Genomic DNA, 70,216 nt, shown 5'->3' on the forward strand with positions numbered 1-70,216 from the left:
TTGAAAAGAAAATCAAAGGTCATTTGTTCAATATATTTTTTTCTTTTTTAGATTAGCAACGTTATGTTTTAGTATACTGACAGCTCCGCACAGACTGTCTCATGGGTACTCTTGTCGAGATTTCTGGAATCTTGAATAGGTGTAAGATTTTTTTTTCGTTGTTTTAACAAGCTTCTTGGCATGGCTTAACTCAGTAACTATGTAGTGAATGTATTTTATGTGTGTCCAAAATATAAAAAAAAAAACAGTACACTATCTATAAAACCTGTCTTGCACGCCTACATGTAAAGGAGAGACTAAAACAGCGTACTTTACAAAACATAGACGACTTTTTCAAGAACTGCTTAGAATTTAAAAGAAAAATAAAAAAAATATATAATCTTTGTTGCAAATGGTAGAACACCTACCCGATATAATTTGCCTGGTTTTCATTGTACTTCTTAATCATGATGGATCCTCGTGTATTTATCCTGGGAGCGCCATATTATCCCACATTGATTTAATCATGATGGATCCTCGTGTATTTATCCTGGGAGCGCCATATTATCCCACGTTGATTTAATCATGATGGATCCTCGTGTATTTATCCTGGGAGCGCCAAACTATCCCACATTGCTTTAATCATGCCTTTGTTGCCATCGTTTTGGGTTTTTTTTAAGGGGTGGGGCGAAAAGGGATTTTAGTTTGTGTCTGAAAGAATTCCATTGTCCTGTGTTGTTCAGGATACGATTCCATTGCCTCATGCTTGCTTGAACGTAGTTTCACAGCCTTTATGTGTCTGTACACGATTCTACTGTCCTGTTTTTGTCTGAACATGATTATTTGTTCTGTATGTTTCTTAACATAATTATTTGTCCTGTATGTTTCTGAACATAATTATTTGTCCTGTATGTTTTTAAACATTATCAATCTCTCCTGTATTTTCTAACATGATTGTTTTGTCCTGTTTTTGTCTTAATATCTTAATATTTGTCCTGTTTGTTTTTGAACATGATTAATTTGTCCTGTTTTTGTTAGAACATGATTATTTTGTTCTAGTTGATCATGAACATGATTCTGTTGTCTTGCATTAATCTCAAAAAACCCTTGCTTATCTAATTCAATAAATCGAGAATGATCTTGAAAACGGATAATGATAATAAGTCTAAATGTTTCGGAAGGATAAGTGTCTTCTGCTTTATCTGTGACGTCCGCCATAAACATCTAGACAAATATAGGCGACAGCAATTTTTCAAATTAGAATCAGACGAATGAAACTTTAAGTCATATTAATCAGCATCGAACACACTTAACTTTATATCACGTGAAGAAATGTAATGTTTCTCCATGCCATTATAATGTTGACCTTGAATTTTATTCATAATCTTTAAATATAAGCGTATCCGTCAGTTGTCGGGAGCGCGATATTGAGGAGACGCCATTTAACACCACCACCAAGCCACCTTAGGTTGTGGAAGCAGTTAAAAATTATCAGTGAGTTCACCACAGTATGCTAGATTGACGCAGTGTGGTAACAGATACAAGATGATGAATCGAACGTTATCAGTTGTGATCGTTTGTCATTTTAGCTTAAATCGTTTTCTCTATAAGTGCAAAGATAATGCAAAAGGACGCAGTATGGAATTATAGAAAGCTGCTTCGTTGTAAAATTGAGATTTAAAAAATAATGTGGTTCAGGGACCTAGCTAGAGACTGCAGTATAAGGTTCCGGTGTCAGATTCAAAAATTTAAAAATCTGTTCCCCTGTCAAATCCTTTGAAGCAGCATTCATCACTACACCATTAGCACAACACGTGCATTGCAGTGTTAAAAGTGATGGCCTTTCCTCCAGCAATGACGAGGATAAACTGCTCTAGTATATACTGTGTCCTGTTCTCTCAACCCTGAAATATGTCGATAATCACGGCGAGAGGACTCGCTGTCTGAAGATTAATTCATCAAAGTATTGATTTTTCTTTCGTTTTAATTTTACCGAAGTAAAATTATGAGCACTTACAGGATATATCAGGTTGATAATTACTTTGGCGTTGACACCGTGTGGAGGCTATAGTCTACGTAGCATCAATAATTCAGCTCCGCTTGTTATAACCACTTTCATCAGCAACAGCTGTATTTGAACAAAAGTAGGCGTGAAAAACTGCAGCCATCTTGTCTATTTACGAACTTGACTTGTAACCAGGGAGAATTTGTTATCCAAGCAGTCCCTTGTGTCCGCAAACCACACATATACGACAAAACATGGCCACTCAATCTCGAAAAATGACAGCTCCCTCGGGAGATTGGATCCCGCTTCCGCTCTACACTATTGAACGGTCATTGTTGTAAGTAATGATGGAGGTGGCTAGTGATGGAAACCTCCGCATTGTCTGGGCGGTCAATGGTGGTTGTGTAGGTCGTGAATTGTATTTAGTTCAACCATAGGCTTTCGAGCAATTGCCAGTACACTTAATAAGAACCGAGTTTTTAAATTCATTGCATCGTTTGACACCAAACCAGCAGTGATAATTACAACGAACTTCCGTCAGCCATGATAAGTGTTGAGCTTGAGAAAGCGTCCTTGTCAAACCATTCGCCTCTGTTTAGAATGATGTCAGTGGTCATTAATTTTTGCTTTATTGAGGAAAACCCTTGAAAAGACAAATCCATTTTCTCTACATCCAATCCTCCTGCCTATATTAATGGCTGTAAATAATAACAAAACAATACAATACCTCATGTCTCATATAGATAAAACTTAAAGCACTTTGCTGCCGTGGACGTATCAAGAACCATTTATTCATTTTTTTAAAATAATTTGTAAAAGTAAAAGAAAATGTTTTCTGTTGTGATTGTTGTTGTTGTAACATCAGATGTTTATTTCTATTTGTTGATTTTTTTTCAACCAAAGTCGCATCTGAAGTCCGCTAAATGTCTTCTAAAAGGAAGTACTATTAAGTTTTAGTTGTACCTATCACAATTTGATGGAATATTTTCTTTCACTTTCTTTAAACATTGAGGACATGCAAATTTTTTGTCTTATAGAGATTCTCTCGATCATTTCCAGTAAATTATCACTGTTTGTGATGAAGCAGGATGGGCGTAATTTCCTCTCATTAATTTCCCAGAACGTCTTGTTATTCTTCTGAGAGTTTATAGATCGTGAGGTAACGACGAATGTTATAACAGTTTTAATCATCGGCAGCTCTCACAGGAAATAGATATTTCATGGTGTTCGTCTTGGCGTAGTTTCTTCAGTTTTTTGTTAAGCGTCTGGTTTTTCTGTTTCCGACGTTTTCAAATAACATCCTATAACTCTTGCTATACCTGTCAGAATTCTGTAATACATACTATAAATGTTTTTTTTTATTTAAGAAATATGTAAAAGAAATAATAACTTGCAATATTTTACATATTTAGGGTTTGGAAGAATAATTTAGATTTCGGAGTTATAGAGTAAATATAAAAGTTTATTTTATTTGAAAGCCTCTTTACTTTGACAAAGTTTAAAATTTCTTTTCAAAGTTCTGGTATCACAAGGTTCGGATATGTTATTTTGTATAATATACAAATAGTAATAAGGAAGAATATTATTAGTGGGATGTTTCAAGTCTGATAACTTTGTTCTGTGTTACTCAAATGATACAAATGACTGCTACCAATGTTCGCCCCCGTTTATTTTTCACCCTTATCGCCTGTGAACAAGGAGGGCGAATTCAAGATGGGTGGGAGGGGGGTTGGGGGGGGGGGGGGAGAGAAAAATCATTACATTTATGTAATATTTTTTTATATAATTCCCGGATGACAAAATGAACATGAGGCAAATTCTTGGATATTGGTACAAGGGTAAAGATATCCTGTGTGGAAAATACCCAGTATACTGTATTTGACTACCTCGTTCTGTTGACGTTTTCTTGAATAGTTATGTTTGTAAACGGTCTTTATCGGTTTATCATAAACCGAATAAAACTTTTTCTTGTGTGTTTTTTTTAAACAATTATCTTTATATGATCACTTGCCTATCGTCATTAACTACATATGATATAGTTAATGACGATACAAGACACAGGAAAAAGTTATGCAAAATGCTAACTTAACTTTTACTTGTGTGTTTTTAAACAATTTTCTTTATATATATATATATATTTCATGTTTTTTTCAAAAAATGAGTGTAAACTATCAATGTTTTTACAAAAACATATTTCGCCTTACATTTATCCATAATCTATACTCAAAGTTTACTTTCTTTGAAGCCATGTTGACAAGATTTTGTTTTCCTGATTCGGCAGTGGGGAAAGATTATATCAGATTTATACAAAATGTGTTATTTGGGATGATAAGTCGGTAGTATCATGCTTTGTTTTTAAACTAAAAAAAATACAAACAAGATGAAGCTTGCCATTCTCAACTGCCTTGTTAACATTCCTTAAATGAAATTTCGTATTTACCAATAATATACTCTTGTTTTATTTTTCATCGCCTTAAAGATGACTTTCTGTTCTATTTATCTATATATTCTGTCGTTTTAATTTTTCCAAACATTTTTTTCTGTCGTCACATTATCTTGCAGTGACGACATATCCGAATTTAATCGGCCGTGGAATCATTCGGGTTTTAAATAGATGACAAACAATCATTCAGTGACTTAGCTGATCCATAATTTCCAGCTGTGAAATATCGAGTGCTTATGTTCAGATTTGAAGGATTAGACGAAGAAACAAAGATTCCTGTTCAACCTTATCTCAATATTTCATTTATTCCAATGTTTTGATGAATTGGAATTTCATTACATCGGCAGGTTTTTCTAACCGACCTGACTCTTTTTCCCCTGTCAGTTGTTTACTTTCCACCTAATTGATCGCAATCAGCATTGGTTGGTATTTATGTTACAACTAAGGACTTTTATTGAGGTATATATAAGGACATGTCAACCGAAGGTAAATCCTGACTTTCTCTTTATCAATTGAACGATTCACGTTTCTTTGATTAGAAATTTCTATCGTGATATGAACCTGAGAAATGATAATGATATTTACTTCATCCAGGTAAATATCTATTTCGGAGGTTCATCACATAGCTCCCTCAACAAAAGTCCATGAAATGAAACACCAGCAAATTCAAAGAAAACCTTCTGAAGGCAAGTTATAATGTTTTTTCCCAGCGGCCAATTCCGTAAATTAAAACAAATGAAAATAACCATGCAGTTTCTTACAAAGACACTTCTGCACCTGCATCGAGGAAAATATGTTGCGCCGTACTTTCGAAATTTTAGGTTATTGCACTTTGCCCCATTTTCTGTTAAACCTTTAAGAATTACTTAACTTGCATTTTGTACTATAATCTATTGCAGATGAAAATTAGGGAGAGAGAGTGGTCATGGCGACGTCACCAACAACCAGTAGACCACCTGAAAAGGTGAACCACTCAAAATCTTTCGAAGATGAGGTAGAGGTTTTAGAAAATGGTGGCTTGAGTCCACAATTATCACTCAGGACAGAAGATGACACATGTTCTGAAATCATACGAATCGAACAGCAGAGTTATGATGAGCCCCAGCAAGTGTCAGCACTAGAGCGGATCGCCCGTACACTACAGGTAGGCTAAATTTGATCAATTTTGGTATCTTCAGACAATGTCATATTGCGACTTCAGAGGACGTCATATATTATCGAATGTAAACTAAGTCATATGTTTATCAACAAACTCTTTATATGGATATAAGTTTCTTGCACTTTAGATTTCGGTTATGAAACCTTCGACACAAAATGTTGGTTGTTGTATATATCATATAGGACATATTGACTTTTTGGTACCAAATATGAGGCAAAAATTACCAAAAAATTCTATGAAAAGGAGCTGCCCACATGTGTTTCTTTTGTGTAATTTCCGAGAGAAACTGTACGCCTTAATGAAACATTCCTTTTGGTGTCATTTTCTTTTTCATGACGTCAAACTCATGTTATTTCATGTTTGTCATACAAATTTACTACATAAGAGTATTAGCTGTCATAGCATGCGTGTTCCGTTGTATAGATACGTATAATGTATTCTATGGGTTTGCCTTAAAGTGTATGTACAGTATTGTTTAACACGTTTTCTATATCTACGACAAATCGATTTGGGAGTAGATTACTTAAGGAGAAACATCCCATTTGTCTCTGCTCCGTAGACTGCATTTCCTTAATCACGTTGATCCCAATGGGATGTACTTCAAATTGGACCTCATTGGGAACCCAGTTTTTTATTGCCGAGATTGATGTGAATGTGCTAAACAGGAAACTTTTCTAATCCTCAGACTGATTTCACGTACTTTACTGATAACCTTTGTCTAGCCAAATGGTAGGTTTAGAAAACCTGACACGAAACCAATAGAATAATCCCCATATTAATTTTGATGAGGCTGTATTCTAAGAGTACATATCGGTCTTTGCTTTAATGCACTGATATATATCATGGTTTTAGTTAAACAACAAAAAGCGGGTAAACACAATCGAGAAGCAAACCGTGTTTGATTGATCAATCCATGAAATAATGTAGATACGCCGTATATTCGAGCCTCGTTTTCATTTATCGAACAGTGGCTCGAGTCGGAATATAAATATTTACGATCTTTTATATCTTATATATGAAAATATGAAAACCTCCCCATTAATATTCAAACTTTTCTTTCGATCACTTTTAATTTTTCTCTGTCGCCTAATAGATTACAAAAAATAGATCCTTAGCATCGCTGACGAGCCCTAGAAGGACAAAACAGCTGTGTCATAGGTCTAATTCATTATTTGGCTATATTGTGTCTAATGTTAAATTTATATTAAAGGTGTAATTCACTTTAAAAAAAATCTTTTACTAATTTTACTAATGGAGCATATTAGCAGCAAGTGATAATTGATATTTTCATTAGATTACAATTAGTATTGCAAACTCAGCAGTTTCATTTAAAATAAATAAATAATTTAGCGTTATAAACAGTTTCAGTTATATCAACGTTAGCTTAGCACAATTGTTACATTTTCGACTGCTTGTAAATTTGTCGTTTTCATTTAGAATAACGTTCGTTTAGAGTAGCAATAGTCAAGATATCTGCTAATATCATTTACAATAGGGACAGTGTTATAAAATACAGCGAAAATCTAGAAGATTTGACAGTGTTATCAAATTCAGCGAAAATCTAGAAGATCTGACAGTGTTATGAAATACAGCGAAAATCTAGAAGATTTGACAGTGTTATCAAATTCAGCGAAAGTAGAAAATTAAATTTTTTTAATAAGAATAAATTAACAAAAAGCAGTTTCCTTTAGAATGGCAATAGTGTAGTAAGCAAGCCAGTTGTATTTATCTCTTTGTCATTCGTTTCATAGCTTTGCATAGTAATGCTAACGATAACCATTTCTTGTGACTAAGATATGACATCACCCTGTGTATAATTATGATATAATATTTCTCAACTATAATTTCTTTTCTCTCCTGTAACTGTCTCCTGTCTGAAACTACATATGCGTTAAACTATTGCGTGATAAATGAATGAAGGACTACTTTTTCTGACTGCCTCTTTTATTAAACATAGCTTGACTGAAAGATGTGACAGACTCGGATTAAATTTTCACAACATTATCTCCTTCCGGTGCTGCTGAAGCAAGGGTGATTCGATCAAGATACAAACACGTGTTTCTTGGCTAGTGTGGTACGTTCAATGTAATTATGTAGGAACCACGCAAGTTCCACAGGGATTCGGAGATGTTTACTATTTAGTTGTCAATTACTTATTACAACAATTTAGAAACAAATCAAATTCTAAAAACACTACGACGCTAATGTTCTCAGAGGAAATCGGCAACGTCCACCATCAAAATGTATTTTCTCACAATAAATTACCTTTAACATGGAAATCAATAAGAGGTCCTTAGCGAATATTCTAATGACAGGGTCGGTTAGGAGAACCATGACATAAGGCATTAGTAGCACGAGTAAACACTGAAACTAATCATACGATATCTTAAGTCATAATATTATACATCTAAATAAGCTGCAATGTTGTGTATGAAAGTGATTTGCCGCCATGTTGGAATGTATACCTGCAGTTGTTTGGCTCTGCAATTTACAGTAGAAAGTCTCAGTATTAGTCTTACAATGTCCTCGATAGGAAAATGACATTTTCGGTTTACGCATTTGAAATGCAATGATGCATTGGAGATTACAAGTTGTTGTTTTCATATGTCAATAGCTACAATGTAGCTGTTTTCACAGATCAAAAATTGCAATCGTTTACTGATTTCATTGAGATCCTTTCGGGTAAATACTTCCGAACATTTGATCTTTTTCAAAGCACTTCTCACCATACAAAATAACATTTAGCTCAGTTATATGTATAGTGTGTATCGTTAACAAAGTTTATTATAGCAAAATGGTATTTTAATATTCACAAATTCTTAATATATGGGTCTCCTTCTTCCCTTGAATATTTTGGGAACATTTATAATGAGAGAAGGAATTTCCAAGGACAATTCAAAGGGCGTGCAACCAAATCGTTCAGACATAATAAAACTAAAACATTTCTCATGTCATATATCAAAAATCGTTCATAAAGGAAAACAACAAGATGCCAACATGTCAACATTAACTAAAATTCAATATAAGTACGGAAAATATTAACAAAAGAAAGATTTACACGACGACACCTGAAAAAGTACAAAGAGAATAGGACCAGGTGAATCGGAAGAGTAAGCGTCACCTATTTCATAGACGGAACCCACTATGTAAATCTTGGTCAATCCAAGTAAGTAATGTCACGTTCTTAAACGATAAGAAGGTATACGACAACAGAACCAACAGTAAAATGACGAGCATCAAACACGTCCAGGTTCATATCGTATAAAGAAATAGGATGTTTTTCAATGAAATTGCTAGATTGACTGTAAAAATTCTCCATCTTTTGAAATTCAGTGATACGAGTTTGTCATTTGACGAGTTCTTGCCATCAGAAATGGAAAAAATTCATAACAAGGGAAAATTAAAATGATGCTTATCATAAGCTTGATGGGAAGCTGTCCATATTGGTTTCATTGTAGGAAAAGATCGAGATAAGCGGTTGAAGTAGAAAAGTCGTGTATTCAATTACATATTCACGTGGATCTGTCTGTTGTTTAAAGATAAGACGTCATCAATTAACTTAAAAGTGCAAGGTCTTTGTCTTTGCTATGCTCTTCGTTTAAAACAAAAAGGAATCATCAAACAGACAGGCACAGTGAGCTCCCATATGTATGTCAATACGTTGTTGGAAGATCTTACTACCGAACTCGACGAAGATGTCGTCTACCAGAAACTCGATTATATATTATAATTTCGTCTTACGTATATTTATTTTTGGATTTGGAAGAATTCTTTACGCAGTATAGCAAACCAGAATATATCTATAGCACCGTTTCCCTTTCATGGAATAGAAAGCTCTCGTAACGAGAGAACGAAGGTGTTTCTTCTTTCTAGAATGAGATATGGTGTTTTACAGAGTGGATTAAATGTCCTTATAGAAGAAATTGTTTCTGTAGAGGTTGTTGAAGATTTGTCAAAAGTTCTTTGGAGTTCTTTGAAATCCACATACTATTCATTTCACCTCTTGAAGCCACATTATCACAATGTCACTCTAGCCCAGTTTTGATAGTACTGAGAATGGTGGTTAGTTGTAATGCACTAGTTCTTCATATTTGTAATAAATATTATTTGTCTTATATCTTTTAATAGGTTTTCTTCTGCGTAAGCTCTTTCTGAAAACTTGCACACCGGTTTTACACACTTCACAGAAAAAATACTCTATTGTTTCATTCTTACTTGAAAAAGCAAAACTCCTGTGTGTCCTGAGATACTTATTAGTAATGTATTTTACTGTGACAATGCTTGTACGCTACCACAACCTCTGACACAAAGTCAATAAAAACTCACCGGAATAACATCGGGTTATGAAAGGGTAATTACTTTTTGCTTTATTGTTGAAAGTTTTTCTGCAATTCTAGGTCAAATAAAAATGAATGGGAATTTGAAAAGTGTTTATAAAATATCAAACATCTTGACAGAATATGACACAAATACCATAAAAAGAAACAATTGGTCTAAAATCTGCAACATATTATGTCGTCATTTTCAGCAATGATAGATTTTCAAGATTTGTTTGTTCTTTATCAAAGAATTTGTTTAGAATTAATATAAAATAAGAATAAGGAAGGGTGTCACAATCAACAAGAGATTTTGGTTTTGCTGAAATGAAATTGCACTTTTGTTGATGATTAAGCTTTAAAGTACACATATGATATTAATAAATTGGAACAAATCAAATATTGTAGCGAACGCTGTCTCTCTGCCGTTCCTTTGTTCAACAATGAAATACAAAAGATTACATTTCTTCGCTATTTCAAATATGTCATTTCGCGTATTGCTACTTATTGTTGTCGGAGGTTCGTGTTAAGGCATTAACTAAATTAAACATGTCAAACCTGACACTTGAGACGGCAAATACAATTGTCAACTACTTCTACCGTAGTCAAGCGATCTTACACTGACAGAAGTAGGACAGAGAAGCCACTTCTCTTCTTCGTTTTAATTAGTATTTTCGATTTATTCTGTCATTTTTCGCAAAGATTGGTTTACGTTTTTCTTTTTTCTTTACTGGCCGTTTCTATGTGTTCTGCGAATTCAATTTGGCATAATTAGGAACTCCAGGGATGGGCCATTTTATTTCCCCATATATAAAGACAAAAAATTGGCGTCAATAAATCAGTACAGTACTTTCCTGGTTTTACAAATACATTTTTGTTGACGCATGTTTTCATGGTTAAGTCTTGTTCACCAAATCCAACCTGATCTATAATATATATATCTGTTGATCATCTCTAGAATTATGAGGTTTGACTTAGAGTAACCATGAATTTAATGAAAATAAGAGCCCAACGAAAACAAAACGATTTTACAGTATTTTAATGGGTAAAAATTCATATACGTAACATAATTGACAAAAAATGTCGTCCTCCCTCGTGTGGCTAAGTTGGATTTGAATGCAGTTAGTTAATAAGAAGACGCCTTCCAAAACATATTGACATTGTTAACCTGAATGTACATGTAAACATGGATGGAGCAAAACCGCCATGGTCTGATATTTTAGAAAGTAAAACACATGCTATTCAGGTCTGTCTATGTAATTCTTCGTTTCAAAACACATCATTTAAAAAAATGAGCAGTTTGTCTATTTTCAATGATGGTTATATATTGTTTGTACTACCAAACTGATATTTGAAGGTATTACGGGGTAATACAGCAAAAAACCACAGAAAATAAATTACAATGAAAAAATACAAAAAAGATATCCTCCTGTCTGTTCATTTTTTTTTATTATACCCTCCTACGCTTCCTTATTTCATGAGCCCCTTAAATTTTTAAACTGTATATGGATGTCTTGTACACCAGGCAATGCTAGTGATGTAAGGCATGTAATATCAGCGCTTAGAGAATGATGGTATTCGTGCATACTACACTACATACATATACCACAATATAGATCTAGTATTATATAACACGTCATTTGGTATTACGCTATTGGACCATGGCACGATGTGGTGAGTGTCCAAGTAATTTAGCATTAACTGCAATTTACGATTTGCTAAACACAGATGGTATAACAAGTAGCTGATCTTTCAGCACGATAAATATACCTAAGTCAGCTATTCCAGCTGGTAATGATGACTTTATTGATTTTTCGAAAACCATGGACCACGAAAATGATTAATTTTGTTAGCTGTTTAATCTCAAAAGGGAACTGGATGAGTAACATTTTGCTTCACAAATAAACCACTCCTTCGCAACAGTAATGGAGCCAACAATTAAATTATCCTGGCTTTTGTATGGTTTCTGTTTCATTTTCAAATTCTGGTCGTTTGTTATGTTAGTAGCATTTACTGATTCGGTGTTTAGCGTACTTCATCTTAGAATTACGTAAGCTAAGTTTTGAATATTACAGCAATTTGTCCCAGACATTTTTTGTTTGTTTCTAGGAGAAGAGTAATATTTTTGCAAGTTATATACAAAGGAGCTTTTCCTTCGCAAATTGTTTGTTCTTATTCTATTTTCATTTTTTGTTTTCAGGTTTTTGTGTATACCCTAATCATACGTTCTTTGATATCATTTCTTTTCATTTGGTTTATTGAATTTTCAACGAATATATGTGGATTTACTTAGCTTTTTTTCGATAATTTGCCAAATTTATGAAATGTTGTAATTAAATCCTGTGAGAAATACATATATTTACGTTCCTTCTGCGTTTCGCTCCTCCATCTCTGAAGAATCATAGAGAGACGCAACATCTATCAGATTGATTTTTGTTTGTCTGCATGAACTTTACCTAGAACTCAAAACTACAAATCCTTTATCATTTCTGTGTCTTTTTCGAACCGTTTCAGCCTAAACCAAAATTTTCTATAAAAGTCGTCTATGAAGCAAAACAATCAGAACACCTTGCGGAGCACCTGGTCTTATTCATCTTATACTTCTTCAGGAATTTTCGTGTACATCCGTATTTTGTAAATATGTTAGTATTTTCTTGATTTTTTTTCACATATAATGAGCTGTTCTTAACACAACCGTGTTGACATTGAAAAAATGCTTGTAAAAATAAAATTGGAAAATATCGAGACAATTTTTTTGAGAAATACAAGATACAAAATTAAGTTTTAACTTATCATACTACAGGTACGAAAATGTAATGGCTTTATTTGTCAAAGTAAAGGCGGATCTGTATCGAGTTAAACATGAAACATGTTTTCGTCGCGTTTTAAACATTTTGATAAATACTGATGTCAATACCTTGTGTGCAGTTTGTTAGGGCAGAAACAGTTAGCAGTTCACGTCGATAATACAGCTCAATAGGTTCCAGGTGTGCACATTTCAAACTCAACTTTTTTCCGGATTAGTGAAATGGAGAAATCGATTTTAGAGCACGCATGACGATAAAAGCGACTACTAAGGATGATTTTCATTGACAACATATGGTCACCAAGAGGAGTGTGAAAAAGCGTGAGTCAGTCTGAAGTGCTGAATGGCTTAGTTAAAGTGTACAAACATCTTAAGGGCTTTGAACGAGACCTCATCTCGCTACCTGGTGAAGTGTTTGTATTTTGTTTTATGACACGTGCCGCTCAGTTAGACTTCCTTTCATTACATTCACGGGGGTTTAATAAGTGTATAGATCGTCAAACGAAATGTTTTAAAGTCAGAGTTAGTGTTTTCATGCTGGGGTTTTCTATATGTATCAGGTTCTGATTATCTAGACTGTGTGAAATTTTAAGGAACAGACTTTGAATTTGACTACAGTTACATTTAAAATATGATGATTATAGAGTTGGTATGACTAGATGGTTCAGAAGGGTTATGTAAGTATGAGAGAGTTCGAGGTGTGCCAGTCTTTCACAAGGTTTCAACCACTTAAAGGAGTGAATTCGTGTAGTAATGTTCTGGTAAGGAAATTATTGAATCTAGTCGGGAATGTGTTGTTTTTGTTCTCTCTTTTTTTCGGGGTAGGGGAGGGGGTGGTGGTGGTTGTAATTAAATGAGCAATGTGTAACCAACGGTTTTCAGAGCTCAATGAATACGCCATTTTATCGTCAAACATAAGAACCATTATATAGACCGAGGAGTTCATCCCGTGTTGGCTTTTGAAGACAGTAATCAATATGTTCTAACTGGGTATAACTTCAAAATAAATCGTTTATGAAGAATTCAACTTTAGACTTCCAAAAACATTTCAAAACATGCATTAATTAATAGACGCACCTAGTGTACAGTTTATTATCTGGTTATATTCAATAATTACTAACCAGTGAATCTCGATTGGTTTAAGCCAATAACAATTCAAATAGTATGAAAAATCTTAGATATTTCACAAGGTATCTTGAAATATATGAGCAATGCTATGCATGGAGCTAAAATCAGGCTCAATATAACTCAATTTCAAGGACAGTAACTCACCATAGATAGATATGTAATGACTGTTTGTGAAATATAGAATATTTTAGTGAAAGCATATTCTGGAATTGAGTAAAACGATAGAGATATCCTGAATGCAGTCACGAATGGTTGCGATTCATTTAGCAATATTATAGAATAGTCTTTTCTGTCGTTTCTTTTTTTACCTCTCTCCCCACCCTCCCTATTTGCCTGTGTCTGTATTTCTCATTTTGTACCGGTAGATAATCTATACCGTCATCTTTGCTTAAACGTCACACCTTCACGCTTGCATGTGTGGCAGATACAACTGGGGAACTTTTATATAATATGAATCCACAAAGTGTCATCTGATAGGCACTTACTCACCTTGGTTTTTTTTTCAAATCCAGAAATCGAGAACGGACGTTGTAGTCGACACACAAGAATCAGACCAAAAATAATGAACAAATTTACGTATGGATGTACAAATATGGCACAAAGGAAATATTTACTGTAAAACAATTTCGAGGGGATTTATTTTCTATCATTTAGGACCGAACAAATTCGCAAAAAGTGGACACCTTGAAAGTAGTTGATTTCTTGACTTCTCAGTAAAATTTGCATCATTTCAAAATCTGTTGAAGGCGCAACTGTCAAAGCATGAATAAGTTGTAAAAACAAAATCGAAATTCATCTTTTGAAAATAAATGTTCCTTTCATCGAACATACCAACAACCTTGTTTTTACTACAAAACACTATGCATCACCTGTATACTGCATACACCACGTATAAACACTGGATGATGGAATCCTATTGAGTGATGGTGATTTCTTTGTCAGAATACTGTAAAGTTGTTTATTTTCGCTTGGCTAATATTTCGCAAGTTAACCGAAGATAAAATTTCACTCCTATCTTAACATTGTGATACATGTATACATACTTATAACATACACGTCTTTATATTTGTATTCTCTGTTATATGAATAAAACAGGTTTTTTAGTGTAATCTTTTCCTGTAAAATATATATATCCTTCACGTTATCATCAACTGTTCTTATTCACAATGACTCGTTGGCTGTTATAACAGGAGTTGTGCGGAAACAAGAGAAGCAATGGAAAATCTTTTGCCATGAATACCTTACTGATATATTTTAATCTGTACAATCTACACAGCTGGTTTTTTTTATGAATTATGAAAGATAGAACACAAGAGCATAGCTGGTTAGATAAGAGAGCAGAATACGCTTGACATGTAATACACATGGATCATTAAGGCTGTAACTGATTTTTTTCTTTGCCTAGGAGAAACAATTATCAAATATATGTCGGAATGAACAGAGACAATCACCAGTCAACAGTATTTACATATATATCAATGCACTAAAACCTTAGCCTGTAGCTTCACGATAAATATTATGTATGGATTAGAAACAGGTTTATTGTTCATTGAAAACGGAGTCATTGTGCCTAACTTTTCGAACATATTGAATACAGTGAATATAACAAAGAACAGAAGGTACCATACAAAAAATAGATAAATATGTGATTCAAATTTTATAAATGAAATATTGTTTGATTGCTTTAATGTTCGGATAAGCTTGACAAAGCATTGGTCTGACAGTTGCTTGATTTAATTTATGTGCTTTGAAGTTCCCATAAACAATGGATAAAAATCGTAAAATTTCATGAGAAAATAATTTACTTGCTAGCATCATATGAACAGATCACGTGTCCCTTGATGCCATGTTTTAATTGAGTCGATTCCCTTTTTGAAGAGTCGTTTTCGATTTAAATACATTTTGACCGCCTGCACAATTGTTTTTCTGGCTCAATAACACTTAATTTAATACTACTATTTACACAATTGTGGTAACATATTACACCAATGATAACAGAATCAATCATAAATATGAATGTATATAAGATGCGTGGCAAATGAATAGTGCGATATCGATGATGGTGCCAAAAGCACTAAGACCATCCTATAGGACGCTGAACTGCCTGGTATGTGTAGTTATATAAGTTAACAGCGTTAGATGAATCAGTATATCTCGCTGTTCCATTGGCGCCACAATCACCCGGCCAATTGGATTACTCGTGAAGATTTCCTAATTTGCCAGAAATTTCCTGATAGAAACGAATGGCTATCCTATGGAAATCACTAGAATCTAGGGATTTCTGTCCAACGGAAGTTGTCGTTTATCCTGTGGTAGTTATCCACGATGGATCTCTGTTAGAATGGAAGCTAGTTGTCCTTGGTTGGCCTGGTCTCCACAGTTAGTCTAAATATCATGCATACATAATATCAATGCGATGTTTCGTCGTTCAGTTGTTTTTGTTTTTGTTCTAATCATGCTTAATTTCCTCTTCATCTTATACTAACGTGTAATTTTGCTTCACTTTGAGACCGAACCTGATGTAAGCGCAAATATCTGGGCTGTAATTTAGGTACATGAGATATATTGACACGACCTGAAGTGAGCCCAGATATCTGTCCGATATTTGATGTACATGAGATACATTGACAGGACCTGATGTGAGCCCAGATATCTGTCCGATATTTGATGTACATGAGATATATTGACAGGACCTGATGTAAGCCCAGATATCTGGCCTATGATTGAGGGACATGATATATATTGACAGGACCTGATGTCAGCCCAGATATCTGACCTATAATTGAGGTACATGATATATATTGACAGGACCTGATGTCAGCCCAGATATCTGACCTGTAATTGAGGTACTTGAGATACATTGACAGGACCTGAAGTGAGCCCAGATATCTGGCCTATGATTGAGGGACATGAGATATAATGACAGGACCTGATGTGAGCCCGGATATCAGGCCTATATTTGTGATATTTGAAAGTTTTGCTCTCTGTTTTCTTTTATAAGCTTCATTATGAACCTGTACTGAAAACGAAATGTATATTTTCGAAAAACTCTTGACATCTTACTTTCTGTGCATTCATTGTCCCTAGCATGATATTAATACTATCCATTCAAGATCATTAGGACCTTGACAACAGATTTATCCTCCAATGGTGAACATACAACATATCTAACATTATTTACTGTATGACTGGTTATTTTTTTGTCTATATTTCCATATTCTGAAGTCGTTAATAAAGCCAGTTTCAACATTTCTCCAATGGTATTTATAGAAAAGCTTATAGAATACTTGCATGAATCATGAGTTCTCATGCTTTAGACGAAAATCGAGAGCATTTGATCCGAGGAAATAACCGATTATACGATAAATGATGAATTAGTGTTGAAGGCTAGGTTTAAGCGTCACGACGTTAAGGTTTTTTTTTTTTTTTTTTTTTTTTTTTGTCGAGAGATTACTGCATTAAAAACACCTGTTCTATCTGATATCATTAAAATTAAAAGGTACGGTACTAAATATATTCACACTCTATTGAACAAGTGTTATAATTACTCATCTGTGTTACGGTACTAAATATATTCACAATCTATTGAACAAATGCTATAATCACTTATCTGTGCTGTCATTGAGCTTTGTTTCATGGATGTTCAAAATTGGAATGGAAAAAAAAAGCTGAAAAAATCATGGTATTCTTGTTAAAGAAGAAATCTAGTCATCATTCTATGTTTAATCCTTACGATTGTTGTCAGTCAACGATATTACTGCCTTGTCACAAATTCTTCATTGCAATTTCTACCCCAGCACACTCAAATGTTTTCTAAAATCAAATTTACGATTAACATAGAAATTGAAAACATATTAAGATAAATTTCGAAAATAGGAAGAAAAGAATTTTTGCATCATTTATATATTTTGCAATGATATTATGACATCTATACTATTCTGGAGAAGATAACTCTGCGACGTAATTGTACAGGTAACACAAACGCATATAACTACTTAATTGCCAAGAACACTTCCGAATGTAGAGGGCATCTGTGTAACGTAGGTGTACTGTGGTTGTTTGATATTGGTATATATTTCGAAATATTGATATTAATCAGTGTTGAGAATCTTAAGACTTTTTCTGTTTGTGTTATGGAACTAGAACAGTCACTAGGTCATCGTTAAGTATCTATGTGATGAGCGCGGGCATCAATATTGCTGTTACAATACACGTGCACTGCCTATCTGGTCTATACGCGGAGTCGTCTATCACATCTACTTCTGCTACTGGCGGCGTCAGTCATGTTAATTCAATCACTACAGGTTTCCAATCAAATGTTTTGCCTGACTATTAGACTGCGTTTCCAGTATAAACACAATGATTTCAGTCATCAATACGCTCAGTTAGATATCGAGTTCCGATCACAATTTGTACCCGATAGAGCCGATCTCCCTCCGGACACTCTCGCAGAGAACGGCAGGGACGGATTTCAACAATCAAGCAGTATTAGCCGCGGTAAAAGACAGGCAGCACAGCCGCGAGATGTAATATATCACTCCATTACAGTGCGATTTACAAACAAAACAAAAACTTCAGATCAATACAATCTCTTTCCTGCAACAGTCGGTAGCCTAAGGCGTGTTATTGTCTCATTCCTTGATTCTGATATTTCCGTTGGCGGCAGTTTATGTGTAGTATACCTGACCGTCTGACGATTGACTGACTCGTCAAAACGCTTCTGATAGGATACTACCGATGTAAACATTTACCTGAGGCAGTGTGTTGCAATAATGCTTAGGTCTGGGTCATCATGTAAAACTGTAGCTCGACAATTTATTCTGTTAGGAAACAATATTATATGGTTTTGACATCGGTTCAGAATTCAGTGTGTTTATTTAGTTTTATGTATCATTTTTTATAATTTAAATAATTTAAACTAATTTCTGATGAATCTGAAATTCAGTTATGACAACTTAATTCATGGGAATGTGATGTGACATTAGAACAGTAGTAGGCAATGTGTGTTGATTAGGTATATTACTCATGCCAACAGGACAAGGAAAAATCTCATGTGCACTCTGAGTAAACCCTATCAATGGAAATTCTATGTAAAATCATATGTCACCCTCCCTATGCTCATTCCTTTCACTATGATACCTACCTTTCAATTTAAAACATTTAATATATAGATCAGTATCTACCTAACGAACGGTTATTGCGTGAGAAATTTCATTTGGATATATTTATTTGTTATGGAAAGGACCTTAGTAAGTTGCAATAACTTTTGTCCAGTGCTATTGTCTTTTGTTGCAATGAAATTAATTTATTTAAACTAAAAACTAAAACAGCTAAATTCAAATCTATATCTACGCTTTTGCTTTATTTTGTCGTTATGCTTCCTGTTTATAGAATAGAGTGAATACAATGTTCGAAACTTTTTCAAAATCCTGTTGAGTTCTTTCAAATCCATAATCAATAAGACCACTTCTTGAGTTCCTGAGCTGGACAGCACTAAGAATGGTAGTAAGAACCTTTGATAACATTTTGTTTGAGCAACTAGACGAACCAGCAATAAAACGCTGTAAAGCGTATGAATCCAATATAAACAAGGGAGGTCCGTATCCTTATCATTAATAGACAATCTGAATGTATGTAATACTTTGTATGCAGAAAATGTAGTATTGGATGCGCACAAGGATAGAATTATTGGATATCTTATGTACAGGTGCATATCATAACTATCATGTGAATCGTGAAGAGTGGGTTTAACACCAGCATCAAGGATACTGACTTCTGTTCAGTTGTGTTGTTACTATTACTTCAATTTTTTAAAGAATGATGGATCGAATGGATTTAATCTGCTCTGAAAGTGACTCCAACACTGCATACTTCCGTTTCACCAAATTTATGGCATATTGTTCTAGCGTTGTTCAAGAGAAGTTTATCTATACCTCCTTGAAAATGTCTGTCAAACCACATACATTTAACTGTATTTTTTATGTTCCGAACTCAACTAGACATCCGTTCCAAATCTAGACGACAGTCTCCAACGGATGACGTCATACACAAGTAATTCTATTAATCAAGGTGTTGTTTTCAATTCTATTTATTCTATGTGCGATTTTATCCGATATCATATTGTTAATTGTGATGATGAACTTTAAAGATGACAATGATGTTCCATCATGTCTTATATAATGTGAAAATGTCACGCATTCTGTTACTAATGGTTTCTACAAACTGTACTGTCTGGTACAACAGCATAGACAATGGACATCCATCAATGACACAGAATGTCATAGCAACCCGCTACAGGAAGATAAGTAGACACGATCCAAGGATGAAATATGAGAGCGTCGTTCTGTTGGCAACAAACCTCGTATCAACAATATTTTTTTACCTGAATATAATGTATTTTGTATTTTTTTAAATATGTATATTCTTTTGCGTTTTCAGTCCAGTTAATACAGCATTGTTATTGTATAGTTTTCGAGAAGGTTACCTTAGAATAAAGAAATATTAATAAGTGTACTTCATGTTAAATTCTTGGGTCACTGAATGACGCCTGAAAACTGAAATGGGGTCAGTTAGTAGCATGACACCTTAGCCTGTGACATTATAATGACAACGAGATAACCACTCCTTGTGCTTACTGCTCAACGTTAAGTCACAAGCAGGGATAACAAAGTACAATTTTGATGACTTTGGTATGTATAGCTTGGAGAGAGAAGTCAGCACCTTTCTCTCTTTGGCGGACGCTGTACGTAGAGGCTGAAATGAATATGATAATATCGAGAAAGATCTCATGGAATTGGGGAGGGGGTGGGGGTGGTGGATGAGAAGGGGGGTCGGGGATGGGTGATGAGGAGGGGGCGGGGCAGAAGGTACAGATCTTATATCCTCTCTCAGTGCCTCTTAGTGACGATTGTAGTTTTCATTACACGTACCAAATGAATAAGAATGCAAATATATCGATAAATTTGGTAAATCCACTTTGATATCAAAATTGATGTAATTGTTTTCTCACAAAAGAAAGAAGACAAATCCCCCCAGTATTCTCTTATACATAGATTGAACCTCGCGCCATTATCACGCAAGTCCATGTCTGTGGTCTGAACGATTACCAAGAGAAAGCACGGCTAATTCTGAAAGAAACCATTTACAATGTAAGGAATTATCATTGAAACACCCCTAGAGCACCACGTAATTGACCCTATCCCAGTTGACGGATGGGTCCGATAAATCGTCCACACAACAACAGTAAATCATATCCCATGGAAACGATTCCCGGAGTCCTGGAGCGGGCAGTCGAGGTCATTAGGTAAGGATAGAATGTTGATGTATGTGGGAGGTATAGAAATGCAATAGCTTTGGTTAGGGCAACGATAATGGCGATATTTTTTTTTTTTTTTTTTGAATTCGTTCTTTAAATGACCGACAGGAACATTTTAAAGGTGAAAAAAAAACAGGAAATATATAAATAAATAAATAATACTTTACTCCGACGGTCGTTGAAGTCAGCAGTTTGTATCCGTTAACAATTTTCTTTTTTTATCCTTTCATGGTGATTGGTCTGACATCCATATTTTTTGTTGAGAAAGATTCTGTTACTTGTTCTTAGTCTTCCCCTTTCTTTCTGACAATGTTGGCTACATGCATCGACACTGACGATTCATTAATTCAATATTGAAAATTGTAAAATATATTGAGTTTTGGGATTGTAGTACCTCCCTTCTGATATGTTGACATTGATATCGATCACTTGGATTTCCCTCAATAGCGTCACTAGGTCTCGACAATCTAGGCCCTTAGCAACACCGACAAGTCCTAGAAGGACGAAACAACTGCATGATGCAGTAAAATTCATAACTGTGATCTACTGTATCTAATGTAAAATCTGTATGGAAATGTGTTCGCCGTTCTTCAATTGCGTCTTTTCAAAATCTTTTAGTAAAGAATAGGTTTCTCTCACACTGTCTTTGTCTTACTGATTTGTGCAAAGCAATTTACGCTGAAAATCGCAGTTCCTTATGTTGAGTTGCTCTGACACATCTTTTGGTTTTTTTTTTATTATAAACTGTATTTTCGCTAGTCTCCAGTTTCGTGGTTTTCACAATGATGTTTGATATTGTGGATTTATAGTGTCAAGGAAATCCATTGATATTAATTGATTTGACAGTTTATTACTTCCAGGACTTGTGAATTCTTGGATCAAGTATATCTCAAAAATCAATGAAAATAAAACACCATGGACAATTAATGATATGACAGTATTTATAACTGGTCTAAGTTAACAAGGCTTATACTGAGTACCTTCACGGTACCAGGCCAATGACAGATGGAGTCCACTGATTGTTCCTCGGAGAAATGTTCGGTCATTTGTTGTACATGACAGATAAATAAGGGAATGCAGTTTAAGCTTCGTTATACACAAGTATATGAAACAAACGGCGGGCAGTTTATCCGCGAGATTAATAGCCATTCCGGCACGAGAGATACTGGAAAGGATGTACTGTAGCATTATGGGATATAATTGACACGTGCTTCATAGGGAGATTACGTGAGTACAGGTCAAATAAGGGACAGACAGAGCATGCTGTAAATATACGAATTCAAACAATGGCAAGTCAATACAATGATTATCTACCAATGGCGATACAAGAGAATGTTATGTGCGATTTGTTGGCTTGTAAACGTTAAGTAGATTTTCCTAATTGTATTTAAGGGTATTAACTCGGCGACATTAGGACAAAAATGACCAAGGCAATGCCAACATGTCAACATAATCATAATCCAAAATCAAATAAAACAACTAGAGCAAAATAGGAACAAAAAGAGATTTACACAGACTCCTAAATCTGGTCATTTTCTGTCCTTAAATATAGCATGTCTAATTATAGAAAGACATCTACTTTCCTCACACCTACACAGTCTCTTGTACTCATACACCTCTGCTTTAACTACGTCAAGCACTGTCATATTGTTGCAGTCTTGTTTAAGTTTATTATTGCCATGAAGAACTAGATAATACTATGTTTCTGTAGTAGTACATTAAATGAGATGCAAACCTTGATTATATACAGGACTTTTTAGTACATTGTAGAAGAAATTTTCGAATAGTGACACTATTCAAGATAAACACAACTTCTTGGCGTTCATCTGAATTCATAAAATATATAAAAACTACGAAATCTATTATATTATGGGGCTATTGCACCTCCCCATCCAGATCGCTCTTGATCACTTTGGATTTTCCTCTGTCACCTCTTTGCACTTAATATTACTGACGAGTCCTAGAGATAATTACTCTTACTTCATGATTTGGCACTTTACTGTATCTGATTGTAACTTTGCATCAAAAGGTGTTATTCACTTCATTCTGGCAGACGCATACTTTTACTGAAAACATTGCCTTAATCGTGTTGTAATTTTAGAATTTGTGCATGCATATTTTCCCTTAAATTTTGCATAGTTTCTGTTTAGTTCGCAATTTGATTCACATATTGTTTTTCTCTTGTTATTTTCAAAAGAAATATCAAATGACTTTGCTAAACATACTAATTGTAATAAGTAACAAGATTTGGTATTGAAATAGAGAAATAATTTCAACCACGAGCATTCAGATTTTTGTGTAGGGAGAGGTTTGTCGAGCTTTGGCTAACACATCTGCTACTATTTAATGAAATACATATTACGCGTCCATGTTCCCGTCTTAAACATTCTGCTTCATATTTCTGTGTTGACGGACGGCTAAGTTTTATTTTACACCACCAGTAAGTATATTATTTGTATTTTAAAATCAATTTGATAACTGGAGTTTGAACATATAGTGTTTCAAGGATTTTATTATGAAAATTCATTATAGTCATAATTGGAATTATTGATATGGACTATTTTCTGTAGCGGAGTGTTCCCATCCTTGCTTTTCTTGAGAGTGTACTCCGGTCTACTTACTAGTGACATCACAGCACGTGTCTATCTTACAGTGGAATAGTAAATTGTCAGTGGGTGAAAACGCAAGGCAATTCACAGTTGTGGCAAATTAATTTGTTGTATACATGTACATGTTTACCGCTCAAGTACACAGAAGATAACTGATCATTATTTGGAAAAGACACAGATCAATTTCACTTTCATTTTTTTTCGTATAGACTATTTGAAAACAGGTAACCAGGTTAGACACTTAGAAATCAATATGTATTGGGAGGTGTTAGTTGTACATTTATAACAAAAAAAATCTTGGTAGGGGTCAAAAGTTTAATTTCATCACCAACCGCTTTTCATATGAAACAAGATTGTATAAAAAACACACAAGTAAATAGCACCTTTCAGTACAAATTCAGAATTAGATACATCAGAGACAGATTATAAATTTGTTGACTCTACTACGTCTTGTCTCGTTGATGCTTAGGGCATCTTCAAATCTAAGTGACGACCAAGAAAAATCAAAATTGATAGAGAGGCATGTCAAAATCTAGATTGTGGAAGGTTCAATAATTCTTAATTCAATTACATTTTGTTGTTTTGAAATAAATGATAATTTCAAAAGAACGTCATGTACATGGGCATATTCTGAATCTTGTTATTATTCAAATGAATGAAGTACGGCATGCAAGTTACATGTACGTGAAACTGTAGGAACTATAAGTCCAACAGCAGTGCCTAACATAGACAATCTCAAAGACAATACGAAAGATACACAAGTGAACTTGTAAATAAGAATTTTCTACCGTGGAGTACAACCTACACCTCCATAATTTCTGATATTTTACAACGAAATGCATTAGGAATAAGTCCTTATCAGTCAGGTAAACTTTATGAATATATTAGGTTTAGTGTATCAAATACACGTAACAAGACAGAAATGGGGGGCTAGTAACTCTACAAGTATCAAGGTCAATTGTGGTATGCCATCAAAAAAAGATATGGATATTATGAGTTAAGAGGTTACCATGGTATTGAGGGGGTTCTTGAAACACAACAAATTCTATTCAGTAAGAGGTTGTAATAGAGACTGATGTTTGCATAAACTTTTTTTCACTAATTGCTTATTTCAACATTGTGAAGGGGTTTTATTTCAAGCAAGATGACGTCGAATGTCAATATCTGACGTCTTGACATGTTAAAACCTTTCAAGGCTTCATGTACTTAAAAAAATGCGAGATTTAATGAAACACTAGAAACACACTCCTTTCTGAGATTGAGACCAGGCAGTCACCACGGTGGTATAAAGTGTCAGATCTATGTCGGGTTAGACGACCAACAGATGGATGGTTTATTGCTCATCCGGTTACTCAAGAAGCCATGAAGTGGAGCGTCGGTGAAACTGCATTAGCGTCGCCATTAAATCTAGCAATTAAATGTCCTGACCTGTTACTATGTCAACAATGTTGTCGAGTCTGGTCAATCGGCGTTTCATATTAATAGCATCACTGATGGGTCATAGAGGAGCAAAACAGCTATATGATGTAATCTATTGTTCACGACGCGATAACCTGAGGTGTAGAAGTCCTTGCGGGGGTCTCATTAACAAAACGGGGAGGAATGTTGTGGAAAAGGATCTTTGAATGCGCATTGTGTTGACGTTATCTTGGACGAATTGGCCATCGCGTCACGCTCGATCATGTCAACTCGTCCCGAAGGTGATGTGCGACGGTGCGTTACAATATCGAGTGTAGTTTGCACCCGGTCATACCTGAGAATAGACGTGTTTTCCACGCTCTCGGTGTGATTGTAAACTATATCATACAGACCTGTTCTGTACTACATATTTCCGCATCATTCCCTTATATTTATATATATTTACAACAATACTGTATCTTAATTTGAATTACAAGGTTATAAGGCCCTTTTTCAATTTTGTATGCCAGACGACTCTGTGACGAATACCGCACTGTTTTTGAACTATTGTATTAATAGATATAGATTAACGTCACACACATATTACGTCCTTTGACTTAAATAAAATCACATATTTCGTTTTCGACAGTATCTGATTGGCATCTACAATTTATTAGTGTTGTTCCGATTAATCGATTTAATCGATTATCACTTGTTTGAGATGTTTGATTAATTAATCGATTAAGAAATCTGTAATCGATCATCGTGATGTATGAAAATAGATTATTTCAACATTGAAATTATTTTCAACATTGATAAAATTATTTTTTAAAAAATACGACATTTGTTTATATTAAAAAGTATTCTGTGCAATAAACGAATAACAAGCACACAAAAAGATGGTGTAGATACAACAGTTTTAGTAATTACATGAATTGCTATTAAAACATAACACAAAATACGTATTTAGACTTGAATAATAACCAAAAACAGACAATTAAGAATTAATCGATTTTAATCGATCATCGATCGGTTACACAAAGTTGATGATCGATCAGGAAATCTCAACCGATTTCCAACACTACAATTTATTACTGTATAAATACAACCTAAAACGTGTCATTTCATCACTAAATTTTGATCAACTTTTAAATCACTTGAAGTTTTGAGGACTGCCTTGACGAATTACTGGAATGGAAAAGTGGGGATGTTTGCAAGCAGTCGAAGAGATTTATCTTGTTTTGCTCTCAATGCTTTCATTCTCCTTCATATCAAGTCAACAAAGCCCATATTAAACAACTGTCAAATGATTTAGTATGTTGACCAATGTCTGTCGATAAGTCTAATATGAATTCCGCAGATTTCCAATATCGAGAACCTGTCAGCTATAAGTCTTACAAAATCACAAAAGATCTATCTTAAATTCCAAATTTAGAAGGTTTTCGTACACAAAGACAATGCATTATCTCGCTGCAAATATTGGGCCGCTGAAACTAAGCTAATAGCACACACCTATATGATCTCTCACACGATGCTGTCTCCTTGACAAACCTTTAAATGACGTCAGCTCAGCATCAACACCTGGTCGATGATCCTCGCATAGACCAAATAAAACTTATCAAGATACGAAACTACCCGTAGGCTGTTTCCTGATCTAATTAATACCGGATACTATCCATTTGCCTTGTGATTCGTCGTTATGACAACGGGGCTATCGGAGATATCGCTGACAGGTTTGGGTATCCCGTGTCTCACCAATATTTTGCAGGCAAATCCTTTCATGTCATTTTACACAAAAATAGTCCTACTATACTTAATTTATTATTAATTAATTTTATTTTTATCATAAGAGACACCATATTCAGGTCATAAAAATATCACATTCTTCATTCATGATGTTATTGAACATAGTTGATTGTTTCTGAAATACACTTTCAAAAGAGGTGCATGGGCCTGTCCCTAGCAGACTACTTACAAAGTCGTCTTGATGAAACCCGGTGAGATGACGATGCAGGAATGTAACAGAGACCGTATGATATACAAAACTAGTCCATATATCTACTGGGTTGTGTAATCACTTGAATCACGAACTTAATTCCTTGCTTTGATAAATTTGGTGGTTAGAGACAGAGTTGCAAAGTCTGTGTTTGTTTATGTTCAATCCCACAGTAGATCATACCAGTTTTGTTACATGTTGTTTTGTACAGCCGAACGATATGCCTTTACAAATGATTTCCTTTTAACATATTTCTAAACTTGTTCAAGGAGCGTAAGTCGTGCATGAAATCACAAGCAAGCATTTCCAGACATAAGAATAATTATCTTTTCTCTTATATTGCAACTCACGATAAGGTCTTTTAAACTGACCAGTAGAACCGCAAATGAGGCATAACGATTCTTAGTGTTATGTCGGTATGGTACATAAAGTTTTCTATTCCACTTATTCGGCGTAAACGAATGAGCGTTAAAATGGCCTTCGTAAAAAAAGATATCTTAACATCGCATAGAACTTGATCAATGACTATTTGTGAAGAATGGACAACGACACATAAACATATTTATCATAAAGTTGACAATTATGTGCCCTTTATTGTATCTTCTCTTCACATCACAACATTTTTTATCAAACTGTGTTTGTGTTTACAAAGCCGAGTTGTACAAATGTGCAACCTAAGCAGCCACAGTTTAACGAGTAACCTTTTCCTAATACTACCCTCTCCTAAACGGCCAATAAGGAACCTTTTCTTAATACTACCTTCTCCTAAACGGCCAATGAGGAACCTTTTCTTAATGCTACCCTCTCCTAAACGGCCCATGAGGAACCTTTTCCTAATACTACCCTCTCCTAAACGGCCAATGAGGAACCTTTTCCTAATACTATCCTCTCCTAAACGGCCAATAAGGAACCTTTTTCTAATACTTTCCTCTCCAAAACGGCCAATGAGGAACCTTTTCCTAATACTATCCTCTCCTAAACGGCCAATAAGGAACCTTTTCTTAATACTACCCTCTCCTAAACGGCCAATGAGGAACCTTTTCCTAATACTACCCTCTCCTAAACAGCCAATGAGGAACCTTTTCTTAATACTATCCTCTCCTAAACGGCCAATGAGGAACCTTTTCCTAATACTACCCTCTCCTAAACAGCCAATGAGGAACCTTTTCTTAATACTATCCTCTCCTAAACGGCCCATGAGGAACCTTTTCCTAATACTATCCTCTCCTAAACGGCCAATGAGGAACCTTTTCTTAATACTATCCTCTCCTAAACAGCCAATGAGGAACCTTTTCTTAATACTATCCTCTCCTAAACGGCCAATGAGGAACCTTTTCTTAATACTATCCTCTCCTAAACGGCCAATGAGGAACCTTTTCCTAATACTACCCTCTCCTAAACAGCCAATGAGGAACCTTTTTCTACCACTATCCTCTCCTAAACGGCTAATGAGGAACCTTTTTTTAATATTTTCCTCTCAAAAACGGCCAATGAGGAACCTTTTTTCTAATATTATCCTCTCCAAAACTGCCAATGAGGAACCTTTTTCTAATTCTATTCTCTCCAAAATGGCAAAATAGGAACCTTTTTTTAATATTTTCCTCTCAAAAACGGCCAATGAGGAACCTTTTTTCTAATATTTTCCTCTCAAAAACGGCTAATGAGGAACCTTTTCCTAATACTATCCTCTCCAAAACGGCCAATGAGGAACCTTTTTTTTTTTTTAATTCTATCCTCTCCAAAATGGCAAAATAGGAACCTTTCTCTAATTCTATCCTCTTCAAAATGGTCAATGGGGAACCTTTTTTCTAATAGTATCCTCTCCTAAACGGCTAATGAGGAACCTTTTTCTACTACTATCGTCTCCTAAACGGCCAAACAGGAACCTTTTTTTAATATTTTCCTCTCTTAAACGGCCAATAAGGAACCTTTTTCTAATACTATCCTCTCCTAAACGGCCAATGCGGAACCTTTTTCTAATATTATCCTCTCCAAAACGGCCAATGAGGAACCTTTTTCTAATTCTATCCTCTCAAAAAATGGCAAAATAGGAACCTTCCTCTAATTCTATCCTCTTCAAATCGGCAAATAAGGAACCTTTTTCTAATACTATCCTCTCCTAAACGGCCAATAAGGAACCTTTTTCTAATACTATCCTCTCCTAAACGGCCAATGCGGAACATTTTTCTAATATTATCCTCTCCAAAACGGCCAATGAGGAACCTTTTTCTAATTCTATCCTCTCAAAAAATGGCAAAATAGGAACCTTCCTCTAATTCTATCCTCTTCAAATCGGCCAATAAGGAACCTTTTTCTAATATTATCCTCTTCAAAACGGCCAATGAGGAACCATTTTCTAAGAAGTCAATAGCACATGTCCAGAATCATATTATTATCAGTTTTGCCAAAATCGATGTAATTCGATTCAATATACGCCATCCATTTATGTGAATGGCGTATCGAATGACATTTTTAGTCCATGTTAATTCTAACAAAACAGCACAAATATACATTTGGCTTTGCAGTATATCACCAACAAACAATAAAAGAAAAACATTCATACAATGTATGTTGGTAACTGCCAGTTTTGGACGGTTATGGACACGTTAAAACACATCATAAACTTCGAGCCGTTTTACTTTTTTTTCAGAAACTGACTCCTTCTCATTATCCAGACACTGACCTGCTACATAAATCATACAAATAGGAATGTTCTTGTCGACAAGATCGTTTTTTTGTTTTTGTTTTTTTTTTTTTTTTTTGTGAAATGTTCATTTTATTAGTCATAACCACCTGCACATGGTCAACCATTATATATTGGACCATAATGATGTGTTGTATTGAAGGACGTAGTTATCGTTTTGTACATTTTTTTGCAATCCTCATGGAGGGATTTATCCATGGTTTTCATGAAGGAGAAATATTTAGTTAGATGTTCTTAGTGCCCAGTAGTAAGGCTGGTTATTTCGTTGTTAAAATTTGGGAACGTGACATTACTCACATGGAAGGCATAGCTATACATTGCGAGTATCGTCGACGTATAAGACGACACATAACCTTTCGGAACACTTTGTCCTATTCCATTTATCCATTCCATTTCCTTTTTGTTAATATTTTGGGATTTCTTTTTTTCTCGTCCATCGAGTTTCGATATCGATTATGTTATTTTATGTTACATTAGGAAAATCCTTGGTTAGATCTTAGACCGAGAATGTTTAAGTATAATCGAGATACCTTTATCGAGAAGTTAAGATGTCCACAAATAACGGTGAACAGTTAATTTGTTTTGAGATCGTTAGGTCTCTGTAGATATTGTTGCGTGACAGCCCTACGTCAACGCAACACACTGTACTAACACCCCTATCTTTGAAGTCATTATTAATTGAATGTTTGCAAAAACCATCAAACGGTTTGAAGGGGAAAAGTTCAAAGACTGTTATTTCACGTTAATGGTTATTGTGATGAATAACACTAAGGAAGCCTTTCCTGAGAAAACATATTCTTAATTATGCCGTTGGAATCGGTGGCACACAAGCAAATAACAACGAATTATGTAAAATGAAAATTTAGGAGCAGATATCTGATAGGTTTCTTTCTAATGTTAATAAACATGCACGTTGACTTGGTACCCACACACATATAAATAGACATGCATCATGTTGTCTATATGTTTTCCCAAGCACATGAACACTCCTTTGTTATCGTGATGTAAACAGACACGGATTTTAGTAACCGCATGTACGTAAATGTAATAGTCATCTTTACCACTACATAAGACCAGAAAATCTTGTCAATTGGTTCGTGACCTAACTAGATATTTTTATTTACCCACACGTTAATCGTCGACGTTTATCTGGTCTATTTTAACCACATTTGAATAGTTTTAATTCATTTGGTTCAATTTACCTCTCTATGGTTAATACAGATTCGTCTGCCTCATTCACCCTTGTTTAGTTTTGATTGCTTTTCACTTATACTTGACTATACCAGATATTCGTACTCGGCTTCATGTGAATAGACAAGGTATCTGTGTTCGCCTTCATGTGAATAGACAAGGTGTCTGTTCGCCTTCATGTGAATAGACAAGGTGTCTGTTCGCCTTCATGTGTATAGACAAGGTATCTGTGTTCGCCTTCATGTGAATAGACAAGATATCTGTGTTCGCCTTCATGTGAATAGACTAGATATCTGTGTTCGCCTTCATGTGAATAGACAAGGTGTCTGTGTTCGCCTTCATGTGAATAGACAAGGTGTCTGTGTTCGCCTTCATGTGAATAGACAAGGTGTCTGTGTTCGCCTTCATGTGAATAGACAAGATAACTGTGTTCGCCTTCATGTGAATAGACAAGATATCTGTGTTCGCCTTCATGTGAATAGACAAGATATCTGTGTTCGCCTTCATGTGAATAGACAAGGTGTCTGTGTTCGCCTTCATGTGAATAGACAAGGTGTCTGTGTTCGCCTTCATGTGAATAGACTAGATATCTGTGTTCGCCTTCTGTGTTCGCCTTCATGTGAATAGACAAGATAACTGTGGTGTCTGTGTTCGCCTTCATGTGAATAGACAAGGTGTCTGTGTTCGCCTTCATAGTCAAGATAACTGTGTTCGCCTTCATGTGAATAGACTAGATATCTGTGTTCGCCTTCACGTGAATAGACAAGGTGTCTGTGTTCGCCTTCATGTGAATAGACAAGATAACTGTGTTCGCCTTCATGTGAATAGACAAGGTGTCTGTGTTCGCCTTCATGTGAATAGACAAGGTGTCTGTGTTCGCCTTCATGTGAATAGACAAGGTGTCTGTTCGCCTTCATGTGTATAGACAAGGTGTCTGTTCGCCTTCATGTGAATAGACAAGATAACTGTGTTCGCCTTCATGTGAATAGACAAGGTGTCTGTGTTCGCCTTCATGTGAATAGACAAGGTGTCTGTGTTCGCCTTCATGTGAATAGACAAGGTGTCTGTGTTCGCCTTCATGTGAATAGACAAGGTATCTGTGTTCGCCTTCATGTGAATAGACAAGGTGTCTGTGTTCGCCTTCATGTGAATAGACAAGGTGTCTGTGTTCGCCTTCATGTGAATAGACAAGGTGTCTGTGTTCGCCTTCATGTGAATAGACAAGGTGTCTGTGTTCGCCTTCATGTGAATAGACAAGGTGTCTGTGTTCGCCTTCATGTGAATAGACAAGACTGTGTTCGCCTTCATGTGAAGACAAGGTGTCTGTGTTCGCCTTCATGTGAATAGACAAGGTGTCTGTGTTCGCCTTCATGTGAATAGACAAGGTGTCTGTGTTCGCCTTCATGTGAATAGACAAGGTGTCTGTGTTCGCCTTCATGTGAATAGACAAGGTGTCTGTGTTCGCCTTCATGTGAATAGACTAGATATCTGTGTTCGCCTTCATGTGAATAGACAAGGTGTCTGTGTTCGCCTTCATGTGAATAGACAAGATAACTGTGTTCGCCTTCATGTGAATAGACTAGATATCTGTGTTCGCCTTCATGTGAATAGACAAGGTGTCTGTGTTCGCCTTCATGTGAATAGACAAGGTGTCTGTGTTCGCCTTCATGTGAATAGACAAGGTGTCTGTGTTCGCCTTCATGTGAATAGACAAGGTGTCTGTGTTCGCCTTCATGTGAATAGACAAGATAACTGTGTTCGCCTTCATGTGAATAGACTAGATATCTGTGTTCGCCTTCACGTGAATAGACAAGGTGTCTGTGTTCGCCTTCATGTGAATAGACAAGGTGTCTGTGTTCGCCTTCATGTGAATAGACAAGGTGTCTGTGTTCGCCTTCATGTGAATAGACAAGCTCTCTGGGATCTCATTCAAGTGAATAGACAAGGTGTCTGTGTTCGCCTTCAGGTGTCTATGTTCGCCTTCATGTGAATAGACAAGGTGTCTGTGTTCGCCTTCATGTGAATAGACAAGGTGTCTGTGTTCGCCTTCATGTGAATAGACAAGGTGTCTGTGTTCGCCTTCATGTGAATAGACAAGGTGTCTGTTCGCCTTCATGTGTATAGACAAGGTATCTGTGTTCGCCTTCACGTGAATAGACAAGGTGTCTGTGTTCGCCTTCATGTGAATAGACAAGGTGTCTGTGTTCGCCTTCATGTGAATAGACAAGGTGTCTGTGTTCGCCTTCATGTGAATAGACAAGGTGTCTGTGTTCGCCTTCATGTGAATAGACAAGATATCTGTGTTCGCCTTCGCCTTCGCCTTCATGTGAATAGACAAGGTGTCTGTGTTCGCCTTCATGTGAATAGACAAGATAACTGTGTTCGCCTTCATGTGAATAGACTAGATATCTGTGTTCGCCTTCATGTGAATAGACAAGGTGTCTATGTTCGCCTTCATGTGAATAGACAAGGTGTCTGTGTTCGCCTTCATGTGAATAGACAAGATATCTGTGTTCGCCTTCATGTGAATAGACAAGGTGTCTGTGTTCGCCTTCATGTGAATAGACAAGGTGTCTGTGTTCGCCTTCATGTGAATAGACAAGGTGTCTGTGTTCGCCTTCATGTGAATAGACTAGATATCCATCTTTACTTACACGTGAATAGAACTCATATTCGTGTTTACCAAAGCGTAGATACGCCATATTTTCTTGGGAATGCACTATAACATACTTTTGTTTACATTATGTCGACAGATAAGTTAACCATTTTCATCAGTAAATATTAGTCTTCCACATTAAGTGCAAATGTAAGAACTGTTCCCGTAATATCATTGGTGGATCAGTGAAAGTGTTTTTTATCAAACAAAATATTTCCATGTAATATCAAACTCCACACAGAACATGTTTATGGCACCCAAACGAACGATTGTAAACATGTATGGCTAAGTGTAATTGAGGATGTGGAGTGTCTATTCTTATTGCTTTAAGACCTTCTAGCTCAGTTGCCTTCCTAACAAATTCGTAATGGATGCTTAACACTCCATAGTATTACGTAATTAGCTTCTACTTTTGTTGTTATTAAGGTGTAACCAGTGTTCAAAAGCACTCCATTGTCCTTGTATGTTGTTTAGTGTCGTGATAAGCTCATATTCTCAGGAGACATCGTTACCGACCGTTTCTTACTCGTAAAACAGGAGAGGTGTTTACACAATATAAACTATATTGACATACTCTAAATCACGTAACATTGTCTTGGGAGGTGATATGTAACGCACGCCGGGCTATCAGGGAGGATTTGTTATTGTCGATTACATAATGTGGCTGTCTCCATACTTTTTTCGTCTGGTGTTAGAAATATGTTGCATAACTGTAGACTTGCAATAAAAACAAGAAAATACCAACATGTCAACTTAATTATAATCCAAACTCGAATTCAATAAACTAGAGCAAAATATGTACAAAACAAAGACTTACACAGATATTCTTTAAATAGTACAAGAATAATAAGATCAAGTGTTCCCGAAGAGTAAGCATCTTCTGTTTCATCAACGACACCACGATCTTAATCTTAGTATCTCACAAAAAAAAAAATTACTCAAAGAGATTACTATGACGACCATCGAACTTTCCCTTAATTTCATCATTCTATACAAGAAAAAAATCCATACAATTTTTTCGATGGTTGAAATTGTCGCTGTTCTGCAAAAATGTTGAGTACAAAAGTCACACAAGTGATCAGCACCTCTAAATGCAAACATAGAGAATCAGACAGAGTAAAGCCACAATAGTTTAACTGCTGATTTGTCCTTGTAGAACTCCTGCTTTGAAATCTTGGAGACAGCTGAAGAAAATTAAAACATATCGACTTAAACGTCAGGATATAGATAGAGACGTGCACTAGCCCCACAGACTGAAATTAATTTTCAAATATTTTATAATTTCAATTGAATGTCAATGCATATGAATTAAAAAGAATATGGTTTTCTCTAAAACCTAAGATTCTTAACGTATCTATTTTTCAGAAAAGTTCCGACCTGAAACATTGCGAATATAAATCCCTACGTAGATGGCAATATTCTAAGTTCTTGAAATAATATCATATAATATTTAAAATTTGCAAGTTACATTTTTTAACTTTTTCATCATACCTCACACAAAGAAATATATATTTTCAGTAATTAAAACGTAACAAATCGACACACAAATCGCAAATATGAAGTCATATCATGTATGCTTCCAATAATTACACATACGGTAATCTTACATATTAATTGATGCTTGCGAGCATTAAGCAACCTTTAGTATGCAGACATTGTCGCTTGTCTCCAACAATAGGTTTTCTCGAACATGCTGTTCATGTATTTTATTTCAAACCGTTCTCACAACCTAACAACCAAAATAAATCGTAATTGTCTTTGCCATGGGAAAACTAGGTTATATTAAAGCAAATATGTGTTCAATTCTTTCAGCTTTATACCAAGCAATATTCCATCGATATATAACATTATTTTATCTCTGCAATGCAGCTATGACTAGACATTGCCTTATATGTACACTAAAATGAGTTTATGTGCTTACATATCAAGTATGGATAGCGATAACGATTGATGTAGCATCATGGAAATAAGTTTTTGACATGGAAGTGAATGACAAACAGCATGCTACATATAAGCGTGTCAGTATGTGCCAACATGCAATTCAATGGTTTTGCAATGTGTATACAATCCTCTCGCAGCAAAAACCTTTACTGTCTTGTGTTAAATGTCGTGTTGGTTCATTTACAAGTCAGGTTGAATGATAACTTCAGTATATTATTTGAGAATTGGTTTTTAATTGGAAGTGTCCTTATCAATCGATGATCGATGTGTATCAAACAACTTGTCAATATTAAGTCATATCCTTTTCCACATATCCAACTTCCACATGCAACAAAGTCAAATACAGTACCCATCATATCCTTGAAATAGTTATCACGGACTTACTAATGTACCTTTTACATTTTTTTTTTCTCAGCTGATATGTGTTGATTATTTTTTCTGCGTTGTAGGTATTATAATCATAGTTCTTATGGCCTGATCCTAAAATGTTGTTTAACAAGTCCTACATTACTTTTCGCTGAAATGAATTCTACGAAGGAACAAGTTGGCAATTCGCCTCAATACCTGTATAAGAATTAGCGAATTTCGTTCGAGAGAGTCTATTAACAACAAAAAAGTATAAACATGTCAACGTAATTATTATCCGAACTCAAATGCAATTAAAACTAGGGCAAAACATGAACAAAAAGAAGATTATCACGAAGACTCATGCAAAGAGAAGAATAAGACTAGGTGTTCCGGAAGAATAAGTGTCTTCTGGTTCACGGACGACACCTGCGATGTAAATCTGGGTCAATCTAAGACCACACAATCAAATACAGCTTACATGCATTCGATAACGGAATCAACTGACAAATGAGCAGGCGCCAATCACGTTCAACTAATGTATGAGAGTATCAACAGGTAGCTAGCATTCAGCTGCTGAAGCAGAGCAGTCTACTTTATTCAGATGTGAGACCTTCGTCTTCGTCCAATTATCTTATTTCCAAGGCGATTATACAACACTACAGAAAACTCATTAAGTATCCTAGTAGGGTGTAGGAAGTTGCTTTAATTTTCTAAATAACAATTTTCCTTCTACGACATTCAGGTGATGTTAGGCGCCAACAAAGACGAAATGCGGACAAAATGTTTCCGATTACCCAACCAATTAATCAGTTTCGTGATATTGATATTGTAATGAATATAGATTACGTGGGCATATTCTGATTCGAAGCAGTGAAGACTTTACGAATAGCACGTACCCTTTTACTGGAATGAAAGATGTTTTTATTTGATGTAAGACGTCCTTCCGGGGAAATTAAAGAATAAAGATAACATTTCAAAATATCCAATGTCTACAAAACAGAGGACTCACTAAAACATAGAATTTTGTATATTGTTAGATATAATAAATAATCAAATAAAATCGACACAACAACAATTTATACAAAATATGAAAGATGAAATTTTCAAATCAAAACATTTGTAGAATATGACAGCTTCAGTATGGCCGAAGCTTTCGATTCAGTAATAAGATTATTCCAGCGCTTGCATTTCCTTACCGTAACTAATGGGAGCGATCTGTATATAAGTAATTAGTGGATCACTATACCTCGTGGAAATTAACTTCTACCGTTACGGTTTAACATTACGGACGTGGTATTTATGTCAATGTCTTTCGTTGGAAGGGTTCTTGTCTTTTTCCTTCCTCCTTGTTATTCCAGTGTTCCCGCGGATGTTGAATGTTGCACTTAGTATATTTTGCTTTCCGTTATCAATACTAATAATGAAAAAAAAAAAAGTCATATTCTATCTAAATGCACAAATCAATACTGTTTTATATTCAGTCTATCACTGGTTTTCTTAATCCTCATTTAAGGATTTTATTTCAAGAAGTTTCTCTATTTTTGTAACATTAAATTGCCTTCCACTTGTCTGAATTTAAGCATGTTGTTCAACAAGAGAGTAAAACACCAACAAATTTCCGTAATGACGAGTTAAATTCAATTCCATACAGCTGTCAGGATCTTCCTCTGTTTCATGCTGACGGAATTCTAAACGAGCCAAATAACTGTTTCTTCGCTCCAATTTACCAATTACAATTTTGGAATATAATTCAGGAGAGTTTGCATATAGTTTTTTGCCACTTTTCCTGGTCCAATGGCCTTCTATCACATCAGACCTGAGGACTCTAAGGAATGGCGTCCTTCGAGAATGACGTCGTAATTACAGTCCTGACATTACATGAACTGCATTCTATTACATGGATATCAGTCATCATTTAAATCCTAACTTTGTTTTCGCTGGATACGCCACTCACCAGAATTCCATCCCCAGCAAACGGCAAAGAGTCCACACAAATTATCAACCCCATTTAATTAAAATAAATGACATGTAGTTATCCATCAGCACATATGGGGATTCTTTAAGAGTTTTTTTTTTCAGAATTTTCTTCAGATTGGAAATGTCGATAAAATAGTTCTTCTAACACAGCCAATACATTATTTACGTGTGATGTTTCGATGACTACACCGTCACCTCCATCGGATAAACGACCGGTGTGAATCCTACTAGCAATGACGTAGTGTATGAGACCTTTTTTTCGACTGTACCATAATCTTATGTATGCTAAAGTGGAAAACGGTGTGACGAAATGGTAGAAAATTTATAGCAAAATGGAAATTGGATGATAACAATGTACTGTAGTCGATTTGGCTACGCCTTGTTTGACATTAATTTGCGAGAGTCCGTGACCCCATTCTGGTCACCAATGTGTCAAATGATCTATTTTAATAAATAATATTTTACTTGCCCCCAATTCATATCCTGATGTAAATCATCAGTTAGAAGCTCGTTTCATTTGCATCACGCGATTTAAGAAATTGTCAGAAATAGAATTTTTATTGAAACGTATTACGTGTGGTCTTAATTTTAGATATCTCTGGATGTAAGTGTCTAGGAACAAATATTTTTTGGGGTGCTATCAATGTTATGACAGATCTCCTGACATCAACATGATACGAAATTTAGCTTACTCATGTGCATTATATGACAGAAAATGGATTGACCAAGCACCATACAAACATGTATCATAACACTTCATTAAGACAAATATAAAATTCTTCCGGAATAGAGAATAGGAGTTTTTGAATAAGATAAGATCATCAAGCTAAGGAAGGTGTTGGTGAACTGTGTTTATGTGTAGTGGGGAAACAAAACACTGACCTCATGACCGAGGTTCATTAGACTCCAGGAAAGAAAGCAATATATGATCGTCTGATTTAACATGTGCTAAAGGTTATTGTAAATATTCTATGAGCAGCGAGCTGATTGTTTCAGTTGATTTTTGTTATAGCTATTTCATAAAGTCTTTCATCCAAATAGGTAATGCGTTAATTAAAAGTTGATACATATGCACGGTCATTCGCTGTAATAATAAAGTGACTGACCGTTTACAAAGATTTTTTCCACCTAGGTTTTTTTTTGTCCTTGTACCAATATACACGAATTCGATGTTCATTTCACCATCGGATGATAATACAAAAGGACTATATCAGTGAAAAATGTTCGCCTCTAACTTAAATTCGCCTTGCCTATTCATAGCCAAGAAGGCGAAAAAATCCCAGTGAACAGTACCACAATTTTGAGATTGTCTTCACATAATTGTGAAGGCAGTGCCCCTCCTATCGGCTTCAACAGGGTATATTCATATGTCTATAACCATGTGGTCGTAGCCACTATAGACTAAAACAGAACTCCAGACGAATCCCAATTATACCTGAGGTAAATATACATTCATTGTCAACATTTCTTTCTGATTTGCGTTCAACCAAAGCTAATTTGTCCCGGCCCCGGGGACTATTTGTCATAGACTCCAGACAACAGGGCACAGATCGATAGACCAGACAGTGTGTTTTATAGACAAAAACTGATACGTCCTGTTGTTATAGCTATGGCAATGCTTATAGTCTGCATTTCCAAAATCGCAAAATTACAGTGTATCGTTGAAAGACAACTAAAACCAAGAATGCTACGACGATCATATTACCCCGAAAGATACATTTGGATTCATATACTTGTATATTGGCGACACTGTCCTAAATATACACATATGCTATTAGCACTGATAAAAATTAAGATATGTGTTGAATTGTTTAGTTAACGGACCGCGATCTGATTTTGCAAAAGTCAAATCTGAAGCCCATATTTCAACCTTTGTTTGATATTCCTTCGTCACTTTTTTAATTCAAACACTTTGGAGCCATAGCTTCACTGAAAAGTCCTTGGTGGACGATAGAACTGTCTGGTGTAAATATAACTAGATATATATTGAAAGATGTCATCAGTATGTGTACTTAGCGAAATGCAATATTTTCCATGTTTATCAAAAATTAATTTTTATCCTGAAGCTGTCATTGTTGGAATACACCTGCCACATATATTTGTATTCGGCAGTGACGAGAAACAGCTGTATTTTAGCACGTGCAGTAATTCGAAAGAATTACTCTCTGAATTTACTTAAATATTTCATTTTAAATTACAAATAGTTGATCTATGAAAATTCATGAAATCGGTATTATACCAGATTAAGTTTGAAGTACATCTTATATTGTAAAACACTCACCATGTATTCTCTATTTCCTGTCGATCACACCTTAGTTAACCAAGATACGTGCTTTTCAGTGATATTTAGTCTCTTATCCATGGATTTGAACTTATATTAAGACTATTTGATGAGAGTGGTGATTGGCTATTTTTAATTATTTCTAGAAGCAGAAAGTGGAGTGTTTGATTGCGTTTCATCTTGCCAATAATCTTTCCGATTCCTTAAATTTCTGAAATAAAAATTTTGTGGATGATTTCTTCAAATACCAGACAACGGTTAATCTAAGGGAAAAAAAGTCATAAATATGATAATAATACTGACACAATTACAATATTACATTACTCTGTTTTATTACAACTCAAGAGGTTTACGGAACGTGAAAATAAATCGATTTCATGAAGTTCAGAATTATCACCGTTGTGAGGATATATGTGTATGTAAACGTTTGAAAAGTTTTGGGGATAATGCAGCTCCCCATTTAGCTTTCGACGTGTCTGTGGATCACTTGAAATGAACGACCTTCAGTAGTCTCCCTTATTCAAAAGTTTAGGTACCTGAACATCTGATTGATGAAGTTTACTTCATTGTGTGGTATTACTTTGTTGCAGCAAAAGTGTGCTTTCAGTTGTGTGTCGTCATACAACCTTTAAAATCATATAAGCCCGCAGTCGTACATTTCATAAATCAAAGAAAATGCAAGATCATTTATGTTGTTATACATATATATCAATATCAATATATTATTATTATATATGTGTGTGTATAATATATGTGTGTTTTATATATATTGTTAAGGTTCCGCCGGTAACATATGTTAGTAGTCTTTTTCACCATGTATTGTCTTACAGATAGTCATTACACAGTCATATCAGTGAGGAGAGTTATGCTGGATCGTCATTGTTACCGGGATAATTCAATTTACTTACAATTTTGGCTCTTTATTTCAGGTGATAAAATCATGGGCGTCAGGACGATGGAGGTCTCGGACCTTGCCCCAGCGTCCAGATTCCTTCTTAGAGAGGGTGGCCATGGGGGGACAGGATGTCAAGGACGCCCAAGGAGACAGGAAGGCCCGAAAAATCTCCGACATTAGGTAAGTAGGGAATGAGAAATGTGTAGTCATTAAAGGATGATTGGATTCCAAATTACAGGTAGATGTTAGAACACAGAAGTGTTCTTATAAGCTTCCACATGATGTACGCTGGCGAGTAAACATTACCAATAAAACTGATCAACGACATTCTGTAGTATCGCAAGATTTGTAGAGATATGTCAATACAATGTACCCAAGTGAAGAAACAGAAGAGCTAATCGAATTCTCTATCTCTCTGAAAAACATACAAAGTCACTAAAGAAGTTGGATGGGGATTTGGAAAGCATGTCACTGATTTGTACTCAGCGACTCTCCCAAAATAAGAATGACGCAAGGGTGCTGTGATTTTGTGCATTATTTGACTTTGGAGGAGAGGTTGTGGGTGTCCTTACAACAGACATTGTCATATGAGAGCGGAGGTCAAGAGGGAACAGCAATAGAAAAAAAACACTGTTGCAATGGAATCAGCCGATAATTCGGTCTCTTTGTATTGTTGGTATCAGACACCTAACATGACAACTGCAAAAACATATTTTCGATGGTTTTTTCTTTTTGTGTTTTTGTTAATGAAATCATTTCGTTGACACTTGATTTCGCCGATAAATATAGCTTAATAAGCTCACTTGTACAAATTTCAATTGTTCGTTAAGAAGAGTACCCACGAAAGGAACGAAAATACAACCCCCACAAAAATTAATGATTTCATAGTAGGTAGACATATTTTGTTTAATTCGATATCTCCAGTGTAATGCTAGCTAATATGATAATACGTGAAGGTTAAATGGAACAGCGCAAACAAACACAGATAACCGATGAAGAATTTCCCCATTTTTCTTCCATAGTTCCGTTTGCTATGTGTGTCGTCTTTGAATAGATAGCATGTTACTATGACACATCAAAGTTCTGTAGTTTTGTTGCCTATAAATACGACAATTGTAAGAGAGCTGCAGTGAGAATATATTGTAGTTTTATTTGTATTGCATGTCGTATTTGTCTACTTCACTGACAGTCCTATCGGAAATTCAATAAATAGAATTACATTTGTAGGTCAAACTCGGAAAACTGATCAGCGGTGCTGATGAAGTAGCTCTCGACCTTCACAGTATAGCGACACCCAACAAGACGTAGGTCAATTCCATTACGGAGTTGTGTAAACACTTGTGTAACTTGGCTCCAATAATGTCAGACGTCACATGGGAATACTCAGTACCGTGTTTAACATTTTGTATCATGAACATCTCAGGAACAAGTTTGCACCAAATGTCACGTGTATCGGAAGGGACGAATTGGCACCATATTTCAGATATATCTAATTGGGGACGTATTGGTACAATATACCACACACATTACATGCAGACAAGTCGGAATCGTGCGTCAAATCCATTAAGGGGGACCGTATAAAAACCATTTCATTTTGTTTCACTTTTAACACAGAGGGTCGTGTTGGCACCATATTTCACATCTATTTAATTTGTGACGTATTGGTATAATATACTACATATTACATGTTTGATTTTGTTTTTATCACAGAGAGTCGTGTTGGCAACATTTTTGGCATCACATATCTATAATATTGCCATTATGTGTCACTTTTTTTTTGCGAAATATCGATATATTAAAAGTTCGTATACTCGTCCTTTTTCTGATATATCTTTATCATATGTGTAATATTAAAAAATAGCGCATGACTACACCCACTGAATATATGATAAATGGTATGTCACACATTGCAGGAACTTTGAAAGGAGCTAGGCAACATCATTCAAAATTTCCGGCTAACATGTTTTGGATGATATATTTCCCTGTGTTGCTTCACAATTCTGAACTTAACGACTTATATATATATACTGTATCAAATCATTAACAATATAATGGTATGTAATTAATGGAGGTGAGCTTCTAATGAAAATTTTCCACATATTCTGTACATGTTAATATATTCACCATTGAATGACATGGCTACCATGTAACTTTATCAAAGCCAGATATCTGTCACCAGCGTATGAATCGCAAACAACGCAGGAACAATGTTAACAAATTGACGTTTTCTTTCTCAAGTCCAAGATGTAAACTGAAAATGATAAAATTGACATGGAATTGCCTTCTTCTGGCATACATGTGAATATGAATGTCAACTTGGTACCAGCAAATTCAACAAGAAGCACTCAATTCGCTTTAATCCTGATGTCATTCATATCTTATGAATGCAAATTGAAAAGAATTTCAATGTTTAGATAAATCAACCTCTGTCAAACTTCAAAGGCGTCTCCTCACGGAAAAGCTAACTGGTGTTTTTTTTTTCTCTAATCGCATTCATGTTCATGTTTAGATGTTTAATGTTATTGACACAGACGCTCTGGTATATCATTTCACTAAAATGACGTCAACATTTCCTTGCAAAATCCTTAATGTATACTTTAAGTCATGCGCCATTGTCTTTTAGAATAGAAATGGCATATAATGTTTCAAAGCTCATCGTGCCTTCCGTTGTCTCTTTTCCTGCATTTTATTTCACCAAATTACTTTTTCCTGTATTTCCTAAACAATCTATAAGGAGAAAGAGGAATTTAATATGGCACTAGTTGGATGTTGATATAAGGAGCAGACATGAGGATTCCGTGTCGATTGAGTTGTTTTATTGAATCAGGTCCAAGTCTTCCTGATTTATTAACGCCTGAGACAAATCCTTGTCTACTAAACCAAGATATCTAGGTCAAGGTCATGTCATTCTTTGTGCAAGCCTCAGCATCATATCAAACGATTCTTGGTAAATAACAAAGAAATGAAAACAACAAAGCGTGGGCTGGATAAGACATGGCCCTACACTTCCTTTTCTCCTTTTTATTATTTCAGAAACATTTATATACAAATTGACATGCTTTACCGATAACGTCAAAAATTGAAATTCAGTAATACCAAACTGTATACACTTTCATATAAAAGGGACACATTTTGGTTTTACTTAAAGTTCTCATTATTTCTATCATTTACAACGGAATTCAACACTTGATAAACAATGTCATTAAACAATGAGCATGTAAGGGACTTTGGAGATTGTCACTGAATTGAATAGTGCCAACAATATCGTAAATTCTAACCCAATATGTTTAAACACACCGGCAAAAAATCTTTAGAGTTTGAACAAAAACATACAAGTGATATAGCGACTATCGGTTAAGGAAACCAGATGGATAATAGAGCTGTTTAGTCTTTCTAGGACAGTTAATTAGTGCAATGACCTATACAGTGGAGATCTAGATGTCCAATAAGAAAATCAGCTGTACACTGTACACGATTGTATAGTCAATGTTTTAAAAGAATAAGAGAATATAGAAGCACATGGATGAACTCGAAACGAGGCTAAAATATCAACAAAGAAAAAATCTTATTTTTCTTTCTTTCGTACATCATGTGTATTTGTTTACACTGATGGATACAACAATAAACTGTAACATATAACATTTATGGTAGTATAAACTGCATTTCTTTCTGGTTGATTGATTTAGCAGTATTGTTATGCAAATGTAAATAAATATTATTGTTACATTTTTGTTTAAGGTACTGGAAGGGATTTGTGGTGGATCCGTCCCAGAGGTTCTACTATAGATGGCTCTTTGTCATCTCCATATCTGTTCTCTACAATGTCGTCTTTATCATCCCACGGTCGGTGTTTTGGGAGTTACAGAGAGGTTACATGCCTCTCTGGCTTGCCCTTGACTACCTCAGTGATACCTTATATCTAATAGACATGGGAATTTCCTTCAGAACAGGTAAGTCCAAAAAGTACATATTGTCGAACACAAACCTTCTGCAACAAGGCATGCCACGAGGCTTTACGACTGTTTAAAAACTTAATCGTTTTCCCACTTGTTAGTATTTCCTTTCTCTCTCAGTGAGGTTAAATATTTCATTTTTCTTTCCTGTAAGCCTGTTCATTTATCGCCTCAATCTTAGGTTAGATTGGGAATAAGGAACAACATCTTATACGCGGGAAAGACGGACGGACAGATATTGTTTTTTCTCTCTGGAACACCGAAAGTTGCAACTTACATCAATCCGGTATAAGAGACAAACCTTTATCTTTAGGACGAAGCTCTAACACTGCAGGATGTATGTAACAGATGTAAGAGACAAACCTTTATCTTTAGGACAAAGCTAACAGAGTAGGATGTATGTAACAGATGTAAGGGACCAACCTTTATCTTTAGGACGAAGCTAACAGAGTAGGATGTATGTAACAGATGTAAGGGACCAACCTTTATATTTAGGACGAAGCTCTAACACTGCAGGATGTATGTAACAGATGTAAGGGACCAACCTTTATATTTAGGACGAAGCTCTAACACTGCAGGATGTATGTAACAGATGTAAGGGACCAACCTTTATATTTAGGACGAAGCTCTAACACTGCAGGATGTATGTAACAGATGTAAGGGACCAACCTTTATATTTAGGACGAAGCTCTAACACTGCAGGATGTATGTAAAAGATGTAAGGGACCAACCTTTATATTTAGGACAAAGCAAACACTGCAGAATGTATGTAACAGATGTAAGGGACCAACCTTTATCTTTAGGACGAAGCTAACACTGCAGGATGTATGTAACAGATGTAAGGGACCAACCTTTATATTTAGGACAAAGCTAACACTGCAGGATGTATGTAACAGATGTAAGGGACCAACCTTTATATTTAGGACGAAGCTCTAACACTGCAGGATGTATGTAACAGATGTAAGGGACCAACCTTTATATTTAGGACGAAGCTCTAACACTGCAGGATGTATGTAACAGATGTAAGGGACCAACCTTTATATTTAGGACGAAGCTTACTGAGTAGGATGTAATAGATGTAAGGGACCAACCTTTATCTTTAGGACGAAGCTAACAGAGTAGGATGTATGTAACAGATGTAAGGGACCAACCTTTATCTTTAGGACGAAGCTAACAGAGTAGGATGTATGTAACAGATGTAAGAGACAAACCTTTATCTTTAGGACGAAGCTAACAGAGTAGGATGTATGTAACAGATGTAGGAGACAAACCTTTATCTATAGGACAAAGCTAACAGAGTAGGATGTATGTAACAGATGTAAGGGACCAACCTTTATCTTTAGGACGAAGCTAACAGAGTAGGATGTATGTAACAGATGTAAAGGCAAACTTTTATCTTTAGGACGAAGCTAACACTGCAGAATGTATGTAACAGATGTAAGAGACAAGTAATAATGTTTTTTTTCTCCATAAACCGTAATCTTACACTTTGACGTCGGCACATGGTATGAATACCATCCAATTCTTTCTGAATGTCAATGTTATTTCCTAAGAGACACAATGTCTGGCGCTGTTTATGGTATAGAATGTCTAAAATGTTGAGAATTACATTTGTATATATCAGTGTCGGCTATCAAGCAGAGGCGACAATAATTCCTTATATACAAAAGCTAATCATAGTAGATTGATAGTCAGCATACAGCCATGTACAAAATATACTCCATCCCGTGCAAAAAGGAAGTAAACTTAAGTAATTCATTTCTTTGTTTGTTTTGGGTTTTTTTTTCTCAAAGTGCCAATCAGAATTAAGCATACCCTTTTTTTCCAAACACTTTGGTGAAGATCCCAATATCAGTTTCCCTACTAGAAGTTATTTTTCCATTGTCTTTGCAGGTTACCTTGAGGAAGGTCTCCTAGTACGAGATGCGACAAAGCTACGGAAGCACTACACGTCTTCGACGATGTTTAAAACAGATGTTCTTAGCATATTGCCGACCGACCTCTTTTATCTTCTCATAGGTCTTGACAAACCGGAACTTCGGTTCAATCGAATAATCAGATTCAATCGGTTACTTGAGTTCTTTGACAGAACGGCTACACGGACTAGTTTTACAAACATGATCAGGATCATGAATTTGGTGCTTTACATTCTGATCATTATTCACTGGAATGCCTGTATATATTTTGCCATCAGCAACTCGATAGGATTCGGTTCAGATTTATGGGTATATCCAAATGTTTCCGATCCAAAGTTTCAACCTTTGACCCGGAAGTATATTTACAGTTTTTACTGGTCAACATTAACACTAACAACGATTGGAGAAACCCCAGTCCCTGAAAAGGACGAGGAATATTTATTTGTGGTCGTCGATTTCCTAATTGGTGTTCTCATTTTTGCTACCATTGTCGGTAATGTCGGAAGCATGATTACAAACATGAACGCAGCACGTGCGGAATTCCAAGGAAAAATGGATGGAGTCAAACAATACATGGAGTTCCGAAAAGTATCGAAAGAGCTCGAGCAAAGAGTAATCAAATGGTTCGATTATTTGTGGACAAATAAGAAATCATTAAATGAAGAGGAGGTACTAGCATCTCTCCCGGATAAGTTAAAGGCAGAGATAGCCATTCATGTGCATTTAGATACGTTAAAGCGCGTAGCTTTGTTTCAGGATTGTGAACCTGGTCTACTTGTGGAGCTAGTACTAAAGCTCAAACTACAAGTGTTTAGTCCAAGTGATTATATTTGCAGGAAAGGAGACATTGGCAAGGAAATGTATATAGTCAAACGCGGACAATTGGGTGTTGTTTCCGACGACGGAAAGACTATATTTGCTACATTGAGAGAAGGTAGCGTTTTTGGTGAAATAAGCATATTGAATATAGCAGGCAATAAAAACGGTAATCGTCGGACAGCAAACATCAAGAGTACAGGATACAGTGATCTGTTCTGTCTATCTAAAGATGACTTATGGGAGGTTCTTACTCAGTATCCAGATGCAAAGAAGATTTTAATCGATAAGGGTAAGAAAATCCTTAGGAAAGACAATCTCTTAGACGAGGAACTCATGAAAAAAGTCGAAGCACAGCAAGAAACGACGGAACAAAAGCTTGACAGGATAGACTCAAGTCTGGATACTTTACAAACAAGGTTTGCCAGACTTCTTGCCGATTTTAATTCCACTCAGCAAAAATTGAAGCAACGAATCACAAGACTTGAAAAAGGCATGGTGAAAGAATCCGATGCGATCTCCAATATTTCATTTCTGGATTCATGATGGATGATGTTTACATCTCATTCATTATAAAGTTATCAATGACTGTGATCAGAATAAAACGTCTACCAACATCGACTAAAACCAATTTCTACAACAAAAAACGTGGTCAAACTAATTTAAAAGGCTGCTCAAAGGCAAACAGCAAAGTCTAATGCATTTTAAAACATCATTCACCTTTGGCCTGGAACATTAATCATGTCTCATGTTTTACCCATAAGCGACTATGCCTTTGTCTGTAATGACCGATTAATCGAGTCATTAATTATAAACCCGGAATAATGGATGCAAGATTCAATAACGAATTGTCAGTAAACCGGAAGTGGCGTTCGCCGGAAGTGACATGTCTGAATTTATGGTGTTAATTATGCCGAGAATGTCTTGTTATTAATATAGAACCGTCCAATGAGATTACTTTTAAATGTCATAATACATATTTCTCATTCAATGGCTACTGTAAATAATGACATGCGTGAATTTTTTAAGTCATTGAAGATTTAAACCTGATACTTGAAAATTGTAATACTGATAGTTCAGTCAAACTAATTTTTTTCCTTCTGAAATCTTTCTCGTCGGCTTTCAAACATATCGTTCCACTGATGGAGTGAAACAAAGTATAAAAATATTCTGGGAGATCAGAATATTCTAAAATATACCTTTACAAAATTTCACACCTAATAAACAAGGAATCAAGAATTTGAAAAATGCTAATCACAATTTATTCCACAAGTGATTAGGATTGCCGTTGTTTAAAGTATCAGACATAGCGAACATTTCTTAGATTTTTTTTTCTTTTTTTGTTTTAAACATGTATTTATTTCTTCATTTTTTAAAAAACAATTATCACCATTTGCCTCACTAAACCCACTTTTTTAGAGTAGCGTTTCTGAATAGAGCGTTTTTGCTTAACCCCTTTATTCAATAGTCATGTGTAATATTTTTTTACAAAACCATATATGTTTCCGTTAATTATTTCGTCATAAGATTGTCTTTTTTATTTGAATACGCTGCAAACCAACTTGTAAATAGAGAGTACATGTATTAGCAGATGTCGAATCTAGTAATACCCATTGAACACTACTAGAATAAATAGAAAATATTTAAAAATAGATATCATATGATGGTAGCATATGACAATAGCATTAAGGATAAACGTGTTTACCGACACCAATAGACGCACAGAATTTTGATACAAACTTCGGAGCGGAAAGACGAATAAATATATCATTAATATCTTATGTAGCATATACGGATAAGAACTTTAGAATACAACCAATGTTTATGCATTTGCAACTATGGAAATTCACTGGCATTTTTTAAAAAAATATTGTAATCAACAAATAAATCGTTTACTGATGTAGAACAGATCTTTGTTTACTGATGTAGTACAGATCTTTTTTACTGATGTAGAACAGATCTTTTTACTGTTGTAGTACGGATCTTTGTTTACTGATGTAGAACAGATCTTTGTTTACTGATGTAGAACAGATCTTTGTTTACTGATGTAGTACGGATCTTTGTTCACTGATGTAGTACGGATCTTTGTTCACTGATGTAGAACGGATCTTTGATTACTGATGTAATACAGATCTTTGTTTACTGATGTAATACGAATCTTTGTTTACTGATGTAGTACAGATCTTTGTTTACTGATGTAGTACAGATCTTTGTTTACTGATGTAATACGGATCTTTGTTTACTGATGTAGTACAGATCTTTGTTTACTGATGTAGTACAGATCTTTGTTTACTGATGTAGTACAGATCTTTGTTTACTGATGTAATACAGATCTTTGTTTAATGGTGTAGAACAGATCTTTGTTTACTGATGTAGAACAGATCTTTGTTTACTGATGTAGAACAGATCTTTGTTTACTGATGTAATACAGATCTTTGTTTACTGATGTAGTACAGATCTTTGTTTACTGATGTAATACAGATCTTTGTTTACTGATGTAGTACAGATCTTTGTTTACTGATGTAGTACAGATCTTTGTTTACTGATGTAGAACAGATCTTTGTTTACTGATGTAGAACAGATCTTTGTTTACTGATGTAATAAGGATCTTTGTTTACTGATGTAGAACAGATCTTTGTTTACTGATGTAGTACAGATCTTTGTTTACTGATGTAGTACAGATCTTTTTTACTGATGTAGTACAGATCTTTGTTTACTGATGTAGTACAGATCTTTGTTTACTGATGTAATACAGATCTTTGTTTACTGATGTAGAACAGATCTTTGTTTACTGATGTAGTACAGATCTTTGTTTACTGATGTAGTACAGATCTTTGTTTACTGATGTAGTACAGATCTTTGTTTACTGATGTAGTACAGATCTTTGTTTACTGATGTAATACGGATCTTTGTTTACTGATGTAATACGGATCATTGTTTACTGATGTAGTACAGATCTTTGTTTACTGATGTAGTACGGATCTTTGTTTACTGATGTAGTACGGATCTTTGTTTACTGATGTAGTACAGATGGTTGTTTACTGATGTAGTACAGATCTTTGTTTACTGATGTAATACGGATCTTTGTTTACTGATGTACAGATCTTTGTTTACTGATGTACAGATCTGTTTACTGATGTAATATAGATCTTTGTTTACTGATGTAATACGGATCTTTATCTGCTGATGTAGTACAGATGGTTGTTCACTGATGTAGTACAGATCTTTGTTTACTGATGTAATAAGGATCTTTGTTTACTGATGTAATTCGGATCTTTGTTTACTGATGTAGTACAGATCTTTGTTTACTGATGTAGTACAGATGGTTGTTTGCTGATGTAATACGGATCTTTGTTTACTGATGTAGTACGGATCTTTGTTTACTGATGTAGTACGGATCTTTGTTTACTGATGTAATACGGATCATTGTTTACTGACATATGTATGTACAGATCTTTGTTTAATGGTTGTTTACTGATGTAATAAGGATCTTTGTTTACTGATGTAGTACATATCTTTGTTTACTGATGTAATAAGGATCTTTGTTTACTGATGTACATATCGTTATTTACTGATGTAGAACGGATCTTTGATTACTGATGTAGTACAGATGGTTGTTTACTGATGTAGAACAGATCTTTGTTTACTGATGTAATAAGGATCTTTGTTTACTGATGTACATATCGTTATTTACTGATGTAGAACGGATCTTTGATTACTGATGTAGTACAGATGGTTGTTTACTGATGTAGAACAGATCTTTGTTAACTGATGTAGTACGGATCTTTGTTCACTGATGTAGTACGGATCTTTGTTCACTGATGTAATACGGATCTTTGTTGAGAGATCGTGTCCAGTACTCCTACACGACAACAGAACGTTATTATTTGATATAATTTATTTTTGTGTTCAATGATTTTGTGATATCGACCAAACCTTTATTATGCATGTTCAATCAAAATCATTTTAAAAGTTTGAAAATTAAATATTATTATTGAGCCTATTTGCCCTGTATAAATACACCAATAGTGATATCATGAACAGATTTTATTTCTTATGAAAACTGATCACATGCAATTTATACTTACTTAACTTTGGTGTTTTTGTTTATCCGTTTTTTTTAATTAGCACATGAAACCACTGTATATAATAAAAGGTTTCATCACTGTTTACATGGTAACCAGATATTGTATCCGTGGTAACCAGAGTACTGTCCACATGGTTACCAAGGTGGATGCCATCCAGAGATCTTTTTCGTACAAATGATCGCGAGGGATTTGAATTCGCGACTGATTCTCCCTGCGTGTGAACGCAACAATAAACCAAACACGAAATATAACTGATTTATAGTATGTAAGCCAGGATACACGTTTCATGGCTGCCAGACAAAGTACAAAATACACAAATGGCAGTGTATACATGGCAACCAAGTAATGTTCACATTGCAACCAGATCCTGTATACAATACAGAAACGGCAGTGTATGCAAGGCAAGCAAATGAAATATACTTTTTTACTGCAACTGGCGCTGCCATTGTCAGAATACACCTGCCACATATGTTTTTGCTGTATTCGGCAAGTGGCGGAAAACAGCTGTATTTTAGCACGTGCGGTAATTCGACAGAATTTCTCTCTGAATTTACTTAAATATTGCGTTTAGAAATATGAATAGTTGTTGAAAAAAAGCGATTTTTTATGTTGTAATGAACATGTTAATTTATGAAAATTCATAAAATTGCTCTTATATTCGATTAAATGTAGAACTTTATTTTCCTTTGGAGCAATCACTTTGGCGTCCGTCTTTAGGGAAATTTCAGCTAAACACAGATTAAACAACAAAAATTGTTTCCGTTCTTCTGGCACAGAAAGACAGTCTTTCTTCACCCTCGCCAAAATACAACCTATTTTTCAAGACAATGACCATGTATTCTCTATTTGCATGGCAGGGAGGAAAGCGAATATATGGCAACCAAAACATGTTTACATGGCAACCAGATACTGTATATATGGTATATGTATCTAGGACACCGTTTATTTAACAACCAAGATACTTCTACATAGGTACCAGGTTATGTTACATGTTACCACCATAGCATAGTATTTATTCATATTTGGGATGTTTAAGACGTGAAAATATGCTGGATAAATCTTCACAGAGGTTTGTAAGGACACAATGGCTGTTGATAGTTCATTGGGAGTATTATAGTCACTTGTAAAAGCTGAGATTACACTAAGAAGACCTCGATAACATCGCGAAGCTAAGTAGAGACTACACGCACGGAACGCTGTCGATGGTGGCCAGCCTTCCCGTTTTATCTCATTCTAAAGAAGTGTGTAAATTTAGTCGATAATTTGCGGCGTCAGAGATAGATAATCAAAATAGAACGAAACAAGAATATCGTGATCTACGAAAACAAAAAAGTGGAATTCGTTTTCAATGTTTTATAACTAATCTTAACTATAGCAATATCAGTTTTACACCGTATCTATCGTGAACAACAGATTTTGATAAGTTGCCTTTCAGTTAATTTAGGGTGAAAAAGAGTAACTTTTGTCATTTTCTTCTTAAAATTTCATTTGTGATTTCATATGAATTATGTGAAAATTGCACCAATGATTCTATAAATAATGCACATAAATTTCAGATCAGCAAAAGAACAAAACACCATTAAGCTGTCAAAAATACTTTCTAAATATCAACCCTTCCTTAGAATTATGCAATTATTTAAATCCTTCTTTCTTATGTTTTGTTACGTTAACTGTAGTTTTTTCCCCAAGCAAAACCAAATATGTCTTGAATTTGGTATGATCGAAATATGTATCTATATAACCTTAATGGTACTGAGGAAGTATATGGCCTAAAGATATTCCAGCATAGCTTACTTTTATCATATAAGAAGAAAACATTTTCTCATGGTTATTTTCAGCCTCTCATCAAAATCACCCAGGGGTTATTTACGCCCTAACATCCAATTCGGCAAGGGAAATTTCCATCCTCATATTATTAATTTGGCCAGCCATCACATTCGCCAAGAATTATTTTCGCCCTAACATCACATTCGCTCGGGGTTATTTTCGGCCACTCATCACATTCGCTAGGGGTTATTTTCGGCCAGCCATCACATTCGATAAGGGTAATTTTCGCCCAGCCATCACATTCGCTAGGGATTATTTTTGGCCAGCCATCACATTCGCCCGGATTATTTTCGCCCTTCTATCACATTCGCTCGGGGTTATTTTCGCCCTTCTATCACATTCGCCTGGGGTTATTTTCACCCTTCTATCACATTCGCTAGGGGTTATTTTTTGCCAGCCATCACATTCGCTAGGGGTTATTTTCGGAAAGTCATCACATTCGCTCGGGGTTATTTTCGCCCTTCTATCACATTCGCTAGGGGTTATTTTCCTTCAGTCATCATATTCGCTCGGGGTTATTTTTGGCCAGTCATTACATTTGCTAGGGGTTATTTTTGCCCTTCTATCACATTCGCCTGGGGTTGTTTTCATCATCATATTTCCATAAAGGTATGATAACACGCATTTTTTTTATTATTACAAAAGGTAGCAGTTTACATTCAGTGTGAAAATGATAGTTTTACTTTGGAAACTGCCGGCAGTCGCACCTTCCTCGAAAGTTCCCTTTATTCTTGTTGATATTTGTATCTTATTTACCGGAAAAATTCAAATATAAACAATGAAGATAAAACATGAGGTGTATCAACATGATTAAGACAAGCCATGAAAGGTCTCATCTATATTAAGACAAACCAGGAAGGGTCTCCTCTATATTGAGACAAACCATGAAGGGTCTCCTCTATATTGAGACAAACCAGGAAGGGTCTCCTCTATATGGAGACAAACCAGGAAGGGTCTCCTCTATATTGAGACAAACCAGGAAGGGTCTCCTCTATATTGAGACAAACCAGGCAGGGTCTCCTCTATATTGAGAAAAACCAGGAATGGTATTCTCTTTATTGAGGCAAACCTTGAAGGGTAATACCTTTCGTAAATAAAATCATCACTTTTTATTGAAATGAAACCGTGAAAAAGTATCTTTTTATTCAGATAAAACCATAGAATGCATCCTTTATATCTAGATAAAATCATGTAGACTATATTCCCTGTCTTTTAATGAAGTTAAAGCTAAACGGATCATCAACATATTAACACCTTTCTGATATATATTTTATTTGTAAATAAGAATAAAACTAGTTCAATCTTTCTCAGTGTAACTATCATACACTATAGATAATAACCAAACAAACATGATTTTTTTATCTGAAAATTCCCTCTACATGAGCATGTGGAATACTTAATATACTCTTAATATAGATCAGCTGTCGATGTAATTCAAACTCAATGCAATGTAACTACTTCAAATGTTCGTAGATTTTCCTGCTTTTTTCTTCTTTTTCCATATTTTTGCTCGATTTTACGAAATTTATCACAGACTTCGAGTAAAAAGGGACGTATTTTTCATATGAAAACCATGAGACTGTTTTACTTACAGCGTCTCAAAGTCTGTATTTTTGCACTTTATATTCCATCGTAGAAAACAGTGGAAAAATTAAGTCGCTCAAAAATAGCAATGTTTACAGTGTATGGCTCAAATAGCTGCCTATCGTAATAGAATGTAGAAAATATGGATTTATTCAAATCTTTTATCTACATGATCGACTGAGAGGAGTAACTATATTTCCCCACAAGATTCCACGAGTGATACGTCCATGCTTTAGAGTAGCGTGTACATTGTCCAGAGAGCCTACCTTCTGATTGTCTCGTCCAGAGCCATAAAATGTAGGCAATTAGTCTACAGAGTTTAACTTGTAAGCTCACGAGATCTCATGGGAACACGTGTAAGAATAAAATGTACACAAGAACGCATGCTGCACCGACGACCTTTGTATTGTAATGAGAATATTCTGTACAGTACTATATGATTGAATACGTTATATATGTTTCGTTGAATAATAAATTATTGAAATATTTTCCTGTTGTTTAATCATTCACTATATTTCTCTTCCTTTTTCGATTATCTTGCACTTTTGTTTCACATACGAATATATGACACTATTTTTTTTTATTTGGAGGGGTGGGGTTGGGGGTGGTGGTGTTGTGATTCTTCATTATTCCTCATTTTTCCTCTGGTTGGTAATGTCAATAGAGTAGAAATTTTTTATGAGACAACCAGTAGAAGATATGAGTGTGACGTTTCGGTGACTACACGGTCACGATCATCTGAATGTCGGATGTGCTATAATTCTACGTACTGGAAGGTCGTGAAAGTGTGATGACACGTTCTTAACAACGGAGAAAGAAGGCTATTTGACAAAGTTGAAACGTCAGACAGAGAAATCTACCAACAACAGCACAAAAACGGACGGGGAATTCAATGACACCGTGCTAAACAAACCGCTCACACATAGCAACAAAGCACTACTATTTATGGAATTGAATTATGTCATCATCCCAGACGAAATTGCAGTTGATGATTTTATTGTAGCCACAGAACAGGCATGTACAAGATTGAGTTACACTGGGGCTAATCAACTGAGATCACAAGTGACAGGCGTCAACAATTGAGCAAGATCTATCATGATTTTACTATCAGATAAGGGGAAAGCCACAGACGTCATGGACACTGAAAACAAAGTCGTGGTTATGCTCGACGACAACAAAACACATGAATACCTCTATCCAAAAAAGTAAAAAAACGTCCGGTAATTATCTGATTAAATATAAAACATGAAAATAAGACCACTGAATAACAGTATAGACACCAAACCCACACTGCAGTGAACACTTAGAATGTACTGTACAATCAAGATCCGTAAAGAAGGGAACCCATTACGACCTATAATGGGCTATACTAGTTCCGTTGGATACAAAAGCAGACATTCTAGGACCCTTGGTGAGAAAATCAGAACATCACCAACACACCACTGATTAAGTATTTGGTATCATTCGGTACAATTAAAGCAAGACTGTCCATGGCGAGTGAACACGAATCTCCATATCCGTAGTATCCTGGATTTACTAAAATTTATGCGTACTACAACATACCTTGCCTTCCGAGATACTATCTATCAACAACGGATTGGCACAGCAATTGGCAACCCAGCATCTCCGATTGTGGCCAACTTATTCATAAAGCACTTAGAGGAAGCCACGGCCCCTAGAATGCAAGCCCAGTCTGTGGAAGCGGTATGTTGATAACATTTTGGAAATAGTAAAAACAGGGTCACAGAAAGATTTGACTGAGCATATCAATACTGTAGATACCACCAACAGCATCAAATTCACCTGTAAGGAAGAAATCAATGGCGCTATGCCATGCCTTGACCTCCTCCTAATAAAGAAAGATGACTGTAATGTCAATGTGATGGTCTACAGACAAAAGACACACACGGACCAATATCTAAACTTCCAATCGCACCACCCTTTACAGAGAAGTTGTGCGTTTTACGAACCTTGCTCAACAGATGTGAAAAGATTGTCACAGAACAAGACAAAATCAAGAAAAAATATCACATGCATTGCGCCATTAAAATATGTGGATACCTGATTGGGCGATCCAGAAAGTTCACAACTAATTTGATAAAGGCAAAACGAATAGGAGACAACAGAAAAAGTACAAGTAGTCATCTTTTACATCAAACAGAATTTACCGTGGTCGTGGTTGATTCCCTACCATCTCGTACACTACGTACGTCAGCGCTAGAACGCTCCATACTGGTCATTTATCTGATGAAGGTGGCCGTGTAGTCATCGAAACGTCACACTATAATCTTCTACTAGATGTGTTAAACATGTAAAAACTTTTGTTTTAATGACTATATCTCACGTTGTTTGTGTTTAAATCTATCTTCATGTTTGTGTTTAAATATCACTGCATGTTTGTGTTTTAATCTCACTTCATGTTTGCGTTTAAATCTCACTTCTTGTTTGTGTTTAAATCTAACTTCATGTTTGTGTTTAAATCTAACTTCAGCGTTTGTGTTTAAATCTCACTTCATTTTTGTGCTTAAATCTCGTTTCATGTTTGAGTAGTACGTGAGGCAGGTCACAAGGCTTCGCGCATTGTCGATATTCAAATCAACAGTGAAGTGTAGTGTAATCTGAATGACCTGTCTCTTTGAACTTGACTATACCTGGAATAATTCAATTGGGCAATCATAAAAAAATTTACTGTGGGCATGCGCATTAGCAATTTATTCGGCATTGTCAGTTATTAAATGTACATGCCAAATACGTGACGTCTCCTCTTAAAATGATTTGTCTAGCCATGCCCCCTGTAAGACAGGATATAGCCTTAATACATATAATTAAGGAAGACGAACATGACACGACCTTTCAGCTTTCGGACTAAGATTAAACAAACTTATATGACGTGAGAGAAGAAAAAGGCAAAAGATTTTCAGATGTGACTTGTTCTTTGTAAAAACATTCAATCGATGATTACGCAACGAACGTAGACTGGTAAGGGACAGATTAAAAATCAACAAACCAGAAAAGTGTGTAGTTGTTTTGCCTTATCAACGATTTTAGTTTTTATTTTCCTCGGTCTGTTTTCCTTGAATAAGATCTCTTCCCATTTTGCGATATAAATCAATTCCTTTTAGTATGCATTTAGGAATATTACAAACATTTCCGACATCACTAATATCAGAGGGCCAACAAATATTACGTTGCAAATTGCCGACTATCCATTGCCATAAATTACGGTAGTCTTGTGTAATATGTGGCAGTAGCACGTAACAAGATTCTCGGCAATACAGTATACAAGGTGATACAACATCAAATGAAATGTAACGGTACTCTTCCACATTAAAAATACAATGGCAAATACTAATCCTCGTGCGAAAAGTATTCAAACGAAATTACCTGAAATCCCGTGAAATTATATATTTTCATTAGTACTTGTAATCGAATGGTTGTAATTAGTATCAGCAGATTTATTGAACTTTACGTATGAACGAAATCACGATTTTTTTCCCCACGAAAATATTTATTTTTACAGTAAAAATTTTATCGCCTATTGAATAAATCAATATTGAATAACATACAAAATGTAGATCGGCCAATCTTTTAACTTTGTTTGTCTCAGCGGAGCAAACTTTTCCCCTTACTTCGATATTCGCTCTAAGGGTACATAACCAATAGCACACAGAAATGATGGATAATAATGGAAATAAAGGTTAGCTGAAAAATATCTTTAAACCTATAAGGAAAATTAGTAATAATTGTCTGCGACAAAAGAGAACTGGTGTTTAATTCAACACGTGCATTTATCAGAAATCAATATTTCACGAAATATCATAATTTGGTATATAATGTAGTTCATTTAATCCTGAACTAGGTCATGAATGATGCAGTAAGGCAGTACTTCCTCAATCTCTGTTGGGACCTCGACTCTGACACTTACTGTTTATGCCGAGAATTACATCTTTAATTGCATTCGGCTGTCTTAAACCATAGATAAATATATACATCTACAGTACATGTGTAGGATGAAAAGTCCATGATGATCGTATGTATATAAGGAAATATTGATCTGGGGTATGGTGCTGAACATCCTCCTCCCATGTTAGTTCGTTCGTAGACTGAATTAAATATTATTACTAATACTGTCCAGAAGGAAGTGACCCGGATGTAACCAAGCATATGGCACATCATAGGTGATGGAGACCGAATGCACCGGGCGACTGAATACGTTAATTCATAAACAATTCTTGTTCATGCCGTTTCGAGTAAGACATTTGTCAGGACAGGATTAAGTAACATATAGCGCTGGTAAAAGTTAATTTGAATGGTGATTGGATTGGAGGTCACGGCGTGCCATTTCGTCTGTGATCACTTCACTATATGTAAATACGTCATCGGACACTTTACCGTGCCCTTCAGTCCTCTCCTACGAACTAACTCGTGGATTCTTTGTCACGTTTCTGAGTGCCGCCACATCGTTTGAGCACTGTCACATACTCGATAATCCCTTCATTCACCAACCCATTCCTGAAAAACTTCCATCTCATAAGTCAACTTCATTACGGTGTCATTTTACCGTTCACCACGCAATAACGTTCCACGCATTTTCCACTATGGAACGACCATGAATTTTTTATTATGTTTTGATTTGCTGAATGTATCATGGGTCAAATCAAAACGGCGCACATAAATGATTGATGTTTTTAAAGAAATTAATTTCGTTATTTTGATGGTTGCTAAATACAGAGAAATTTGAGAAAAGATGTAACAATAACCTGCTTTACTGCTGAAACAATTTCACAGAGTCTGAATTCAGACTCAAATAGAAACATGGCGATATATCAGCAAAGGAAATCATTATATGGAGACTCCTGAAAAAGTACAAGTAAATAGGTGTTCTGAGCCATGTAGATCAATCCAAGTAAGTAATAACAACAGAACCACCAGGTATATCAACGGCATCATTTAAGTCCAACTCGATGTATTGCAAACAGTGGTCAAGACTGCAGATCAGTTCAGAAATAAAAAGGCAACTTTTTATCCGGTGAAAAAGATAGAAACCATTGAATGGGTTTAATCATGTGTTGGAATGTACCTGCACCCACTACAAACCCACCCTGCTCCCCGATAGTCACTACCATTACTAAACTCAGATTATAGCTTCACACTGAATAATGACAAATTGGTAAAAATACTGGACATTCAATCGTCGTTCGATTCTTTATCACTTATTTCGGTTCTGAAGAAAGGCTCTATCTTGTCAAGCGTAATGCAATTCCTTCAACACAGAAAACCAATAATCCCTGTACGAGCCGTGAATTCCAAGATATCAATAGATATTTCAGAATTATTGAACTAGGGGTTTTATGCAATTTTGCTTTGTTTCCGTAGAGCTAGAACATGTGTTCAGCAGCTAGCAAACTCATGAGGCGATCTAAGAGGTTACAGAAAAGCAAACTTCAATGCTTTTTGAGACAACTGGCATCATCTTTGGTGATTTTATAAATATTTGGATATCTGTTTTTCTCTAAAGTGTGTCACTGAGATCCATCTGATGTACAGGTCATGTAGAATTCAGATCAGAAAACTATAAGGAACTTGCCTTAACATACAAACATTTAGCAGAACATCAAAATATTCTTGTCATGTTACTGAAACGCTTGGAGGGAGGAAAACCTCCATCTGGACGTGGCACTGAAGCTGATCAAATATGAACAAAGACCGCCATTGTGTTAACAAATTTTAACCAGATTATTGATTGGGTTGGAGAAGACCACACTTGTAATAGCAGCTAGGACTATCATAAAGTTTAATATCTACACTTCAATACTAGTTCTTATTTCAATTATTTTTTTCTTATTTTGTCTTTTAATTTCCAAATACAAACTTTGATAAGAACAACCGAGGACTATATCAGATCTATTCAAACTAAAAAAAAATGTTTAAATTAGACCTAATATATCATTACCTATCATATATTTTCGTTCCGTTAAATGTTTTCGTTGTCTAAAAAATAGCTTTTATTTAATATATATTTCGTTCCGTTGATACATCTAGCTCAATAAAACCTTTTAAACTGTTCGTGGACATATGCATTTCATGGATCGGGAGTAACAACAAAATCAACGAAAATAAGTCACTCGCGAAAAATCAATGACTTTACAGTATATATTGAACAGAACATAAAAAATGCGGTACATAAACGTCCTTGCTATCATTACACGTGTATATCTATATAGAGTATCTATATTGTTATTAACACGTTATTTCACTGATAAAACATCAATTATAAATCTTTTATAGCAAACCGAAATACCAAAGATATAAAGTTACACTTGTGAAATGTTATGTAAAGGTTAAAAAGGTCTGGTGACAAATTAAAAAGTATCGATTTTTGTCAGAAAATTCACATAAATATGTAGGGACCACATATTACCTTGTCTCACTGCAAGACGTTTTGAAACTTAACATAACATTTGGCATATACTGTGCACGTGAGTTGGTAAATTTGGATTAAAAGGTTCAATAATATCCTTTAAGGGTATTCACGTTCGGCTTTGTCCAATTGCTACGTATATGCATGATAGAAGACTGTGTTGCTTTAGAATGTTTTCAACACTAACCATGTCACATAAGTAAAACTCCGCAATGGTACAGTTGATCTTTTACAATGGTAATTGTACTTTGCAATTCAAATAGTTTAAGTAACTATATCCCTTTCCTGAGATCGCTGTACGTGCTGTTAAAGAAAAACCATTACGTGAGATGACGATTCATCATTACGTTTAAAGAGTCATTTCCATTGAGTTAACCAGATCCGCGGGAGCAATTTAAGTAAGGTTGTAGGTTTATTACAAAGTAAAATAAAATCCCAAAAGGAACCATGCCAAACAAAATTACTGTCCAAAATAAGCACCTGCATTGATTATAAAAGTTCATAGGGGTGCTATGGGGATGCAAACGTGAAAAGGTATTGACACAAAATTCAAGACGCGTTCATTTACCAATGGTAAAAATTAAGGTTTCTTTTTCAAACCGTCACATTTTTTTTCCACATTGGGACAACTAAAGCAGCACAAAAGGGCAGCAGCACAACCCGAAGATCTGAAAATGCCGATCAGATCAACAAACAAAAGTGAGCTGGACCCAAAAATACCAAATGCTAGGACTCAAAGTGACAGTGTTGACAAACGATACCAAATGTCAAAGGGTAATTAAATGACCTAAATACAACAGAAGTGTAATACCAGAATCTAAGGTGCCAATCGGTGTGGACATGTGAGTTATTTATATCTCTCCAATTGGGTCATCCAAGGGGAACGCAGCACGAATCAAGAAGGCACAAGGTGAAAACAGGCTATCAGTTGAGGAACGTAGCAGGGCCTCGGGAAACATTTCATTGCATTGATATACTGTTGTTTAAAAGTTTATCGACCTTCATTTTAACATCATCTATAATTGGTTATTGAAGAACGATAACCTATCTTTGTTAGCGCTGCCTCCTAATAACTCGAGTCATGCCTTTGATCTGGCTTACCTCATTAGAGGCCACATGTGACCTATCAAGCCGACTTACGGCATTGATCTCAGAGTCCTTCTGTTTCCTGACATAACAGCCGTTAATGGATCGTTCCTGCTACTAGTTTGCAGTAATCTTTTGAAGTCATAATATCCCTTTCTATAGATACAACATGACGAGAAGTATCATTTTAATTCAAATTCACTAGTAATGAGGTTTGAATAAAACTTTCCAAACCTACTACTGCAGCACAAATGTCCACGGAGATGGCTTGACATTAACTGATGTGGGCATAGACTGCATGTTTTCACGTGCTCCTGCGGCCGTTACGTATGTACTTGAAAATCATTATTTTTCGTGGGGATTATTTTCGTTTATTCCGTGAATACTCTTAATACGAATTTAAAGTCCACGAACTGTTGAAATTATTATAAGAATCACGAAATAACTTTTCAGCAAAACCACAAAAATTGAGACCCGCGAAAATATGATTTCACAGTATGCTTTAAGACGCAAGCTAAAGAAAGTTTCTTATCAATGGTATTAATATGGACAACATTTTTAGGTGATGTTGCGATACATTTCTTTATGTATTGATCCATGTTTGCACGTGAACTAGCAGATGGATCGACTGCTGAACTTATTTCTCAATCCTTAAAGCAGACTTTTCGTTTCTTATGTCTCAATCCTCTTTGTGCCGTTCCAGCAACAATCTTGGTACTGTTCCAGCATATATTTGGTTTCAAGTTTCTTTGTACTGTCCCCTATGAAATTACTATGGACATGCATAAACAAGAAACGATTTGTATTACGTCAGGAAATATATAAAATGTGCTGCAAAAGCATGTTCTCGAAAAGTTTAAATCTTGCAAGAACATGTCCACACAGCGTTTTAAGCATACAAGGATGAATCCCCAGAACGTCTACAAACAAGGATGTATCCCCACAACGTTAACATACAAGGATGTATCCCCACAACGTTAACATACAAAGATGTATCCCCACAACGTTTTAAACATACAAGGATATATCCCCACAGCGTCAACATACAACGATATATCACTACAACGTTAACATATAAGGATATATCCCTACAACGTCAACATACAAGGATGTATCCCCACAACGTCAACATACAAGGATGTATCCCCACAACGTTAACATACAAGGATGTATCCCCACAACGTTTTAAACATACAAGGATATATCCCCACAACGTAACATACAAGGATCAACATACAAGGATGTATCCCCACAACGTTAACATACAAGGATGTATCCCCACAACGTCAACATACAAGGATGTATCCCCACAACGTCAACATACAAGGATGTATCCCCACAACGTCAACATACAAGGATGTATCCCCACAACACAACGTCTAACATACAAGGATGTATCCCCACAACGTCAACATACAAGGATGTATCCCCACAACGTTAACATACAAGGATGTATCCCCACAACGTTAACATACAAGGATGTATCCCCACAACGTTAACATACAAGGATGTATCCCCACAACGTTAACATACAAGGATGTATCCCCACAACGTTAACATACAAGGATGTATTCCCCACAACGTTAACATACAAGGATGTATCCCCACAACGTTAACATACAAGGATGTATCCCCACAACGTTAACATACAAGGATGTATCCCCACAACGTCTACATACAAGGATGTATCCCCACAACGTCTACATACAAGGATGTATCCCCACAACGTCAACATACAAGGATGTATCCCCACAACGTTAACATACAAGGATGTATCCCCACAACGTTAACATACAAGGATGTATCCCCACAACGTTAACATTCAACGATATATCCCCACAACGTTAACATACAAGGATATATCCCTACAACATTAACATACAAGGATGTATCCCCACAACGTTAACATACAAGGATGTATCCCCACAACGTTAACATACAAGGATGTATCCCCACAACGTCAACATACAAGGATGTATCCCCACAACGTTAACATACAAGGATGTATCCCCACAACGTTAACATACAAGGATGTATCCCAACAACATTAACATACAAGGATGTATCCCCACAACGTTAACATACAAGGATGTATCCCCACAACGTCAACATACAAGGATGTATCCCCACAACGTTAACATACATATCCCCACAACGTTAACATACAAGGATGTATCCCCACAACGTCTACATACAAGGATGTATCCTCACAACGTTAACATACAAGGATATATCCCCACAACGTTAACATACAAGGATGTATCCCCACAACGTTAACATACAAGGATGTATCCCCACAACGTTAACATACAAGGATGTATCCCCACAACGTTAACATACAAGGATGTATCCCCACAACGTTAACATACAAGGATGTATCCCCACAACGTTAACATACAAGGATGTATCCCCACAACGTTAACATACAAGGATGTATCCCCACAACGTTAACATACAAGGATGTATCCCCACAACGTTAACATACAAGGATGTATCCCCACAACGTTAACATACAAGGATGTATCCCCACAACGTTAACATACAAGGATGTATCCTCACAACGTTAACAAACAAGGATGTATCCCCACAACGTTAACATACAAGGATGTATCCCCACAACGTTAACATACAAGGATGTATCCCCACAACGTTAACATACAAGGATGTATCCCCACAACGTTAACATACAAGGATGTATCCCCACAACGTTAACATACAAGGATGTATCCCCACAACGTTAACATACAAGGATGTATCCTCACAACGTTAACAAACAAGGACATGCCAAAATAGTGTTAATACACAAGGACCAACAGATTGAAGCGATAAGACAATAAATTAATTCTGACGTCGATGTGCATAACTACAGTTGTGGAATCGCACAACGTTAGCCAATCATTTTTACCAAACCGCACAAAATGTGCATAGGATTGTACAGTTGTCCGCACGACACTGTATCGTACGCGTGTGCCCACGAAGCTTTTGGTGCGTTATGTGCTACTACAACTGTAAATACTTTTGATGATAAAATGTGTTCGGCAGATTTTCTAAATTAACTTGTTCATAAGGATGCAGAAACCCGTTGTCTACGTATTGTGACCGGTAAAATGTCGTGTTAACCACGTCCATACTTATATAAGTACAACGCCAAACTGCACTTTGACTTCCTCATACTAAATTATGGAACTTAATTTTTCACATGAAGGTCACAAAACTTTCTTCATAAGCTACGTTAACCAGCTTAACATCACTGCCTTTTCATATACTCTATCAAAACATCTTCATTTTAACAAATGGCATATAGGACCTGTACTCTTCATCTCGTTTTATTACGCCTTATTATTCAACAGCTGTTTTCCTTCGAACAAAATATCCCCTGTAGTAATTGAAAAGGTAGTTAGGAGGGCAAGAAGTAAAACTTAAATTTCCTTTTACACTGTATTACACTCTAAACTTAATTTGAACCTCTCCCACGTGACAGCAAATGATCAGCGAAGAATAATTAAATTTCATGGTAAATTTCCCATAGGGCATGAAATTTGTGCTATTTTAAGTTCTGAATAAATCTTTTGAAGTTTTATTCATTTTATCCTGTTGTCGATACTTCCAATGCCTCGCTTCACAATGGGTTCAAATCTACCATTTCCAAATTTTGAAATGCCTTTCCTAAAACTATTGTAACCAAATTGGCTGGTACTTACAAAAGTTTTTAGTGTAGAGTTTTAAAACAGAACTCCAATTTCACCTTACTGGCACTTAAGCCCACCAAGCAACAGAAACTGGTTACAAAAGTATGAAAACACTTCAGATCTCCAAAGTTACTGGACTATAGTAACACATGCAATCAAGCATTTACAAATATTTATAAAAAAAAAAAAAAAAACCAACAACAAGCTCCTTTGTTCAAGTTCTATAAATTTGTATTCATGCAAATATTGCAATTTCACAACAAAAACAAATCATCAATAAATTACGACATTTCAGCATTTTTGTAACTGATACCAATCAACATTGAAATGAACTAATTTCCTTCCAATAATAAATCATTAGACACAGAATATCTATTTCGTGGCTGTGTTTCTTAAACTGATGTTTCATACCAGAGAATTGTTCAACACAAACAAATGTGTGTACTTCTAATCACATCAATGACAAATGACTTGACTTCATGCATAGGGTCTCAGCAAAAATTCACAAACAACGGTCCATTTATCATAGTGACTCTTTAATGCACATTTAAGGGAGTGTGGGTTAAAAATCCATGCCAGGAACCTGTGCATGTAGCCAAGTCCTGTGACTACAAGTACTGTAAGTCAAACTTAAAGATAACACATTTTGTATCAATATACTTGTAACAGCAATATAGCAGACGTTTCACCCTTTCTTTCTCAATGAACAAACATATATGCGATATGTACATGTACATACACTCCAACACAGCAAGCTGTTCAGTCAAATCACTGAAGTCAACACATAGCATTTATCAGGACAGATCATTTCATCCATATCTTCAATTTTCAGCCTTCTGTTACTTTTTTAAAACCCTCTCTACAAGGTAGATTATATGTAGTTTTATTTACCTGTACATATTTTATAAGTATTTGTAACAACTGACATGATTGATTTTACATCTGTTTACAGCTACTTGACCACACCCCTGTACCTACTACTGTAAAACTAGTGCCAGTAATGTAGACTGCCCTTATCATCTGGTTTTAGCATTGATACCAATACTGGTACAGTAGTAATTCTATATTGTTGGTCAATTTCCCGGAAGTTTCAGCAGAAATGCTAATAAATAATAAATACAACAGGCACATAGACAAATAATTTTCACTAGTACTCAGACGGGAATAAATTGTGCAAAGCCCTCACTCCAAGCTAGAAAAAAACTATGAGATAATTAGTCAAATAATTTGTTTCCTATTGTGATGATGTGTACCAGCTGTGTATTTATGTAAAGGTTGCTATGAACCTGTACATCCTTATCTTTGTCTTCTGGTGGTAAGCCCATCTCCTTTCTTTGAGACAGAGGTTTATTATTAGCCCCCCTCCTTGCTCTCTCTCCCCACCCTTTTGAACAAAAAACTTGCAGGATAAATATGGAGCATCTAATATAAGCCACTGCACTGCTCAATATCTAAGACATTACTCTACAGTAACAATTTCAAATAAGGCATCTTCATAGCACACATGACTTTAATATACATATTGTTATAGAAAACAAGCAGTTATCATACAATTATGACAAAATTATAATGCATATATAAAGCAACATGGTGGTCATACTTCATTTCACATACACTAAAGAATCACAACATTTCATAAAATCTACTATAATTGTTACAGATTTACGCAGTATGGAATATATATATTTTCTTTGTTTATATAAATATCACAGACTTTAGCCTCTAGTATGTACAATATGTAAATTTCTCACTGACGTACGCCAATCAGATGAACTGACAACAGATATACATCTCATATCTGCCTGACCTTTATACACGTGGTTTTGATAAAAAAAAAAATAAGCACATACAAGGACTTACCAAATAAATATTAAAACAAAAAAAATTGTGTTCTTGACCAATATACAGTTCTCATGGTAACATTGAACACAATAGGATGATAATTAAGAAATAAAATTGCCACATGTTATTGCAAAGTACAACCATTTTCAAATAAAAATTCTAATGAACTTGTAATTTTGTATGAAAACAAGCCCTGCCATAAATGCTTACTCCATCAGGTTAGTAAACATTTAACCTTCTCCTGATTATCTTTTCATTCAGAACACCACAAAATTTTACAGAATAATTAGAGACCCGTACACACTTATTGTTCCATCTTGATCCAAAGCACCACTAAAATCATACCATATTGTTACTATAACACTACAGAAGTACTTACCAGGTAGATGTGCTATGGTAGTATGGTTGTAGGGAAGTGTGATGGAAATGCTGTGGATGACGCTTTGAAAACCCTCACTTGTTTATGATTAAATATTCAGTTTAATGTTTTGATTTCATAAGAAAAAAATAGGTTGTTACAGTTTACGTGACTGGAGTGTCAGGAGTAAGCCAAAAATAGCTTTTCACAGATACTGCATGTAAAATAAAATACAAAATATGATCAAGTCTGTATTACAGGTCCAGTGACTTGTTAGTTATATCCATGTTCAGAATTACTTATTCAATTACAATGTGATAATGGGAATTCACACATCATACATCAAATCGTTCTATTCACTTTGTACAATGTTAATTCATGGTTGAGTGGGTTTTACCTGTTACAGATGATCTAATACAGGTTTCAATTGAAAAGGCAAAAAAGTTGAGATAGACATGGAAGTTGTACAGGTACCTAGAAAGATTGTCTTGGATGATTGCATTGAAATAATTAACCTGTACATCTCTGGCCGATGATCATATAGGTAACAGCTATTTTTATCACCAATCGTGTTGCAACAGAAACAAATCTCAATAGATGTAAACCAAAACTGAAGGAGTAATGATAATGAGTTGATGTAACTGCAAATTTTACATACACACAAGTATGTACATGCAGAGGCTTTCAAAACCAATTACTTCAAATAAACAAGCTTCTACATAGCCTTGAGGTTAAGATTAAAATTAAATATTAAAAGTTAAAATTCTAATGTAGTAATGAAATATACCTTTTGTGTAGAAAAACTGATCCAATTTTTGTGTTTCCTAACCATACAATACGTAGGAATGAATGTTCTTTACAAATGGTTTTTGATTGGGAAGCAGTAATTACAAATGCTACAGTAGTACTGAGAAAACAGTACAGAAATGCTATGGTAATGTGATGAAAACACTACGGCAGTATTACGGAAACAGTAAACACTACAGTTAAATTGGAACAGAAAACATGTATAGGTCTGATTTATATTTCCATCATTCAATGTACCTTTGTTTGTGTCAAAATTCACATCAGGAAATTCACCTGTTTAAAAAATTTCACTTTACTTAAAACAGAAGTATACGTGATTATACCCTTAGAAATAAGATTTTAATCGAGGATGTGGTTATTTTACATATGATAACCCATTCCACTATCACTCTCTTTTATATCAATTCTGCGCTTTATTACAAGCCAGTATTTCATTTGCATGTCTTAAATCCCTAAGAAATTCACCAGAATTTTTATACTTTTGATTACAAAAGAATGGACACAATCAATCTGAATATTGTAATTCCAGAAGTCAATAATATTCAACTCATAAATCTTAATAACTGTTTTGTGTCCCAATTTTGTTTTTAATCAAAAGTGCTATTGATCTAGTAAGACACTTTGGGCCTGTTTATATAGCTGATATAGAAGCCACTAGAGTATATATCAATATCATTTTACA

General features: G+C 35.4%; 1 protein-coding gene across 1 annotated transcript; it reads left to right on the plus strand.

Moving 5' to 3' along the window:
- The first annotated feature begins 5,352 nt into the window (after window positions 1–5,352).
- LOC132545180 (cyclic nucleotide-gated cation channel alpha-3-like) lies at window positions 5,353–48,378 on the plus strand. Its single transcript, XM_060208857.1, has 4 exons — window positions 5,353–5,571; window positions 41,182–41,327; window positions 44,886–45,097; window positions 46,994–48,378. Exons 1-4 carry the CDS (start codon window positions 5,353–5,355, stop codon window positions 48,376–48,378), a joined length of 1,962 nt encoding a protein of 653 aa, XP_060064840.1.
- Window positions 48,379–70,216: the final 21,838 nt, after the last annotated feature.

This window comes from Ylistrum balloti, unplaced genomic scaffold (genome assembly GCF_031769215.1).
Source record: "Ylistrum balloti isolate Yb309-2 unplaced genomic scaffold, AGI_CSIRO_Ybal_v1 Utg369830, whole genome shotgun sequence".
NCBI lineage: Eukaryota > Metazoa > Mollusca > Bivalvia > Pectinida > Pectinidae > Ylistrum > Ylistrum balloti.

Excerpts from the sequence above, each read along its gene's own strand:
- LOC132545180 (XM_060208857.1), top strand. The coding sequence starts at position 5,353 with ATGGCGACGTCACCAACAACCAGTAGACCACCTGAAAAGGTGAACCAC. Across the intron at positions 5,572-41,181 it reads GGATCGCCCGTACACTACAG|GTGATAAAATCATGGGCGTC; the intron begins GTAGGCTAAATT and ends TCTTTATTTCAG. Across the intron at positions 41,328-44,885 it reads CGAAAAATCTCCGACATTAG|GTACTGGAAGGGATTTGTGG; the intron begins GTAAGTAGGGAA and ends TTTTTGTTTAAG.